Consider the following 60,948-nt stretch of genomic DNA (forward strand, 5'->3'; position numbering starts at 1 on the left):
CATTACTGTTACTTAACTATAATATGCAAAAGATTTAGTCTTGCTCAGGATCTCTAGGAACGTGCTGTGACCAGTTGTTAGCTTTCCAGTACACTTTCATTAATTATAATAAGTACCTGTTAATCCTGGTCAGAATTGTGGTGGGTCCAAAGCATTTTCTGAACCCACTCGACAAAAGGTAAACGATTACAGCTTGGACAAAGTGGAGTTTTCCCAGTCGACCCTTCTTGTGCTTCTTGGTCGAGAGTGGGATGAGTCATGGAGTCATTAGTTGTTAAGTGATCCTTATATGGTGACACATTTGTCCCAGCCTTTGCCTGGTCATCCTGTAAGTAATTTGCATTTATACAGTTAGGTTGGTTTTGATTTTCCAATGGTTTAATTGTGTTGTAACCCAAATTTAGGTCATACAGACTAGCAGTAGGTTTTAAAATCAGCAATATTATTTGAAGGTTGAATAACTGTGACATAACAATAAAATAACCTGCTACTCTAAAATACTACATTTATTTCCTTTGTTTTTTTTTGCTGAATCCTTCAAATGAGAGTTATGTATTCATATCTATAAAATATATAACTTCTGCCTAATTTCCAAAGTACAAGCATGGTCTGATGCATAGACCTATGAGTCCTAAAACAGTAAGTCTGGATGAAGGCTGCCAGGTAGCTGATTTGAGCAGGTGTGATCAGGTTACCTTTACCCCATTGGGAGGGTGCCTACTTTACCAGTCCAAAAAAACTAAGGTGCTCTGTAAACATACTTTAGACCTCACTACTGGCATGTGTACTCCTCTAATAGCCTACTCATCATTTCTTACTGATGTAAACAAGCGTTAAACATCATTATGAGAGAAATTGTAAAGTTCACTGTCTATACAGAATACTATATAATATACAACTGAAATCTTTCTCATCTATATTAAGAACAGAATAATGTATTTATATGCAGACTATATAATCAAGCAACAATAAAAGTTATATAGAGTATATAGGCAAGGACGGATTAAGGATAGTCTGGGCCCCTGGGCAAAGAGTCCCTGCTCTTCTCTAGGGCCCCCTGGTAGGGGCTCTCATAACCAGGGCCCTCTAAAAATATGCCCCCCTCTTTCCTAGGACCCCTAATAGCCAGAAGTCGAAGTCAGAGCAGTGCCACAACGCCTCATCCATTTTCATAAGGGGCCCAAAAGCATGGCTAGGGGCCCCAAGAGCATGGCTATCGGCCCCAAAAGCATGGCTAGGGCCCCCAAGAGGCCCTGGGGTCAAAGTCCCTAATAGAGGATCCTTAAAATGGAGGGCCCTCGGAAATAAAAATATATTGTATCATAAATGTTGATAGGCATCGCAAAATGTTTTGGGCCAGGGCCCCCCCCCCCGGGGCCCCCTGACCTCAAGGGCCCCTGGGCGCTGGCCCCACTGGCCCGGTCAGTAATCCAGCCATGTATATAGGTAAATAATGCCACAATTATTCTTACTTGACCCCCTTGATAATTCAAATTTAATAGCTCTTAAATAATACAGATGTGTGATTTTTAACCTAAATTGTAAAAATGAACCTCTTGATTGTTTATGAAGCCATGTTTATTATAAGAAATACTTAACACGGTCTGGATCTTAGTAAAAATTAAGGAAGTCTGTGCCTTTAAATAAAGGCCCCCATTTATATTTATATTCATATTCACGAATTCTGATATGTTGACATTTTGCAGTATAGTTTCAACTGCTTATTTCCATCTTACAACTTGAATCATGTTCTTAATTCCAATATGTTTAACCTAGTATCAGTATCAGAGAACCTACATATGTTCATTATATAACAGCTAAAATGACTAAGTGTTTTCTGTACATGTAATATTATAGTCTGTTATAAGCATATTAATGAACTCTAATCTCATGTGCAGCTGAAATACAATATTTAGCCTATTATATTGATTAAACATGAGCAAAACACACATTGATTAGTTAAAAGCTTGTCACAGATGGCTGCAAACAAAAGGACTCAGAGTTACACTAATCTTAACCTGGTCGTGGTTATTTATTTATAAGGCAAAAAGCAGCATCAAAGAGGCAATGTCATATGAACCAGTACAACATGCACTGTCTCTCTTGTGCTGTGTTTATTAGAGGATGTACTTACTGAGAAAAGAATATTGATATTGAGAGATAGTTGAATGTCATTATGGAGTCGTAAATTAGGCTGGACATTCTTGGTCAAATTTATGTTTTATTGTTGATGAATGCGTTACAGGGAACCAGCTTATGGGCATTATGATGCATAGTATTGAAGGGAGTGTGCAAAACATACAAAATATAATATTCTACATTTAATATTTATTTTTCCTATTAAGTTTTCATGAAATTCTTGAATGATTAGATTTGACAGGCTTGTCCAAGCATTTAAATATAAGTATATATTAATTTTTTACTGCGTCTTGAACAGTCAGTAATTGTGTCTGTGCTGTAAATAATTAAGAGGAAAAAATAATTACAGTAAGAAATTGTACTGATTGTTGGAGCTGAGCTGAGCAGAGAGGATGGTGAAAGAGGAGGAGAGAAGAGCTTAGCCCGGTTTAAGTTTCCTCTCCATCAATATTACATTAAGCTCAGGGTGCCCCCGCGTCACTTGGCACGCTTGTGTGCCTGTGTTTATTAGTGGCCCCTAGTCAAAATGACCCAACAGCAGTCAATAAGGACTAACTACTGCTATGAGGATTTAAATATGAGGATCTACCATTAATTAGGCTATTATTAATTCTTTAGGAACTACGTTATGATTAAATGAAGATACACTGAATGTAATAAATAACAAAGGTTAAGCATCATGATTAAATCTATTTGTTGCTATTAGTTTAATGTTAAATGAGTATTTAATGTACAGAACGCTTAATTCTGTAAGACTGTAACTCTTTATTAAGTCGAGGTTAAATACAGTAAATCTGGACTCCACTAATTCATTAATTATAAACTATGTTTGCTACTGCAATGCAACATGTAATCATCTGGCGTTTATTTGCATTTAATAATGTTCATATGTCAGTGACGTTTGTGATTTTTGCTACGTTTATTTCAGTAATTTTTAAATATGATTTTATGAATGCATTATGTTGATTACTCCTACCTTAATGTGAACACATCTGTTTGGTGCATCAAAATTATTTTACTGTATATTTATTTGTACATGCTTGGCTTTGATTTCGTTTGATAAATTTGCCTTAAAATGAAATGCATTTGCCATATACCTAGTGAACAGATTTTTGGTGTATTAACATAAAACTAAAGTTCAGGCATGTTTGCATTTTAAAGTTAGATATATTAGTGGGTTACAGTCCGAACATAAATGCAGCTAAATCAAACATGAGTCCTAAAAACCTGGGTTCAAGTTTGATCTCATATAGCCATTTTCTGTGCTGAATTGTGCATGTTACCCTGTGGATTTTCTCTAGGGCATTCCCACCTCCCCAAACCACGCAGAAGGTGAATTGGCTGCTCTAAATTGCTCTCAGATCTAAATTATAATATGTTGCAAACGAAGCATAAAGATCACTAAAAAAATTGAAATATGGATCTTTTGAAATGTTCTGGCACGAACAACCTTTATTTTGTTATACTTTTAAGGAAGAAATATGAGCATGGAATGTGGTTCAAAATAAGACTGGCCTATGTATATACTGTATATGACTGGGGGTTGGGAGACATCAGAATTAAAATGTAAACATTGAAAACTAAATGTTTTATTTGGAATGTCCAAGTCGGGGCTTATCACCACAGAATTAAAAAAAAGGATTTAGATAACATATTGTAAAATGACACTTATGTAGGCATATTATGGGCCATATGAGATTCTTTAAAACGTTTTAGTAGTAAAGCATAACTTTAAAGTATATTCAATCTAAGGTTGTAATAGTGGTAAATGTAATATTTAAATCCTTTATGTGTAAAGTTCTTTCATTGTAATTTTCTTTTCTATGTTATGGATGATTAAGGTATTTTGTGCAGCCTTTATGTCGTACTGCATTAAGTTTATTACTAGAACAGACAAGATTTTCACATTTAAACAGCAGATAAAAGATGATCATGACTCAGTAAGCTGTCTTAATGTCAGTTGTTAGTTGGGGTTAACTGAAGGGCATTGATCCATCTTTAAATAGTTAATGTGCTCATATAGGGTTCCAGTATTTCCCTCACCTGTCTATTGCTATATCAGTGTTTGTGTTCTCTCTCTCTCTCTCTCTTTGTGTGTGTGTGTGTGTGTGTGTGTGTGTGTGTGTGTGTGTGTGTGTGTGTGTGTGTGTGTGTGTGTGTGTGTGTGTGTGTGTGTGTGTGTGTGTGTGTGTGTGTGTGTGTGTGTGTGTGTGTGTGTGTTTGTGTGTTTGTGTGTGTGTGTGTGTGTGTGTTTACCTATAAACCTAATATACCACAAGGGCAGTTTAGGCTGCTATATGCTGCCTGGGCAAGCTTTTAATTCAAATGTATGTAGATTCGTTGTGCAGGCATATATGAGTATATATTAACATTAGATTCAACTAAATAAACCTCACTTTTATTTTAAAATTTAATATAGAATTTATTTTACATTTATATTTTTGCTTGCTTGTTAGGATTTAAGAGCATTAATAGTTACATATTAAATAACAATTTAATTGCGTAATATTTCAGAATTATATTTGTTAAAGAAATCTGTCTGTGTATTTATATTTATATGTTTTATATTTATATTTATGTATATTTATACGTGATGTCCACCTGTCTATCTATCTGGTGATCCACCAATGCGTATACATTACCAGCAGTGTGTGTGTGTGTGTGTGTGTGTGTGTGTGTATCCTGGCTGTTAAAGGGTTAACTCTACGCGTGTCTCAGTGGGTGTGTCCTGTTCTTATTTTGCTTGCTTGTTTCATTCAGCGTGACAAAAAGTGTCCCAGACTACTCTGTGGATAGCTGGATAGTGGTGTTTATCCTTCACTGAGAAAGAGAGAGAGAGAAAGAGAGAGGGTAGAAGAGGGAGAGAGTGTTGCGCTCGTGTCAGTGCGCTTTTTGGGCATCTGGAGGACGTTTATCCTTTATGTGGGATATCGTGGTGCTGTGCGTAATACATTGGCGCAGAGTTATTCTTTCGTTTTACAAAAGGTGGGTGTTTTTTATTTCTTATCTGATTTGCTTCTGCTTTGATAATTAGATTTTTACACTGTAGCTGTATTTCATGTTAATAGTCAGGATTTAAATGTACTAGTGGCTGTTTTAATACGCACATGTATGCGGTTTTTAAAACAGCTCATATAGCATTTTTATTGTTTATGTTTTATTTAGGCTGGATTATTTTATTGCTAAATAATGTATTTGCCTTCATGGCCATAAACAGAAATCTTTTCTTCTATGATCATTAGTGTTGTAAGCTATGTGTTATAGGCCTTTCAGTAAATGTACTTTCAGTACCTTTAAGGCCTTTGCGTAACTTTGGAGTTTCACACAGTCCACTATGCCTGGGCTACATTATGCCCTTATTTAACCCAGCAACCTGAAATCTAGAAATACAATTTAAAATGAGTCTATTATGTCTATTAAGAATTTACAGGTTTCATGTGTACAGGCCACATTTTTGCCTGGTTTTGCGCACTTTTGCTTTTAGGCTTCATAGACATGAAATAACCGTAATATCATTTATTATCAATTATTTGCTGTTCTCATTATTTTAGCAAAAAAAGCAGCATTTTAAAACTAAAATAAAAACATTTATTTATAATATATGCTGTTTCTAATACTTAGATTTCATATTTGAGTTTTAAAGGATTATTATGGTGTCAGTATTTGACTGAAAAACTGTATTAATTACACGAATGAATGTAATAATAATAATAATAATATTTATGATTGTTATTATACTTATATTGTTTCTTTGCTAATAATAATAATAATATAAATAACAACAATAATAATAATAACAGTTAATAATTAATTATTTTAATTTCCTTTTTTAATTATTTTAATTTCCTCTAATTTCCTTCGGGATCAATAAAGTATCTATCTATCTATCTAATATCTAATATTGTTTTTATTCTTACTGTTTCTTCTTTTGCTAATAATAATATAAATAATAATAATAATTATTATTATACTGTTTCTACTTTTGCTAATAATAATAACAATAATAATATAATAATAATTATTATTGTTGTTGTTATTGTTCTTATATTGTTTCTACTTTTGTTCTTATGTTGTTTCTACTTTTGATAATAATAATAATTTGCTAAACATTTGTCCAAAATGTAATTTTCCCTACAAAACTTTGTATAGCAGCCATACATACCAGGAAAGTTTACACCTAAGAATCATTGTGGTTTCTTATCATGTGATGTAAATATTCATGATAAAAAGCTATTGTTTATAAAATATAAATAATTTCTATCATATTATAATTAATGTGTATCTTTGCCTTTAATTAGTGTGTAGTGTATAAGTCTATATAGTGGAGTGTATATAGTGGTAAGGACTAATTAAAAGGAGAATTATCATTTCTATTTTTGTGTACATATTTTGTTGCTAACTTGTGCTTGTAATGTGTACAGATTTACAGCAGGAGATGGAGCCAATAGCTGCCTCGCTGCCCCCTGGTCCGGATTCCGGTTCCTCCCCTCATTCTAAACGGACCATGTCTCCATTCTCCAGCAGCAGTAGCAGCAGCAGCAGCTCCTCTATGAAACCCAACCAAGTGAGCGAGACCTCTCTGTACGGGGTGCCCATCGTGTCTTTGGTTATAGACGGTCAGGAGCGTCTGTGTCTGGCCCAGATCTCTAACACCCTCCTGAAGAGCTACAGCTATAATGAAATTCACAACCGGCGCGTGGCTCTGGGTATCACGTGCGTGCAGTGCACCCCGGTACAGCTGGAGATCCTGAGGCGCGCCGGTGCCATGCCCATCTCCTCCCGCCGCTGTGGCATGATCACCAAACGGGAGGCCGAGAGGCTCTGCAAGTCGTTCCTGGGTGCGCACAGCCCTCCTAAACTACCCGAGAACTTCGCCTTCGACGTGTCGCATGAGTGCGCCTGGGGCAGCAGGGGTAACTTCATCCCTGCCAGGTATAACAGCTCCCGTGCCAAATGCATCAAGTGCGTCTACTGTAGTATGTACTTCTCACCCAACAAGTTCATCTTCCATTCACACCGCACCCCAGAGTCCAAATACACCCAACCGGACGCGGCCAATTTCAACTCGTGGAGGCGCCATTTAAAACTCGCGGAGAAGCGCGAGTCTGATGACATAGCCCACGCGTGGGAAGATGTCAAAGCAATGTTTAATGGTGGCAGCAGAAAGAGGACCATGCCTGGAAGTGGGTGCGAGATACCATCCACAGTGAAAGCGCAAGTCCAGAGACCGGTGACGCACGAGATCCCGCACAAAAGCGCACGCTGCAATGAGGGCGCGCGCAATTACCCCGTTATCCCAGTCCCCAGCAAAGGGTTTAGCATGCTCCAAAAAATCCCTCCACCCCTCTTCCCGCACCCGTATGGCTTTCCTCCGTTTGGTTTGTGTCAAAAAAAGGATGACAACATTACTGAGCAAAATAAGATCCCTGGTGTGTTTTGGCCTGGCACGAAAGACAGCCTGTACCCATCTTTTCCTGTTTTCTGGCCCACCCTGCCACCCTACCATGCACCCCCAAAACCACACGAGCTCCCTGGGACACGCCAGACTGAGACAGATGTCACTGACCACGACCGTGCAGGCAGCAGCACTCCAAGAGACAGTCCACTGTCACTTGAGGACAAATCTGCGGATGAAATGAGGTCCAGTGAGGGACATTCAAGCCACGTATCGGCATTCAGACCCGTCATTAAGGACGCCGAAAGCATAGCAAAGCTGTACAACAACCGGGACACGTACCCACCCCCACGAGCTGGACACCTGTCCCCGGATTTAGCCAGTGATACCTCCAGTTACAGATCCGTCTCTCCAGGGGTGGACAGCGCAGCAGAGGTGGACGTGGAGTCCGGCAGAGATACACACGAAGACGATGATGACTCTGTCCAGCTGTCTGTAGAGGACAGACAAAGTCCAGTCAGACACATCCTGTCCCGAACTGGACATGAGGAACTGATGGAGAGCAGAGATGAGCAGGACAGAGTCTCAGAGACGGAACAAGAGAGGGTTAAAGAACGAGAGCCAAAATGTAACGACACACCGACTTATGATGTGAGTATAAAACAGGGGAGAAAATTTAATTTAGGGTTTTAGATTTCCTAAAAAACATTGACCTAATCCATATTTAAATATTATATATATATATATATTTTATAAAAAATAATATGTTAATATAAACACATGCATTTTCTCAGTCTACTATATTATATTATTTTATATTACATTACATTACATTACATTACATTACATTACATTACATTACATTACATAAAGTGTATTAAATGAAATAAACCAAACCAATAGTCTGGGACTTTATGTGGCCATTAAATACTGACATTATATTTGATAGTTTTGCTTAAAAAATAAATAAATATTGGTCAATCTGCTTTTTTTTTTAATCTTAATAAATACATCTTAATTTCTGTTTAGAGGCAGAATATTAAAAAAATACTGTGCCTCTAATTTGTGCCTCTAACGTGTCTCTAAAAGGAGATTTTAGTCTAATATTTATTAATATATTTTTATATAAATATAATACTGCTTAATAAACAACAATTTAGTCTGTTTCGTTTTCTGCATATTTGATTATCACGTATTTTTATGTTGGAAAAAAGAAAAAATAATTCTGCATTGTTTTATATCTGTAAAAAACAACAACTTAGTTTTATTTAAATATAGTTTAAATATATTATATATGGTAAATATATATATATATATATATATATATATATATATATATATATATATATATATATATATATATATATTAATATGTAAAAATGTATGTATATATTTAAAATGTAAAAATATATTTTATCTAAAAGTAATTATTTTATTTTAATAATTTTCTAATACATTATATATTATATAAATATATAAATTATTACGTTTTATTGTTTTTTGTTTTTTTGGTGCCTATTTTAAACATGTTAAATTAAATTGTGAGTTTATGACTGTTAATCTAATTTGGTAGAAAATGAAATTATATAGGCCTACTTAACATTTACATATTTTTTAAGTATAAACCTGATTAAAAAATGAATTCTTTTTATATTATTTCAATATGAAACCATTTTAAATGTGTCTGGTTAACACTGTTTATTCAGAACAGACTGAATAATCTTATTTAAGAATATTATAGGATAGGATCTGCTGTCTGTGTTGAACACGTGTTCAGAAATGAAAATAACAGGCGCAGTTGTAATTGCGCTAAATTGAAAGTTGAAAAGAAATGACCAGATGTAATTGATTTGGCCGGCGGGCAGGAACGTGTTTGTGGAAAGACTCCTCTGGGAGATGAGAGTAAATTACTCACCCTGTCATTTCCACTCTTCCACTTTAACTTTCAGTATGAGCAATTTGCTTTAATGCGAAGCCTGATATTACAGGATCGTTTGTGGATTTGCGCTTTAATGATAAGCTGCACCTCTGCTTTGAGAAAATGAGAAGATTGCGCACAATTTAGGAGGCTTTTGTTTGTGATTTTGGCAGGTGTGTGCGGCTGAAAAGGACGCCAGGGTCTCATTGAACTCACCACCGCTTTCAGTGCCCAAATATCCTCGACCCAGTGAAGCACATGGTAAATATTATCCAAATATTTCCTTTTTATTTTATTGTCCTGATTGTTGGTGGTTTCTGTTCTTTTATTCTACTTTATCATCAGGGAGTTTCATGTTCTAATAAATATGCTCCATATTTTGTGATCTTTATGTATCATATATTAATTTTCCCACTAGATTTAAATAAATCCAGTCATTCTTTGCTTGAGGAGGAATGGGAATCCCAAAAATCCCAGCTGGACAGATTAAGCGTTTGTAAAGAAGCTGAGAGTGAGTGGATCTACCTGCTTATTTTATTTCATCTGAATTTCACTTTAATGTATTTAAATTACAGTCTCTGATCCCTGAATTAATATCTCTGAATATTTTAAATCTAAATTATGCTATTCTCTCTCTCTTTCTTTTTTTTTTTTTTACCAGTTGAAGGGGCTCTGAGGACTAACAGTAGATTTCACCTGGTAGAAAAAGACATCGAGCACATGGCGAAAGGTAAAAATCTTCTATTTTAATGGAATATTGTTATTTTTATTTTTATTATAAGCTCACAACAAGATTTTACTGCGCTTTGAACGATTTATAGGTTTAAGGACAACTTATATTTAAAATAAAATTAGTAAAATTACATTTAAAAAAGAAAAGAAAATATTTTTAATTTTCTAAATTGTTTTAACAAATTAGTAATTGTATGTAATAAATTTATACAAAATATATTTTATATAAAAAATAAATATAAAACAATTAAGCAGCTGTTTTAAAACACAGGATGCAATATTAAGGGTCCTGTTTTTTTAACTAGCTAATAATTTATTCGCATAGCAGCAATAAAACGCCTTTTAATAAGTGTGTCTGTTTAGGGTCTTATTGTGACGTCAGCCAGGATGTTTAACAAAGTTATTATTATAATTATTATAATTATTATAATAATTATTATTATTATTGCTATTATTCAAATTATTAAAGGCATGTTTATTGGTGTGATATAAAATATTTTTTCAGACCTCACCTTACTGTAAATTGTAGTTACAACTGGAAGTTACTATATTAGGTGTTTGGCAATTTTTTAAATGTTGTTTTTACGTTGTAAATCCACGTTGATTAATAATAAATAACATTCGTTAGAAACAATGTTATGATGCAGAAATGAAATCTCAACGTTTATGAGATTTGAATGTGATTTAAAAGCACAGCAAATCACCATTAAAATGTAAAAATGTAACAACACCCAAGAAAACAAATATTAAGTATTAAACACATGTAATGCCAAAGCAGACTGATTTATTATTATTTATTTAATTATTGCTCATTTGTTTTATCAATTAAAAAGGTGTCATATTAATAATTTATCCAAATCAATGTGCATCAAAAAAAATGTTTACCTTGACGCATCATTTATTTAATTTGATAATATATAGTAAATTAAATGTTTTGCATAAATATATAATGTGTGTCATTGGGATCATGACGTGCTAAAAAGTACAATAAGAAATATGCAATCAGAAATAAACCACAATATTTACTCCTCACAAAAACCAACTCTGGATATGTCTAAAAGTAAACGTTTGGCTTCACATTGTTATTCAGTGCTCACATACGTCTGCTTCATGTCCCAGGGTGGATTTCTTTATAAAAAGACTATAAATTTCGCGTTATTTTTAAACAAAAGAGAGAAAATGAATGCAGTGTTCATTATCCCGAAACGCCCTTGAAGAGTTTGAGAGCAGCTGCATTAGCAGAGCCGCACACAGCCGGCGGCTACACCCGCTTATTCTGCATGTACTAACTGATCATTTCCTAATGCGCTAAATGCGCTAAAAAGCTTGCTTTTAATTATAACATCTAACCCTGGTTTGTTCTTTTTCCGTGGGTTATTGCTGTGGCACTCCTGCTGCTGCTTTATTAATGAATTAATGCTGGATTATTTCTGCTTTTCTGATAGAAGAGTTGCAAAAACAGCTGGTGGAGCAAATGGAGCTGAGGAAGAAAATGGAACGAGAGTTTCAGAATTTAAAAGGTACTTTAGATCTGCAGTATACTGTATATCTGAATAGTTCTGTATAGGGATGCAGATGTTTAGCTAATGGAGTGCTTAGTGCAGAATTTGCAGCAGTGACAGTGCATGTTCATCTTACCAGATAATTTCCAGGACCAGATGAAGAGGGAGCTGTCCTATCGAGAGGAGATGGTGCAGCAGCTGCAGATAGTCAGGGGTAAGCAGTGAAGTTAGAAGAAAAAGTTATGCTCGGGAAGTTACAAAAGTGACACTTGCATATTTTAATTACGTCCCGAATTTGTCTAATTTAGGGCAAATGATGAAGGCTGTAAAAGATTAAAAGCCAACCAGGACAATTCTGTTTGCAATTCTAGGATCTTAAATGAAATAACACATAATACATACAATAAAAAAATATATTTACTTACTAATATTAGTTTAAAAGCTTTCAATCTTTCCTCACAAGTACTTCTAATAGTTAATTCATGAATCAAATGTGTTGGGATTGGAACCACAATTAACCCATATCAACAACTTAAGCATTAAATAGCAGCATTTGTGTGTGTGTGTGTGTGTGTGTGTGCGTGCGCGTGTGTGCCCACATGCCAACGTCACTCACACCAAGCCTCAAATCCATGTTCTTTATTTTTATACCCAGGCAGCCTGATACTTCATTAGGTATACACACACTTATTTTTATTTTAAGTTAAAGTAGGTCGAGGGTGGCACGGTGGCTCGGTGGGTAGCACTGTTGCCTCACAGCAAGAAGGTCCTGGGTTCGATCACAAGGCAAGGCGGTCCGGGTCCTTTCTGTGTGGAGTTTGCATGTTCTCCCTGTGTCTCCCTGTGTGGTTTCCTCCCACAGTCCAAAAACATGCAATCTGGTTAATTGTAGACTGAATTGCCCTATAGGTGAATGGGTGTGTGTCGCGCCGTCCAGGGTGTTACTGTGTGCCTTGCACCCATTGAAAAGCTGGGATAGTAAGTCGAGAGGACAAACGTATTATTTATAATATATATAATATTATTTAGAGCTCCCAATAATGACCCTGTAAATAACACTCCTAACAATCTTTCGAACCATCAACCTCATTCCCCCCAAAATTCTGATCTGCATATTTTATACTTCTAAAATTTTTCTTTGCTCTTATTCATCTTTGCTTTGTTATTTTAGACACTTTGTGCAACGAGTTGGATCAAGAGAGAAAGGCTCGTTATGCAATTCAACAGAAGCTAAAAGGTAATTTCTATTATAACCCAATAGCAAACAGCTCAGTGGCCATAACTGGACACCCCAAACCAACCATCAAATGAAAATAATTGTTTAAAAAATGGAATAAATAAATATGCAAGTGCTACTTTTCAGTTACAGTTGCTGGTTATGCTTTACTAAAAAGATCATGGAACAACGTACAGGGTGTGTTTTACAGTATTTAGATATAGGCTAAATAGTGTCTATGTAGTGTATTAAAGTGTTGTAAAAATACTTGATATGCTGCGCTTTATTCTACAGTAGCACATTTTGCAAAGCCCATTTCAAAACACTAAATTTAGACAAGTTCAAGCATTATTTGCATCTCGAGTAATTTGGCAATCTGAAACCCATATCAGTTGGAATAATATAATAGTGCAGGCACTATGAACCCAAGATCTTTCATGTTTTGTCTGATCAACTTAATTTCATTTCTTAATATACATCCACTTCTGCATTTCAGGCCTGCAACACATTCCAAAAAAAGTTGGGACTTTAGGGCTAGTAATGAGGTGAAAAAACTAAAAAATGATGTGATTCCAAACAGGTGACGTCAACAGGTGATTGTAATCATGGTTTGTTACAAAAGCAGCATCTAGGAAAGTCTTTGATGAGCAAAGATGATCAGAGGATCTTCAGCTGTCAACAAATGCTTGAGAAAATAATTAAAACGTTTAAAAACAATCTTGCTTAAAGAAAGATTGGAAAGGATTAGCCTGTTCCTCCATCTACAGTGCATAATATCATTAAACGATTCAAGGAATCGGGAGGAATTTCAGTCTGTAAGCCTAAGCTGAACACTTAGACGGCACTGCATCAGGAACCGTCACTCAACAATAGTTGATATAACCACATGGGATTACTTTGGCAAACCTTTGTCAAGCACTACAATACAGAGTTACATACACAAATGCCACTTAAAACAAGCCTTATGTTAAACACAGAAGAATAGGTGTCAAGTTTTCTGGGCTCAGAGGCATCTAGGATGGACCATTACACAGTGGAAATGTGTACTGTGGTCAGGCATGCTTTACTGTCCCAACTTATTTGGAATGTGTTGCAGGAATGGATGTATGAACAAATGAAATGATGTTGACCTGACAAACCATGAAATATCTTGGGTTCATACCGTCCATACTGTCCATATTGTCCCAGCTTTTTTGGATGTGGGTTTTCTTTGCGTATAACATTTTAATGCCCCTAAAGAACAGGGACGGTCCTATTTCTTACTGACCCTCAGGCAGGAAGAAGTTCTAAAGTGCTCAAAATGCTCCCCTGATTATAAACAAACATATCCCATTGACCGGCTTTGCTTAATATTAGGATCCGTCAGTGTTCCCATCAGCAGTGAATGGCAGGAACCCCCCCCAGTAGACCCCCCTTCCTTTCCCCAGTGCTCAGTGTTCAATTCATGTCTCTGCCCTTGTATCTGATCCACTCTTCTTGTTCAGTACATAGCACTAAATGCTCTTTTTCCCCAGAAGCTCACGACGCTTTACACCATTTCTCCTGCAAGATGCTCACTCCACGCCACTGCACAGGAACATGCACTTTTAAACCACCTCTCCTGCCACCTTAATCCACAGCATCCTGGACTTTGCATACACCAAAACCAAAAGATCTACCCCAGGAATGCTTTCAGAGGAGAACTTGTGTTATGTGAGCGTTAAACTCTCCAAGGGCTGCGAACGTGCAAGCTTTCCAAATCGAGTTCTGCTGAAACGGACGCGTTAAAGGGGACTTTTCTTTTAACTGGACCTGGGATCTGGGATCTGGCAAGCTGGTAAAGCAGAAGAAATGAACTGTTCTTTATGTGTATAATAATAATATGATAATGATGATGTTTCTTAAAATGCGCCAAGTGGCGATGTGCAATGAATTGAGTTCCACGATTTTATGTTCTTAAATTCTATTTATTCCAGATCGATTCATTGATGTGCTCACCCAAATGAACTGTATGTCTAAGCACTTTAAACGGGAAATGATTAAGATTTACCTTTAATGAATTAAAGATGCTGAAACTCACTTGTTGCTGTGTACAGAAAAAGCACTTAGTCCACCTGACCCAGATACATTCAGACCTTATAAGCGGTTATAAATATAGATATATGTGATAACTTGACTGTGTACTATGACTTTTCGAGTGTATTTTCAGGAATAAAATGATCCTTCCTTCATTATTAATGAAATGTTTGATGAGGTATACCAGTATAGGTGGCAGACCAGTATACCAGAATACCAGTAGGTGGTTGTATGGATTTGTATTTCCCTTAAATGTTTGCTTCATGTTAAACACACCCCCTCTGACACGTGCAGTAGCTGACCACTTCTTCTCACCTGCATGTGGTAAGTAGCACACGGAGAGTCACGCACTGAACTCCATTATCCCCCGTCTCATTGTGCAAGTGCCATAGATCAGCCAGCAGAGGTCGCGATCGCTGCAGTTATAAGGAATCCCCTCCACCCTTGGACAAGCCGTCTTCACTTCTAGATCACTTTTTGACCAGCAGATTTCTTGATTAATCAGGCACATATTCTCAGACACCTTTTTTAAGCTACTACTTGACATTTTACTAGTGATTAAACAGGATTTCTACATTTAGGTCTTTTATTTTATAGCTCTTTAGCTAGTCTTAACCCAAGACCCTCAACTCATCAGGAGTGGCAGTGATGCCACCCAAATATGTCTGAGAATTCAAACAAATTATGCCCTCAATATTTGATATAAAAAACACCAGGTAGTACACCAGGTAGGTAAAATTAAAAAAAGTATTTGTATTAATATTTGTCCATTGACGAGGCATGAATTCTACAAACGTCTGCTATAAACAAGAATCAGAAAAGGCTGTGACAAATGTTCCTTTATTACAGCAGATGCCATCTTATCTATATTTATTCATTAAAATATTGTAATTTTCATCCAGGTCAAGGTCTTGAAAAACACTGGCTGCAAGGCAGGAATACCATGAACAGGGTGCCAATCCATTGCATAGCTTCAGCCACCACCAACACCACCACCACCCCCCAGACATAGCCAATCATGTGTGTATATGCTTGTCTGGGTGATAGCACTGCTGAGCCAAGCAGTGGTAAGTTGGCTTAATAGACCGCTGTGTCACCCGAGCGCCAGCTTGATGCTTTGCAAGTTGAATTTTTTTATTTATATTGTAACTATACTGTAAAATGCATCTATCCCTGTTTTAGGGTGACTAGGAGGCATGAGCACAGAGATTTTGGTATTTTACCACTATCCTTGGGTTCTTCAGCACAGTGCTCTTGTTATAATCTTTATAAGATGCCCAGTCTTTCTTAGAGGTAAAACATCTTCAAGGTCAAAGGCACACACAACATTTGTAGCACTTCATTATAAATAAATAAGGGCAGATTAAATTGGTTCTATTTGACAGCAGGTAGTGTCAAAATCATGTCAGTAAGTGAATTGGCTTCCCACAACGTGAATGTGATGAATAAATAACAAAAATGACAGTGACAGCTTTTCATTACTACATTTAGTTTGAAGTTTGATACAAAGCCAATGCTGCCATCTAGTGGATATTTAATAAATTGCAAACTCCAGGTTTTTTTTTTTAATCAGTTTTTCATCCTGGTCAGGGTCCAGTTTCCCGGGGACACTGGGCTCAGGACAGGGATGTTATCTGCCAAATAAATTCATACACATATTAGAGAGGAAAGGAATGATTAACTCGAGTGTACTAATTATTCTGGATTGTTATTAATGCTATGAAGAGTAATCCAGTGAAAGTGTAATGCTCGGTGGCTCGATGGGTAGCGCCGTCGCCTCCCAGCCTAAAGGCCAGGACCTGTTCGATTCACAGGTGGAGCTGTCTGGGTCCTTTCTGTGTGTGGCATGTTCTCCCTGTGTCTGGCATGTTCTCCCTGTGTCTGTGTCTGTGTGTTCTTCTCCGGATCCCACACTTCATAGACATTCAGGTTAATTCGAGCTACTAAAGGTATGAGTAAATGTGTGTTTGCAGCTGTCTGGGGTGTTTCCTGACTTTTGCCCATTAAATCAGACCCACCGCGACCCTGAACAGGATAACATGGCGGTAAAACAGACAATGAATGGGTGAGTATTGCTTTTTTGCTGTGTATTAATTGCACAAAACTAAACAAAGAACCCCACACTTTTATTTATGTATTTATCTAGCCTAATCTGTTCACCAAAGTTGCACTCTTCAGAGGGGCTAGGGTTTAATAAAGGTCACTTCATAACGGGTCGCAACCAAAACAAGCGTGTGAAATGTATTCAAAACTTGTGTGAGGGTGGCCTCTGGTGGACAGGTTGAGTTGTGGCAGGTTTGACGTAATTACCTCCTCTGTTGGTGGCTTATAAAGCCCAACCAGTCATTCTGTAGACTTTCTCTGGGCCTGGGTCTGGAAGCAGGCTGATCTAGATGTTATCTGTGGAGCTCCTTGATTGATGAAGGGTGTAATTCCTTCCCACTGCAATAAGCAGTACATGCACTGACCCAAACATAGTGGTGAATACCAGGTACACTGGGCTGGCTTCCACTCCTAGTCATGGTGGAGCTACAACTACAGGGCTGTGGCTTTTTATAAAAAATAATAATAACCATAATAATAATAACAACAACAATAATAACAACAATACTAATAATAATAACAATAAAAATAACAATATAATAATGATGATAATAATAAGAACAACAACAATAATAATAAACAATAATACAAATAATAACAACAATAATAACAATAATAACAAAATAATAACAAAAATAATAACAATAATAATTATTATTGCTGTTTTATTATTATTATTGTTATCATCATTATTATTATTATTATTGTCATTATTATCATCATCATCATTATTATTATTAATGTCATTATCATCATCATCATTATTATTATTATTATTGTCATTATTATCATCATCATTATTATTATTATTATTGTCATTATTATCATCATCATCATCATTATTATTATTATTATTGTCATTATTATCATCATCATCATTATTATTATTATTATTGTCATTATTATCATCATCATCATTATTATTATTATTACTATTATTGTCATTATTATCGTTATTATTATCATGATTATTATCATTATTATTATTATTATCATTATTATTATCATTATTATTATTATTAATTATTACTATTATTAGTATTATTATTATTATTATTATTATTGCTATTATTATTATTATTATTATTAATTTTTTTCTCCTCTTTCTTTTGCATGGATGCTCTATCCTCACCTGCTTAAAGAGAAACGTGTGTGTAGTTTCTTGATAAACTGTCTAAAATTGTTGTAAGAGAAGCTTCTGAAAGCTTCTGTTCCACCAGAGTAATGTGGAACTACATGTACGTTTACTGTGTTGTTTCGAAGTGTATTCTGCATAGACTCAGCTGTGCTATCGACCTGGCCTGGTGCTCAACAGGCACAACTGGCTATGTCTAAGGGAGGGTTGGTCATTTTTTCTCTTGTTGCAATTGCAACAGTGGACTTTGAATGATCATTTTAAATTGCAGTTTTTTTTCTTTAATTTAAGACAAAACATTAAATGACTGAAGAAAAAGCGTTTCTGTTTTTTATGGTTATTGAAATAACATTTATTATAATTACAGATAAACTGTCTTCACGGATAATTAAAATAACATTTGCAAAATAATAAATGAAGGAAAATGAGAAGCTAAACGACTCATTAAAACCAGCGGTTATTTAACACGATGAATTAATTAATTGCGGCTTAATTGATGTTTGCGTCAATTTGCAAACGTGATGACGCACCCTCCCCTCGCGCGGACCCACGTGACCCGGCTACGTCACGACCTGCGCTAGGGAACTACAAGATGGCGGAGGGTGCGGAACTAAAGGTAAAACGCTCTGCTCCATTTCCATTTAAATGGCCAGACGTTAAGCGTAATTGCGGCTCTGTGAGCTGAGCAGTTACTTATTTAGTGTTTTTAGATCCCGCTTCGAGCTGTGTGAGGTTTTTTCTGTGCTCCAAAAGTGAACGTTATTCGCTTTTCTGATCTTTAAAGCTACTCGGTTGAACGTTAGTGGCTGAAACACGAACGGTTCCGTGTTGTGAGCGGAGTGCACTACAGAGGACGCGTGTACTGATTAGTTTCACACTTAGTGTAGTGCGCTACTGTAGGGAGTGAAGGAACATTTGGGATTTAGCCAAGTGTTGATGATGAGCGCTGTCCACAGTCGGTGTAGCGGACAAGTAGTTTGAGTCTTTTACCGAAGTTTAGTCTCAGTAGCAGGTTGCTAAATGCTAAGTGTGGCAAAAACTGCTAATTAATTAAAATAATTAGTATTTAGTATTTTAATTCTGTGGCATTATTGACAGCAGCAGCTTGGCTGGTTTACTTCTGTTTGTTAGAGGCTGTATATTAGAAAGCATTGTGGTTTATTTGTGAGAAATACTCTTCATCTATTGTTTATGTTTGTTGTTTTGAGTGCAATGTTATGTTCTTGTTACAGTATTTAGTAAATATGTGTTTGTCCATGATGTAAACAAACATGTTGATTAGGGTTTTGTCTGGTTAAAGCTGGAAATTCAAACAGCCCAAACAGAAAAGCAGAAATTATTCCAATATTATAAATGTCTGATGATCTAAATATGGATTAATCAAGTTATCAGCTGTACATTTCTTATTTATGTGTGATGTGTTTACATTGCTTCTTCATGTAGCTGGTGAATACCTTCCAGATGTCAGTATTGAGCAGTGTTTTGGTTACATTGGTGTTTCTGAGCTCTAGGGTTCTTACTGTTTGATATTATTGTGGTCTGAAGATGTAATGATTACAGTGGTACCTTGAAACTCGACCTCAGTCGGTTCTGGGAGTGGCGTTGAGTTTAAAAGGCGCTGAGTTTTAAGGTGCTTTTTCCCATAAGGATGTATGAGAAACCTGTTTATGTGTTCCATGGTCCCGTGGAACGGCATATATTATATTTAGGCTGATGTAAAATAATAAGGTTGTTTTTGACTCGTATACACTGAAAATCACACAAATATAACATAAAAAAACGCTGAAATACAATTAAAAATCAATAAAAATACAATAAAAGCTGCACTTTAGTTTTACTTCTTTATTGTTTCCTGACGCTTCTTAATGGTGGAGATGCTTGATGTCGGAATACCGCATTCCCTTCAGCACCGGCGCATTCACATGAGAAGTGACAAAACCGCTTTTGTGCCAATGTGCCGTTATCTCCTATGAAGTGTGACGGCGGTGCACAAAACTTACCGTGACTTATTGTAGTAAAACAGCGAGTGAGGAATTTGATTAGTGAAGGAACTTATGAGCAGTAATACACAAATACATACAAATATAACATAAACACTGAAATACAAATAAAAAATAGTTTGGTAAAAAAAATACAATAAAACCTGCACTTTACCTTTATTTCTTTTTTGTCTTATGCTTCTTGATTTGTGAAGAAAACTTATGAGCAGTAATAATTAAGAGAGTTTTAGTGTTTCATTCTATTAATACATCGTCTTGTTAAGCTTTTTAGACTCTGGGAAAAGCTGATTCTCACAATTTCTCAGCACTCCGAGCTATAACACAAGTTTAAAAGTAAAACAGGAGGTATTCGCACTTTGATATCGTTTTGCTGCACCGCTCAAGCCGAGCGCTGAACAATGCAGCGGTCGCACACGTTGAGTTTAAAGGTACAAATTTTTTGATGAAGGGCGTTGAGTTTCAAAGATTTTAAGTTTAGGGGGACGTCGAGTTACAAGGTACCACTGTATTCGTTTTATTGTGTCATGCTCCAAAATATGGTTTAAAGGTAAAAGTAGTTTACAAGCTTTCAATGTTCTTTCCTATGGTTTTGTTTCCATCCCACTTTCATCTTCTCAGTACAGCGTACTGGTTTAACACTGCTCCCTCCTTTAATTCATCCCTGGAATTATATTTCAGGTCAATGTTTTTACTTATGTGTTTATTGTAAGTCTTTATTGTAAGATTTAATTTACTGCACTGTTTTTGCCTGTACTGTGTTGTTTGCACCATGGTCCAGGTTGTTTCGTTTCAGTATATACAGTATATATATATAAACACATCATTGCTATCATTTTCATTAAGGCACTAGTAAAGTGTTATCTTATCACAGAGCTGAACACTGATCGCTATTTAGTGGCCGTAGTTCTGGAAAACATTCTTACATAATGACGTTCAAGTGTCCACCAACCAACCAACCAACCAACTCAGTTCTTTCACATTCTGAAATATTACAAATTCATTGATTTAATGAGGCTGAAAAAGCACAAATGAGCCCTCAATACGCTGTTAATTACTTGGTAGTGTTTCTTGTCTTTGCATCATTTCCACATGTTGCCTTCTCTTACTGGTTGTCCAGATTGAACCCATTTAAACCATTTGTATGAAAGACCTGTTGCACAGGGCATAATGTACAATGTAGATGTGCTTCAAGTATGATTTTTTCTAGTCAGTTTGTAACATTAGAGCATGGCTAATTTTTATAAATAAACAAGATTTTATTAGTTTCTCTATGGACTAAATAAACACATTAAATACATCAGCACAGTCTCTATACTTAACACCACATTCTTCAGTTACATTACAGTTACAGCATTTGACAGACGCTTTCATTCAAAGCGACTTAAAGTTTAAGGGCCCAACAGTGGCAACCTGGCAGTGGCGTGCCTTAACTGGCGGTCTGGACCATAAACTTGATGGTTGCAAACTACCCATCTAGCTAATGCCATCACTACCCTTTAGAACCCACAATGATTAAGTATTTCAGAGCCAATCATTCAGATTCTCCAGCTGTGACTTTACAAATTGTGCTCAGGTGCATCATGTTTGCTTTAATCGTCCTTGATATGTGTCGAGTAATTGAATTGATTGTATGGATTAATTTGGAAAGGCACACATCGGTTTATAAGGAACGATTATTTACACTGCATTCTCAGGACAAACTCAAACCATGAAGCCTTGAACCATCACGACAAGGCATAGATCAGTGGTGATGATATAAAGCCATAAGGCTTTGAGTGCTCTCAGGTTGGACTGATAAAAATCTCTGCAGCACTCCATAAATCAGGCCTTTAGGGCAGATTGGCTGGATGGAAGTCATTGTTGAGGAAAAGGCCAGCTTGGAGTTTGCTGAATGGCCATGTAAAGAACTCTAGAGACTCTAGTCTTTGGGTAGAACCTCAAACAGCATGTCTGGCAGAAATCAGGCACCTTAAATGACCAGCCAGATACCATTCCCGCAGTGAAACGTGGTGGTAGCAGCATCACCTCACAGCAGGAACATGGAAGCTGGTATAAATTGATTGTAGGCGGTTATCATCGTCTGCATCTTGCCCTGTCCTGAACGTCCTCCTTTGTCACTCCAACCACATGCATGCCATTGTACAGTGCCTTTGGAGCAGACAGTTAAGGGTCTTGCTTAAGGGCCCAACAGAGCATTTATTTGAACCAACAATCTTCCGACTGATAGCCCAAAGCTCTACCCAAGGCTCTTTAAAACATCCTACCTGTGCTGTCCCTCTAATAAACTCGTTCCTAATCATGTCTATCCTCATCAGTCCATGATGTCCATTAAGAATCAAATCCACTACACTATTAAGTTTATTAAAAGTAAAGCATTTTTTAATAGTTTTGAAGTTCTAATGATATTTTGAGGTTTGAAGAATTTCCTTCATTGTATTTTAGCACAGTACAGGTGGTAAGGAAAGCCCGTGTTGGTTAGAAGTTGCAGTGTATCAGTACAGAAATGAGGAGGAAGCCTCCTACACTGTTCCAGATCCTCTCCGCTAACAGTTAGCGTGTGTGTTTCTCTTGCACGTGTGTGTAGGCAGTCTGATTTCTGTGTGGGTTGCATTGCATCGGTTGCATTTCTTATACAGTATTTGGTCAAATCGGCCCTGTGTCTGTTTTGTAACTGGATGTCCTTCACGATGACCTGGTAGTGTTTGTCCTTGATTCCTGTTCAGACTGGTGTGTACAACAAGTCAAGCCATATGGAGAGATAAGAGTGGACAAATGTTGTTGTTTGAAGTGTTATGCATGCATGGACATGATCATACAAACATGTGGACATTTGCTGGTTCAGCTCTGAGGGTAAAGATTGAACTCTAGACCAGTGGTTAAGGTACAGGACTAGTAATCAAAAGGTCGCTGGTTCAAGCCTCACTACTGCACGGTTGCCACTGTTGGACCCTCGAGCAAGGCCCTTCATTTAAACCTCAATTGCTTAGACAGTATACTTTCACAGGGTGGCACGGTGGCTCGGTGAGTAGCACTGTCACCTCACAGCAAGAAGGTCCTGGATTTCTGTGCGGAGTTTGCATGTTCTCCCCTTGTCTGCGTGGGTTTCCTCCGGGAGCTCCGGTTTCCTCCCTCAGTCCAAAAGCCTGCAGTCAAGTTCATTAGAGACACTGAATTGCCCTGTAGGTGAATGGGTGTATGTGTGTGTGTGTGTGTGTCTGCCCTGCGATTGACTGGCACCCCGTCCAGGGTGATACTGTGTGCCTTGCGCCCATTGAAACGCTGGGATAGGCTCCCCCCCCCCGCGGCCCTAATTGGATTAAGACAGTGAGTGAGTGAGTGAGTGAGTATACCGTCACAGCAAGATTATTATACTTCTTTAAATTAGACGTACCCACTTCCCTCTGTACTGTAAAATATACATTTTCCCAGCGTGTCTGAAATCTTCTGCGTTTGCTGTCTATGTTTTGTTTCTTTGGAGCCACCGTGTTTATCCACGAACTCGGGAACGTTAATGTAGGTGTAACGTCAATGTTTACAGTTGGGGGAAAGAAGATGGGGGCGTTTTAGATTTTAGACACCCAGAGATCAAACACTTTAACTTATTTCTTAAATGCCTTGTAAGCCGACTCCAGGATGGAAACGGGCCACAAATTACCCGGACACCCCTGTTCTAGACCAAATGTACCAGAAACAGTATGTGAATGCTTGAGATAAAGGAGTGACAGAGGTATTCAAAACAGAAACCGCTGCCACCATTCGCTACTCGCATGATTCTCTTCTGTTGATCAGTTTTGTTTTAGAAGCGGTTGATGTTGGTTTGCCCTCATTCTCAACTCAACCCCCCTTTTCTGAGGTGCAACAAACTCTCTCCCATGATTTTTTCATTATAGCTACGAGGACTTTGCAGAACTTCATGTAGGTCTTTTTTCCCCTTAAACAGTCTTTCTCGAATGCAGCAACTGAACAAACTGTTTTTTTATGATGTTAGATGCTAGATGTAACTGTTCCTTAATGAAATTTTTTTATTTTATTTTGCCTTTAGCCTTAAAGTCAGATTCTACACACAGATCAAATCAGACCAAAGCTATAATGTAGAACATTAAAATGAACTACTTAGCTTCATCCTGGACAGGGTTGCGATGGGTCCAGTTTTTCTAGACACGCGTCAGCCCATCTCAGAGCCTCAGCCATCCACCTCTCAGTCCTAGCCAACCATGTCTCTATGTAGACGCCCAACAGGCTGACAGCATCGCTAAGGATTTGCATCTTGGTTTTGCACAATTTGCTGTGGCTGCTCCACTCGCACCTGCTAACTAAAGATGCAAATCATAAATATTAAAGATTTCATGTAAAATATCCACGTCATTTTTGTAAAAAAAAAGAAAGGGTGGCGCGTTGGCTTGGAGGGTAGCACCGTCGCCTCGCAGCAAGAAGGTCCCAACTGTTCAGTTGTTGATGCTTGAGCTGTACAGTGTAAAAGTGTCGATTTGAGACTCACCCTCACCCACCCTCAGTGTGCATGCGCCAGCTCTGTGTACAGCCACATTACAGTAATGTACTACGCAACTTATAATTAGTTTTAAAAAATTGAAATACAAGAAGTGAAGCTGTTTTGTGTCAAACTGGAGTCTGTATGTGCAGAAATGATGTGAATATTTTGCATCATGTTCCAGTATGAAGGTAAAACTCATCTATAAGCTAATTATCTTATTATAAGCTTACTAATGTTATTAAAAATATATTTTGAGATTTAGGATAACGACTGCACCTCTATTCTTTGATTAGTGTGTTTAGTTAGTGCTTGTAATGGATTGTTTACTATAGTCTATATGTAAAAATCTACTGTACATTCGGACTATTGAACTGGTTCTGCTCATGGTGTTCTACATCAGGGGTTTTCAACCTTTTTAGGCATCCCCCCCCCCCCCCCCCCCCCTTCGTGTGCCACGACTTGCACCCCCCTCCCCACGCCCCCTCACCTTAGTGGAACAGCACTCGGTCGCATGTACCAAGCGCTGCTTCCGCCATGCCCCCCTCCCCTGGGTAAGGCTCAATCGCGGATGCCTGCCGCGTCCTCCGCCAGTCTCGTGTGCCACCAGTTCATAATAATAATAATCTCGTAGTGCCATGCCCCCCCCACCGGACAGCCGCTCGCACCCCCCTCGGGCAAGTACTCCTGGGGGGCGCCCCACAGGTTGAAGACCCCTGTTCTACATTACTACCATGTTCACTCTGTAAGCTATTTATAACCAGAACATCATGCATGACTTGTTGATATTGACATTTTCAGCATTTAGCAGACGCGTTTATCCAAAGCGACTTACAGTTGTGACAGTATACAGTCTAAGCAATTAAGGGTTAAGGGCCTTGCTTAAGGGCCCAACAGTTGCAACCTTGCGGAGGTGAGGCTTGAACCGGCAACCTTCTGATTACTAGTCCAGTACCTTAACCACTAGGCTACAGCTGCCCTATATGAATATACAGGTATATATTAATGGGATGCTAAATGCTCGTCGGTTATCAGACACCCAGTTAATAATTAACATCCTTATTTAGTACCGTACAAAGATCCATTTGTGGAAGGCAAAGTGTTCAGTTCTTCTCACCGGACTAACACTCTCAGGACTACATTAAGGATCGAGTTACAGCAACATAATGGTATAAGAACATCATTATGGGATATAATTGGACCCAGGGGATCACTAGTGCAGCTTTGGGAGTACATTTACATTGTTTATGGCTTGGTGAACAAAATGTACCTGTTCAGTACTTTTTTTTTTTTTTGCCATTGTGGGATTAAGTGTGCGCTGATGATAACTGGCTGTGAATCTATTTTTATCAGTAGGGACACTGGTTCGACCAGGGTGCCAGTTCCTTGGCCCTTCCATTCACATTGATGCATTGGCTGCTTTTGTTTGTTGAATGTTTCATTGTGAACTATAAAAAGAAAACAGCCAAACTAAATAAAATTCATCTGTCTTTTTAATCTATTTAGTGTCTCTCTCTCTGTCTTGACTCAGTGTTCAGCTTGTATCACTGTGCACAGTTGTGTGTGTGTGTGTGTGTGTGTGTGTATGTGTATGTATCTCCTCACCAGATGTCCTCCTACCTGGCAGCAGTTCCCGTATTAATTTACTGCGTTTAACCCACACTGATTTCCACAGTGGTTTATTGAAGGAGGTCTAAAATACAGCAGGACTGCTTTACTGCGAATACGTGATGTCTGACATGATTCACTGGGGCAGGGACCAGCACTAGTAAAGTAAACTGAGTCACTGATACTAAAACTGAGCATGGTTTGCTTTGGAGGATGTTCTGACCCTCGTTCTATGCTTTTATTGACAAACAGTGTCGACTTTGTTGCTGCGCCACCAACGCTGGGAGTCCGAATCTCAGCTCTGCTACCGGTCAGGTGGGCGCCACTAATCGGCACTTTTGGCCTACTGTAGACAAAATTGCCCACTAGTCTGCTGGGTGGGAAAGGACAAGACTTAAATACAAAGGGGTGTGGGGCCTTGGTTAGTAGCCCGAGGTTCCTGCACAGAAGTGGAGGAACATGGAGATTGGTCTGTGACTCTCCATGCACAAGGCTTGCCTCACACATTAATCCAATGAAGTCTGGGCGAATAAGAAGGGGGTAAGTGGTCTGGTGAGACAGATGTTGGACGTGATCAGGGTCCCCAGCAGAGGGAGACTAATTGGCTGTGCTAAATTGGGAGAAAATGTATGAATAAAACTGGTGGGATCTCTGAGCCACTAGGTTATATACTTGAAGCCTCTATTTATAGGACTCATTAAGTATGTATTAATCTGATACTGATTATTAATGGAGGTATCGAGTATTAAACAGTATTTAGATTTGTGATATTAGTGACACTGTCAGAGCTACAGTCGTCAAGCAGCACTGCCGGAAAGGGCTGATCCAAAAATCTTAAGAATTTGATGATGTAGTACACTCTTGGGACACTAATAAACCACTAGAACATGCAGGTTTTATAACACTCCATAATAATGACAATAGCAATTCCCAACAGTTGTAAACTACAGGAAGTTTTTGAGAATCCATCATCTGGTGAGACAGATGTTGGACAGCTGCTGCCAGAGTTACAGAGTATGTGATTTTAGTATCTTGACCATGGCCCCGGCCTTCTTATTCGCTTATTTAAAAGTCTCTGGGATAGTTACGCTTTAGCAGACTATAGTACTGGACAGTAAGCTTGTGGTTCCTATATCATACACGGGTCAAGCAGACCTACTCACAATAAATCATGGAATATACATATGTATATATGTAGTATTTACTAAGAATACATAGCTTGGTATATCATGATGTTTTTTGCTCGGTACTATTGCCTGCAATGTTTATTAACTAGCTTGTTATCATTCTGGTCTGCATACCTGATCTGGCACAGTCTAAATGCCAGGTTCCCTTCCTGATGCAACCCTTGAAACTGGCACTGAGAACCCACTAACAATTGTACATCCCAATGGCTAGGCTGTTCAGCAACCCCTGCACCGGACCTAGCCAATCACGTCTGTGTAGGCCCCTGACTGGCCACTAGCGGTAAGTCATGCCAGCCCACTGCCGCTTAGATCCGGGGTTCAAATCTCTGTGTCATGAGTGTGATTTACTCTGCCCAGCCCAACATAAAAACAATTCTGTAAGCCCTACTTAAATTAAAGGTAGTTTTGTATTGCTCAGCCCTGGTACATAATAGCCATGCGGTGGCTGGGTGGGTAGCACTGTCACCTCACAGCAAGAAGGTCCTGGGTTCAGTCCCCAGGTAAACTAGTACACCTTATGTAATAAAGGAAATGATGGGAGTACCAAGCCATACCCCGCCCTCTAAAAACATTGTCACCGTTATATGAACCAGAAACTTGACATGCCACGTATATAGCCGTAATCGAGCTGACGTGGCAATAAATCCCAACTATCATCATCATCATCAGTCTCCAGGTGAAGTGTTCCGGGTCCTTTTTGTGTGTAGTTTGCATGTTCTTCCCGTGTCTGTGGGGGAAATAAGTATTTGATCCCCTGCTGATTTTGTAAGTGTACCCCCTTACAAAGACTTGAACAGTCTATAATTTTTATGGAAGGTTTATTTTAACAGAGAGAGACAGAATATCAACAAAAAATCCAGAAAAAAAACATTAAATAAAAGTTATAAATTAATGTGTATTTAATTAAGGGAAATAAGTATTTGATCCCCTACCAACCAGCAAGAATTTTGACCCCCACAGACCGGTTATGTGCCCATGAGGCACACAAATTAGTCCTGTCCCTGTATAAAAGACTCCTGTCACAGAATCAGTTTCTTCCGTTCAAATCTCTCGACCACCATGGGCAAGACCAAAGAGCTATCAAAGGACGTCAGGGACAAGATTGTAGACCTGCACAAGGCTGGAATGGGCTACAAGACCATCAGCAAGAAGCTTGGTGAGAAAGAGACCACTGTTGGTGCGATCATTCGAAAATGGAAGAAATACAAGATCACAGTCAATCACCCTCACTCTGGAGCTCCATGCAAGATCTCACCTGGTGGGGTAAGAAGGATTCTGAGAAAGGTGAGGTCAGTCCAGAATTACACGGGAGGAGCTTGTCAATGATCTCAAGGGATTACAAAATCAGCAGGGGATCAAATACTTATTTCCCCCACTGTGTATATACTGTATATATATATATTATATCAGAGAGTCACTTTTGGAAATCTCTTGAAACTGCTCAGCTGTCGTTGTATTAGATGTCCACTTTTTAAATGGAAAAGTGATGCTACAATGTGTATGGTGAACTCTGTTTGTGCGCTTGATGATATCATGCACTATTCTGCTTTTACACTCTGCGCTGTGTGTGTGTGTGTGTGTGGAAAAGTACAATGCACCGTGGTATGTGAGTGCTGATCCACAGCCAGCAATCTTCAGGAAAGAGTGGGGGATGGGTTGTGTGTGAGAGAGTGAGCGAGAGAGAGAGAGAGAATGCACAAAATAGTTAGCGGGCAATGAAGAGAGTGTAGTGAGCGAGCGAGCAAGTGTACAGCAAACGTAAGTGTATGAGAGAGAGAGAGATGAGAAACAAAGGTTGGGGCAGTAAGGTAGAGAGAGGGACGGTGGTGTGGACGCAGGAGGAGGCGCTTACACCATAATTACAGTCTGGGCTTTGTGGCCACAGATAGATACAGATAAAGAGATAAAGATAAAAGAGAGAGGGAGACGTGTGAGGCCATAGGATTGGGTTAGTGGTGGAGTGAGTGCACGGCAGACGTGAGAGAGAGAGAGAGATTCTGGGATGATGAGAGAGGGAACATAGTGCAAGTGGTGAAGGCGGGGCTTGCACGATAATCACAGTCTGGGGTTGTGGGTAGAGGGTAGGTGAGACAGTGGGGGAGGGTGTGTGTGTGTGTTTGTGTGTGCACATGCACATGCTCCTTCCACACTAATAGCCTCATAAAAAAGCGAAACATAACAGCTATAAACCATTGTTTATGTTATCAGCTCCACTTACCATATAGAAGCACTTTGTAGTTCTACAATTACTGACTGTAGTCCATCTGTTTCTCTGCATGCTTTGTTAGCCCCTTTTCATGCTGTTCTTCAATGGTCAGGACCCCCACAGGACCACTACAGAGCAGGTATTATTTAGGTGGTGGATCATTCTCAGCACTGCAGTGACAATGGCATGGTGGTGGTGTGTTAGTGTGTGTTGTGCTGGGATGAGTGGACAAGACAAAGCAACACCTCAGTGTCACGGCTGGACTGAGAATAGTCCAACAACCAAAAATATATCCAGCCAACAGCACCCCGTGGGCAGCGTCCTGTGACCACTGATGAAGGTCTAGAAGATGACCGACTCATCCAGCAACAATAGATGAGCGATCGTCTCTGACTTTACATCTACAAGGTGGACCGACTAGGTAGGAGTGTATGATAGAGTGGACAGTGAACGGACACGATCTTTAAAAACTCCAGCAGCGCTGCTGTGTCTGATCCACTCATACCAGCACAACACGCAGTGCTGAGGATGATCCACCACCTATGCTCTGTAGTGGTCCTGTGGGGGTCCTGACCATTGAAGAACGGGGTGAAACAGGCTAAAAAAGTATGTAGAGAAACAGATGGACTACAGTCAGTAATTGTAGAACTACAAAGTGCTTCTATATGGTAAGTGGAGCTGATAAATGTTATGGCTGATTGGTGTATATAACAGTGGTAGCCTAGTGGGTAGGGCTTCAGGTATCAATTAAAAGACTGAGAGTTTGAATCCCAGCTCTGCCATGCATCCATTGTTGGGCCCTTAAACAAGGCCCTTAATCCTTTTGGCTCCAGGGGTGCCGTACAATGCCTGACCCCAGTTCTGACCCCAGCCTCTATATTGTGTGCATACATATGCTTATACAGTGTATCACGAAAGTGAGTACACCCCTCACATTTCTGCAAATATTTCATTATATCTTTTCATGGGACAACACTATAGACATGAAACTTGGATATAACTTAGAGTAGTCAGTGTACAGCTTGTATAGCAGTGTAGATTTACTGTCTTCTGAAAATAACTCAACACACAGCCATTAATGTCTAAATAGCTGGCAACATAAGTGAGTACACCCCACAGTGAACATGTCCAAATTGTGCCCAAATGTGTCGTTGTCCCTCCCTGGTGTCATGTGTCAAGGTCCCAGGTGTAAATGGGGAGCAGGGCTGTTAAATTTGGTGTTTTGGGTACAATTCTCTCATACTGGCCACTGGATATTCAACATGGCACCTCATGGCAAAGAACTCTCTGAGGATGTGAGAAATAGAATTGTTGCTCTCCACAAAGATGGCCTGGGCTATAAGAAGATTGCTAACACCCTGAAACTGAGCTACAGCATGGTGGCCAAGGTCATACAGCGGTTTTCCAGGACAGGTTCCACTCGGAACAGGCTTCGCCAGGGTCGACCAAAGAAGTTGAGTCCACGTGTTCGGCGTCATATCCAGAGGTTGGCTTTAAAAAATAGACACATGAGTGCTGCCAGCATTGCTGCAGAGGTTGAAGACGTGGGAGGTCAGCCTGTCAGTGCTCAGACCATACGCCGCACACTGCATCAACTCGGTCTGCATGGTCGTCATTTCAGAAGGAAGCTGACGCACAAGAAAGCCAGCAAACAGTTTGCTGAAGACAAGCAGTCCAAGAACATGGATTACTGGAATGCCCTGTGGTCTGACGAGACCAAGATAAACTTGTTTGGCTCAGATGGTGTCCAGCATGTGTGGCGGCGCCCTGGTGAGAAGTACCAAGACAACTGTATCTTGCCTACAGTCAAGCATGGTGGTGGTAGCATCATGGTCTTGGGCTGCATGAGTGTTGCTGGCACTGGGGAGCTGCGGTTCATTGAGGGAAACATGAATTCCAACATGTACTGTGACATTCTGAAACAGAGCATGATCCCCTCCCTTCGAAAACTGGGCCTCATGGCAGTTTTCCAACAGGATAACGACCCCAAACACAACCTCCAAGATGACAACTGCCTTGCTGAGGAAGCTGAAGGTAAAGGTGATGGACTAAACCCAATTGAGCACCTGTGGCGCATCCTCAAGTGGAAGGTGGAGGAGTTTAAGGTGTCTAACATCCACCAGCTCCGTGATGTCATCACGGAGGAGTGGAAGAGGATTCCAGTAGCAACCTGTGCAGCTCTGGTGAATTCCATGCCCAGGAGGGTTAAGGCAGTGATAATAATGGTGGTCACACAAAATATTGACACTTTAGGCACAATTTGGACATGTTCACTGTGGGGTGTACTCACTTATGTTGCCAGCTATTTAGACATTAATGGCTGTGTGTTGAGTTATTTTCAGAAGACAGTAAATCTACACTGCTATACAAGTTGTACACTGACTACTCTTAGTTATATCCAAGTTTCATGTCTATAGTGTTGTCCCATGAAAAGATATAATGAAATATTTGCAGAAATGTGAGGGGTGTACTCACTTTCGTGATACACTGTATATACAGTATATACAGTGTATCACAAAAGTGAGTACACCCCTCACATTTCTGCAGATATTTAAGTATATCTTTTCATGGGACAACACTGACAAAATGACACTTTGACACAATGAAAAGTAGTCTGTGTGCAGCTTATATAACAGTGTATATTTATTCTTCCCTCAAAATAACTCAATATACAGCCATTAATGTCTAAACCACCGGCAACAAAAGTGAGTACACCCCTTAGTGAAAGTTCCTGAAGTGTCAATATTTTGTGTGGCCACCATTATTTCCCAGAACTGCCTTAACTCTCCTGGGCATGGAGTTTACCAGAGCTTCACAGGTTGCCACTGGAATGCTTTTCCACTCCTCCATGACGACATCACGGAGCTGGCGGATATTCGAGACTTTGCGCTCCTCCACCTTCCGCTTGAGGATGCCCCAAAGATGTTCTATTGGGTTTAGGTCTGGAGACATGCTTGGCCAGTCCATCACCTTTACCCTCAGCCTCTTCAATAAAGCAGTGGTCGTCTTAGAGGTGTGTTTGGGGTCATTATCATGCTGGAACACTGCCCTGCGACCCAGTTTCCGGAGGGAGGGGATCATGCTCTGCTTCAGTATTTCACAGTACATATTGGAGTTCATGTGTCCCTCAATGAAATGTAACTCCCCAACACCTGCTGCACTCATGCAGCCCCAGACCATGGCATTCCCACCACCATGCTTGACTGTAGGCATGACACACTTATCTTTGTACTCCTCACCTGATTGCCGCCACACATGCTTGAGACCATCTGAACCAAACAAATTAATCTTGGTCTCATCAGACCATAGGACATGGTTCCAGTAATCCATGTCCTTTGTTGACATGTCTTCAGCAAACTGTTTGCGGGCTTTCTTGTGTAGAGACTTCAGAAGAGGCTTCCTTCTGGGGTGACAGCCATGCAGACCAATTTGATGTAGTGTGCGGCGTATGGTCTGAGCACTGACAGGCTGACCCCCCACCTTTTCAATCTCTGCAGCAATGCTGACAGCACTCCTGCGCCTATCTTTCAAAGACAGCAGTTGGATGTGACGCTGAGCACGTGCACTCAGCTTCTTTGGACGACCAACACGAGGTCTGTTCTGAGTGGACCCTGCTTTTTTAAAACGCTGGATGATCTTGGCCACTGTGCTGCAGCTCAGTTTCAGGGTGTTGGCAATCTTCTTGTAGCCTTGGCCATCTTCATGTAGCGCAACAATTCGTCTTTTAATATCCTCAGAGAGTTCTTTGCCATGAGGTGCCATGTTGGAACTTTCAGTGACCAGTATGAGAGAGTGTGAGAGCTGTACTACTAAATTGAACACACCTGCTCCCTATGCACACCTGAGACCTAGTAACACTAACAAATCACATGACATTTTGGAGGGAAAATGACAAGCAGTGCTCAATTTGGACATTTAGGGGTGTAGTCTCTTAGGGGTGTACTCACTTTTGTTGCCGGTGGTTTAGACATTAATGGCTGTATATTGAGTTATTTTGAGGGAAGAATAAATTTACACTGTTATATAAGCTGCACACAGACTACTTTTCATTGTGTCAAAGTGTCATTTTGTCAGTGTTGTCCCATGAAAAGATATACTTAAATATCTGCAGAAATGTGAGGGGTGTACTCACTTTTGTGATACACTGTATATATATGCATTCTGTAACAGTCTAAAGCCAAAGCACGAGCGATTTCTAGTCCAGTTGTTTACGACGTGCCTGCTGCTTTTTCTTCTCGCTTCTTGCAGCTTCATAAAAAATGTATTTACAGAAGTAATGAATAGTAAATTTAGCAGCTCCGTGTTTGTGCGGGCTTCACAGCTTCACCCAACCAGGCAAACACCCTCCCTCGGCTAAATGTATTTGCATTTTATAAGAGAATTTGCTGTTTGTCTTTGTGTACTTGGTTCATGACATCAGTGCATTGCTTCAAACTCATATTCTTAAACTCTTGTTTGTTGGACTTGGTGTCTTGTGAATAACGTTCACATTCAGTGTTTTATTAAGCTTTTGGCTAAAATACGTCAGTCATTAAGAATTAATTACTAACACGGAAATATTCAACGCCCCTCACTTACGTGATATGTATAGAATTTAAAAACGTCTTATTAAACATAAAAGCAATTTTGATAGCATAAGTCAACAGAATTGACCAAGCTTTGATTGACCAAAGTTCACTTATCACAGAAAGTGTAACATTCCTTCTCAAAATGTCTTGGTATTTCTTATGGTCAAGACCATCATCACTGACCCATCTCCATGCTTGACGGAAGGCTAGTATTCCTCTGGTCATAAGTTGCTTTTCTTGCACCAGACAAACTACCCATCCATATGATTGAAAGGTTCCAGAATTAATGCATCACCAATAGAACTGTATTCCAGAACTCTGCAGTAGGAAAGTTGACCCGTTCTGTGATTCTCGGTCAAGATTGGCATGCATTGTGACGTCCAGCCATGAAGTTCTTGGTTGTTTGGTGATCTTCTTGTCTGGTCATCCTGTAAGTCTTCCTCATTAACACTAAGTTTTTTCTTGAATGCCAAGGCCTGTGCTTAAAATTTTGGGCTTTTGGCGCCGCCAGGTCCAACTACAACTGTAATTATATCTGTGTTTTCACAGCTTGCTCAAAATAGTGAAATAAAAGTCTCACCAGCTTTGAACTTTCAGTTATACAGTAAGTAGACTGCACATTATTATTTGTGTTTTAGCACTTATTTATATTCAGAGTCTGCGCTTTCTCAGTGGGTGCTGTCACTAGTTCCAATAAATGTTAATTAAGCACAATGGCAGTGTAGCAGTGTAGGAATGATACTGTTTTGAATAAAATATAAAATATAAAGCTTTCAATGGACATGAAAGGAAAATGAAACATTTATGGTTTCTTTCTTTTATTTTACAGTGTAGTTGGTTGGGGTGGTAATGATTAACTGGTTAACTTTTGTTGATCTCAACTACGTAGGAGAATCTTCAGTGTTGGACGATGAGGTCACTGAGGACTTGATTACATGCCAACAAACCTGGAAAACCACGCAATGGAAGGCAGATGGGAAGAGTTCAGGCGAACTGGCGTACAGTCTTCATCAAATCACATGCCGGTAAAATTATGCTGAACATAGACCACTGAAGTCGTGCGTCATTCTGTAGTCCTCGTTATGCCCATATTTGGAGACCCGGGTCCAGACCCGATTTTCAATGGCAAAAATGAATGTTTTTTTTTTTTTTAATCGGCTCTAACGCATCCTGTGCTAAATAAACATGTTCAGAACCCTGTACGTTTTGTCCAACGTACATTTTTGTCCTGTACATCACTGGATCCTATAAATTATGAGGTTGTTAAAGGGTCGTAATACTAATAATGCTACACGAAAGTTAATGCTACTGCGCATTAATTAGACTTCACCAGTCGAACTACACCAATCGAATGGACGGCATGAGCAGCCCGCGTTTGGTGAGCGCAACCAAAGGCGTAACACCCGACCATCCTCGCTTTCTACTTTAATGTATTTAGCTACTAAAAATATGAAGTAAAACTTGTGAATATCACTGCACTGTTACACTACGCTGGTTCGTGCGGTTATTTAAGAGGCTTATAAAAGAAAGAAGTGTACAGTAGCATTGGCTTACATGTAGCAGTATTCATATTTTGACTCTTTAACGACTTCATAATTCAGAGGATCCAGTGATAATAGACAGAAGAATCTCCATTCAAAATTTCTCTTAGACCCGGGTTACCAAATATGGGCATAACAACATGGCGTAGACTACAAAATGACGACACGAGGTCTATTATTCAACGTGGAGTACAGCCTTACGTTGAATTTTATATATACAGTAGATCTAGTTTTTTTTATATGCGTTTATGCTATTCCTAAAGATTAAACCACATTACATCAAATACTCCAATGTGTCGCCAGGTAGCCAGACAGAAATCTGATTGCTGTAACTTCTTTACCATTCGGATCGGCTCAACACCGAACCTACAGCTTTCCGTATTGTCACTCCGTTAAGTTTAGTCTTTGCTGATGCTACGGCGTCAGTTTGATAGTCAAATAGGTCTTCCAGAGACAGATGCCTCTCGAACAACCTCCCTCTGCAGACACAACCCTGATACTCGAGACACATGAAAGGATTTGAGGTAAACGGGGTCTTTGGTTCATTTCTGAGCTGTTCGGTCCGGTCCTCACAGTGCAGCTTTGATCTTGCTTGCTTCATACACTCGGCGTGTTATTGATTCCTAAATCTTCCCAACCCTGCTCTGTTGGTTCTCGAGCATTGTTGTTTGATTTCGCATTGTTTCGATGGACGGGGGTATTTCGGGTGTGTGTTTACTTACCTGTGATGGATGGAGATGTGTGTACTACCTTATGATCATGCAATATGGTGCAATACTGCACTATACATACAGGTCATCCTCACTTGCACCTTTGTCTTCCCATTCATTTTCGACAGTGATGTTTGCTGCATTACTTCACCTGAGAGTGAGAGAGTGAGCGAGCAAGGGGTTGGTGGGGGGTCGGGTAATGTTATTCCTATGATGAAGACAAGTTTGATTGACAGGTTCAGGTTCTGTTCTCAAACACGCATTCAGAGACTCACGCCTGCTGTGTGTTTTCAATGAAGCTGCCTGTTGGTTTGACTGCCTCTGGCTGGGTGTGGGGTATAAGTGCCAGTGCGTGTGTCGGTCTGTCCGTCGTGTGCGTGTGTGTGTGTAGGTGTGTGTGTAGGTTCGCTGAAGCTGCCGACCTGTCTGTGTGCTGTCTGTGTGATGGTATAAGTGCATTTTAGCGTGTGTGTGTGTGTGTGTGTGTGTCTGGAGGCCATACAGGTCGTATTTGTATGTTTTTAGTTTGGCCATGTGGGTGTGTGTGTGTGTGTGGGTGTGGAGGTTCACAGAAGCTGCTGACCTGTGTGTGTGTGTGTGTGTGTGTGTGTGTGTGTGTGTGTGTGTGTGTGTGTGTGTGTGAGTGTGTGTGTGTGTGTGTGTGTGAGTGTGTGTGAGTCTGTCTTTCATTTTCATTTGTTTTGGAAGCTGAGCAGCTCATGTCTCAGCCCTTCCCCCATCACCCACCCATAATCTCTCTCTCTCTCCTCTCTCACTTCTCTCTCTTCTCTCTCTCTCACTCCCCCCCCTTCGTTTCGTTCTCTCTCACACTCACTCGTTCACTGATATGTCTCACTCTCCTCTCTCTCTTCTCTCTCTCTCACTCCCCCCCTTCGTTTCGTTCTCTCTCACACTCTCGTTCACTGATATCTGTCTCACTCTCCTCTCTCTCTTTCGCTCACCCGCTCACTTCTCTCACTTCTCTCACTCTCATGACCACCCTTCTCCCTCTTTCTCACAAGCTCTCTCTTGCTATCCTTTTCAATCACTTCAATCACATGATCTCTCTCTCTCTCTCACTCCCTCTCTGTTTGTTTTGCATGGCACTCTCTCATCTTGCTTTCATGTTCACCCTCACTGGCATTTTCGCACTCCTGCTCACGTTCCCTCACGTGGCTATATTTATCCCCGTAGCACGACGGTTTCTCACGCAGTGCCGCCTTAGGGCTCGAACTCATTAGTGGTTTCCGTCCTTTCAGATTCACTGAATCTTTTCACAATATTATGTAAGGTAGATGGTAAAAGGCTAAATGATTCGAGTTCTCTCATGAAGTTTGGAATCATTGCTCTTTTTATACCTGATCACCTGATTCTTTTTGTAATCATTGGTATCATAATTACTGATTACAGGGGAGCGCTCACTGCATGACCGATCACTGAGAATTTTAAACATGCTTGAAGATATTACAGCTACAGACACACTCATGAGGGGTACGTGCCCCATCTAATCACCGATCAAATAGAGGCCCAGGGACCTAACCAGTCCAAAAATTGTGTCGTCTACATGAGACGCAACTCAAACCAAAGGCTGTATGGATGTGTACCTGGAGGGCTCCACTGTCCCAAAATAGTGTTCCCTTTCTTTTTAATGAAGTGTGTTTAGTATGGGATGTTTGTTACGTCTTCAGTTTGGTTTTACTGTGTATTTTTGGAAAAAAGGCTCGGTTTGGTGTTTGTGTTCTGCAGTCTTCATCCATATTTGATAGTCTGGTTCACAGGCTGTAGAGACTGCTCCGAGTTGGAGGCGGTGTGTGTGTGTGTGTGTGTGTGTGGGAGAGAGAGCGAGAGAGAGAGCGCAATTTTATATATTTGGGGTTCTTTGATGTATACAGTTTGTGTCTGAATTCCTGTGTGTGTGTGTGTGTGTGTGATTTTATCTGGTTTTTGTAATACTGGGGTACTTTGATGTTTGTATATAGGGGTCTGTGTGTGTGTGCACTTAAGTCAGATTGTGTCTGAATTCCTGTGTGTGTGTGTGAGATTGTATATATTTTATGTAATACTGGGGTTCTTTGATGTTGAGTGCGTGTTTGTATATTGGGGTCTGTGCATGTACACTTAGGTCAGATTGTGTCTGCATTCCTGTGTGTGTGTGTGTATGAGAGATAGAGAGAGTCATTTTATATATTTGGGGTTGTTCTTTGATGTTGAGTGCATGTTTGTATACAGGGGTCTATGTGTGCACTTATTTCTGATTGTGTCTGCATTCCTGTGTGTGTGTGTGTGTGTGTGTGTGTGTGTAATTTTATCTGAAATTTGGGGTTGTTCTTTGATGTTGAGTCCATGTTTTTATATAGTCAGTATAATTTGTATATAAGTCAGATTGTGTCTGCATTCCTGTGTGTGTGTGTGTGTGTGTGTGTGTATGTGTGTGTGTGTTGGTTAGGATGAGGATATATAATCTGTGTTTGGTGGGTAAACAGTCTGGACTGTGCAAACTGAGTGAGTCATGCTACACAAGCCTGTATCTCAGTGTGGAACATTTTTATTTGTCTCCTAAATAAGAAATACACTGGTATACGTTACGCTGGTGTATGTTATGCCGATATACGTTACACTGAGATATGTTATGCTTATGTAAGGGTAATATCAGGGTAACAAATATCACCGCAGCATGTGTAAGTGTAATATATACGCTAGTCCACTGCTGGGTGTCCTGAACCTTTCGGGTTTGAATCTCATGCCGGATGCCCACCCAGGCCTGAGGGTGGGGGGGTTGTAAGGTGTGTCACAGTCACTGCCTCTGTGTAATTGCACCCTTTGCTGTTCGATCAAGGTACCTGCACTAGTCGTAGATGATTTGTGGGGTACCTAGTATCAAAAAAAACATTTTTTCTCTTTTATTTCCAGCAAATGGTAATGAGCCTGCGGGTGTCGGAGCTGCAGGTGCTGCTGGGCTACGCCGGACGCAACAAGCACGGCCGAAAGCACGAGCTGCTGACCAAAGCGCTGCACATGCTGAAGGCGGGCTGCAGTCCAGCCATACACATGAAGATCAAAGAGCTCTACAGACGCCGCTTCCCCGCCAAACTGCTATCACCCGCCGAGCTGGCGATGCAGGGCGTGCGCTCGCCCGTCGTCTCGCTGCCCTCCGGCCTCACCCAGCTGCAGTACGATGGGCACGCGTCACCCGCCTCTCCGTTACTGCCCATCTCGCTCCTGGGGCCCAAGCACGAGCTGACGCTGCCCCATCTGACCTCCACGCTACACCCCGTCCACCCAGACGTCAAGTTACAGAGGTTGCCCTTCTACGACGTCCTCGACGAGCTCATCAAGCCCACCAGCCTCGGTAAGTCAGTCACTCTTCTGAGTATGTCTGTGGGAATTTGTGCACATTCACTCAAAATTGTGTTTATATGGCTGGGCACTGGATTAACTGATGTTCCAGATCATTCCAAAGCTGTTTAGTGGGGCTGAGGTCAGGGATCTGTGCTGGCCACTTGAGTTTCTTTAAACCAATATACACTATATAGCCAAAAGTATGTGGACACCTGACTCTAAGCTTGTTGGACAGCCCATGTCAAAAACAAATGGTATTGAAATAGAGTGTTTGCTATGTGATCTTTCCGGCTAGAACAGCCCTTAATCTTCTGTGAAGGCTTCTCACAAGACCTTGTGAGTATGTCTGTGGGAATTTGTGCCCATTCACTCAAAATAGCATTTATATGGCTGGGCACTGTAGTCAAGAAAGCCTCAGTTGATGTTCCAGTTCATTCCGGAGCTGTTCAGTGGGGCTGAGCTCAAGGATCTGTGCTGGCCACTGGAGTTTCTTTATATAAACCATATGGCCAAAAGTGTTTGGACACCCGACCCTAAGCTAGGAATGACGGGGGGGGGGGGGATGTGGGAGGAAGAGGAGGTCTGGTGGGCAAAGATTAAGGAGGTGTGATTTGAAAAAACAAAGGATGGTGGTGGTTATAGAGGGGCAATCATTACCCAAAGGGGTGTGACATCCATGCCTGACCAGGAAAGGGCCTTCCCTAAACTGTTGCTGCAAAGTTGAAAGCATATAATTTCCTTTATATAAGTGAATGCTCCGAAGCCCATTACCGCTAGGTTCCAGGGATTGTATCCTTATCAGTGCTATCGCCCAGTGAGGCGTCACATACAGACATGATCGGCTGTGCCTGAGGAAGGGATGATAGCTGAGTCTCGGCCATGGATTGGCCTCCTGTCAGAGGTGTGTTACCGCCTTACACCCAGTCATTTAGATGTAAACGGACCCACCATGACCCTAACCTAGGATCATTCATTCATTTATCGTCTGTTTTACCACCGTCTAATCCTGGTCAGGGTCACGGTGGGACTGATTCTATTAAATAATGAGTATTTTTATATGAGTCCACTTCTAATCTCATAGAATCTAATCTCATAACTTCCTGGTGCCCAGCATTGTCTGGCATTGCATGATTATCAGAGGAAACAGGTCTCCGTTTCCTTCCACCCCTTGACATGGCTAGGTTTGGACTATTTACTGCTCGCCACCCTTCTAAAAATGGATCAAGTTTACTCCAGCACTGTATCACTTTAAATACTGTCTTTTTAATTTATTAATTTTAATGTATTTTTTTTACCCTTTCTTTAACCTGGTAAAATATAAATTGACCCATAATATAAAGACAAATAATTAAATGAGATTAAATTAAATTAAATTAAATTAAATTAAATTAAATTAAATTAATATTTATTCTGGCTCTGTGTTTCTCCTGTGGGTGCTTGGGTGGCACAGCAGTAAATGACACAAGCCTACTACCGCTGGAATCCTGGGTTTGTATTGTATTCCTAGCAGTGCTATCATCACAGACAGGATCAGCTGTGTCTGAGAAATGGGGGCTAGCCGAGTCCCGGCCATGGATTGGTGCCTGTCTGAGGTGTGTTACTTCCCTGCACCCAGTGATTCCAAGGAAAGTCGGAGCCACTGCTATTTTGTCCTAGTTAGTTATAGGTAGTCCCCGTATTCCAATAGCCTATTAATTATTTTTAATCTTCTCAGCTAAATGCATGGGGACCCCCCACAGGCTCACTGAGGCCCCCTGGTTGAGATGAAAAAAAACAACCCGGGTCTCAGTGTTGCTCGTCACTCTGAATTGCCAAAAAACTAAGTATCTAATTCAGTGTAACAATAAATATTCTTTAAATTCATACAACCGCAGGACCACCCATAATCTCCCTAATTCTGCTCCACCCTACACTAGAAACAGCAGGTCTGTTTAATACACAGACTCTCTGTCGCCTCGCATAATTTTCAGGTGACCGACACCTTATAATTAACCAGTTCAACACACACAATGCCAGATAAACCACCACCGCTCCACACACACACAGTCTCTGATCAACCAACCACATATCATTACTTCTTACAGCTAAACAGTGATTAAATCTTACATCTCAGACGGCAACTCACTGTCCCGTCCACACGGTGACGTCCAGAGCTTCAAACAAACAAGTATGAACACATACAAACAAGAGGAGCGACGTGATTGCATACTGACAAACCTGATACAGTGTTTATTTATATACACACATACATAAAAAAAGGCATGCAATTATAATTCTCTGGAAGTTTCTGGAAAAACCAATGGACAGATTTCATTTACTTTATATCTTTATCCACTTACAGTACTGTGACTTCAAGACCTTCTTGTTTCTACATTCACTGTCCATTTTATCAGCTCCACTCATCATATAGAAGCACTTTGTAGTTCTACAACTACTGACTGTAGTCCATCTGTTTCTCTGCATGCTTTGTTAGCCTCCTTTCACCCTGTTCTTCAATGGTCAGGACTCTCCCAGGACCACCACAGAGCAGGTATTATTTAGGTGGTGGATCATTCTCAGCACTGCAGTGACACTGACATGGTGGTGGTGTGTTAGTGTGTGTTGTGCTGGTATGAGTGGATCAGACACAGTAATGCTGATAGAGTTTTTAAACACCTCACTGTCACTGCTGGACTGAGAATAGTCCACCAACCGAAAACATCCAGCCAACAGCGCCCCGTGGGCAGCGTCCTGTGCCCACTGATGAAGGTCTAAAAGATGACCAACTCAAACAGCATCAATAGATGAGCGATCGTCTCTGACTTGACATCTACAAGGTGGACCAACCAGGTAGGAGTGTCTAATAGAGTGGACAGTGAGTGGACACGTTATTTAAAAACTCCAGCAGCGCTGCTGTGTCTGATCCACTCATACCAGCACAACACACACTAACACACCACCACCATGTCAGTGTCACTGCAGTGCTGAGAATGATCCACCACCTAAATAATACCTGCTCTGTGGTGGTCCTGTGGGGGTCCTGACCATTGAAGAACAGGGTAAAAGCCGGCTAAAAAGTATGTAGAGAAACAGATGGACTACAGTCAGTAATTGTAGAACTACAAAGTGCTCCTATATGATAAGTGGAGCTGATAAAATGGACAGTGTGTGTAGAAACAAGAAGGTGGTTTTAATGTTATGGCTGATCGGTGTACTTTGTCTCTAGTGCTGGACAGATCATAAGAACAGATTTAATAAAATGCCGTCTGATGTTTGTCTTCTTCTGAGATTACAAATGTTTAAGTACAGTGGTTGTAGTTGAAGGTTTGCACATTTTAATTTGTGTTTATTGATGGAATTAAACAACTGCCCCAGACTTTCATTATAATATAATTTTTATATAATTTATATTTGTCGAAATACAGGTTGGAAGATAAAGATGTAGCATCGTCCTCTTCAGACTAAAGCGAGAGCCCACAGGGACATGGGTTTCATGTCTCTGTCCAATTCTAATCACACATCAGATGGTTTAGCCTGTACGGTTATTTTTAGCACTGGCTCAAGCCGAGGGAAACAGTTTTTTTCTCTTTCGCTCTCACTGTCCGCTCGTCTGTCCATTAGTCCGTCTGTCCATCTATCATGCCCTCTCTCTCGGCCTGCATTCTGTTGATCTATTCTTTTCTCTTGTTTTGTTTCTCTCTTGTTTTCTCACTGTCTTTGCTCAGTTTCTGCCTGTGCTTGTTATATCGCTCATTCTCTTATTCGTTCCCTCTTTCTTCCTTTCCTCCTTCTATCCGTCCGTTCGTCCGTATGTCTGGCCATCCTTCACTTTAACAATTATGGCATCGAGCAGACGCTTTTATCCAAAGCAGCTTAGAATTGACTGAATACAATGCAAGTATTTAAGGATTAATGGCCTTGCTTAAGGGCCCAGGAGTGCCAACTTGCCAGTGAAGGGACTTGAACCAGCAACCTTCTGGTCACTAGTCCAGTGAGCTACCACTGCCCCTTTTTTCCTCCTTCCTTTCTTTCTTCCTTCCATCCTTCCTTTACATTTAGTAAGGCATTTAGCAAGGCATTTAGCAGACACTTTTATCCAAAGTGACTTACAGTTGACTGAATACAATGCAAGCAATTAAGAGTTAAGGGCCTTGCTCAAGGGCCCACCAGTGGCAACTGAGCAGTGGAGGGACCTGAACCAGCAACCTTGGCCAACCACTGAACTACCACTGCCTCTTCCTTCCTTCCTTCCTTCCTTCCCTTTATTTCTGTCTTTACTACAATCACTAAATGAAGTGTAAATCACTGACCTCAGTTACAACCTGTTACATAGCATTAGCAATCTGATAATAGGTTGATGAACGTTCCCTGAGGTTGGCCGTCATCTGATTCCTTTCGGTGTTGTCCCTATTTTTTTTCTTTCCTGTGTGTGTGTGTGTGTGTGTGTGTGTGTGTGTGTGTGTGTGTGTGTGTGTGTGTGTGTGTGTGTGTGTCTATGTGGGAAACTGCAGATGAGTGTAATTCATTAGTTGCCTCTTGACATGAGAGAAGAAAGAGCTTGCATTGGAGTGAACAAGATGGTGTGGTTGTGTGAACATTGTATATATATATATATATATATATATATATATATATATATACAGTGTATCACAAAAGTGAGTACACCCCTCACATTTCTGCAAATATTTCATTATATCTTTTCATGGGACAACACTATAGAAATAAAACTTGGATATAAGTTAGAGTAGTCAGTGTACAACTTGTATAGCAGTGTAGATTTACTGTCTTCTGAAAATAACTCAACACACAGCCATTAATGTCTAAATGGCTGGCAACATAAGTGAGTACACCCCACAGTGAACATGTCCAAATTGTGCCCAAAGTGTCAATATTTTGTGTGACCACCATTATCATCCAGCACTGTCTTAACCCTCCTGGGCATGGAATTCACCAGAGCTGCACTGGTTGCTACTGGAATTCTCTTCCACTCCTCCATGATGACATCATGGAGCTGGTGGATGTTAGACACCTTGAACTCCTCCACCTTCCACTTGAGGATGCGTCACAGGTGCTCAATTGGGTTTAGTCCATCACCTTTACCTTCAGCTTCCTCAGCAAGGCAGTTGTCATCTTGGAGGTTGTGTTTGGGGTCGTTATCCTGTTGGAAAACTGCCATGAGGCTCAGTTTTCGAAGGGAGGGGATCATGCTCTGTTTCAGAATGTCACAGTACATGTTGGAATTCATGTTTCCCTCAATGAACTGCAGCTCCCCAGTGCCAGCAACACTCATGCAGCCCAAGACCATGATGCTACCACCACCATGCTTGACTGTAGGCAAGATACAGTTGTCTTGGTACTTCTCACCAGGGCGCCGCCACACATGCTGGACACCATCTGAGCCAAACAAGTTTATCTTGGTCTCGTCAGACCACAGGGCATTCCAGTAATCCATGTTCTTGGACTGCTTGTCTTCAGCAAACTGTTTGCGGGCTTTCTTGTGCGTCAGCTTCATTCTGGGATGACGACCATGCAGACCGAGTTGATGCAGTGTGCGGCGTATGGTTTGAGCACTGACAGGCTGACCTCCCACGTCTTCAACCTCTGCAGCAATGCTGGCAGCACTCATGTGTCTATTTTTTAAAGCCAACCTCTGGATATGACGCCGAACACGTGGACTCAACTTCTTTGGTCGACCATGGCGAAGCCTGTTCCGAGTGGAACCTGTCCTGGAAAACCGCTGTATGACTTTGGCCACCATGCTGTAGCTCAGTTTCAGGGTGTTAGCAATCTTCTTATAGCCCAGGCCATCTTTGTGGAGAGCAACAATTCTATTTCTCACATCCTCAGAGAGTTCTTTGCCATGAGGTGCCATGTTGAATATCCAGTGGCCAGTATGAGAGAATTGTACCCAAAACACCAAATTTAACAGCCCTGCTCCCCATTTACACCTGGGACCTTGACACATGAGGGACAACGACACATTTGGGCACAATTTGGACATGTTCACTGTGGGGTGTACTCACTTATGTTGCCAGCCATTTAGACATTAATGGCTGTGTGTTGAGTTATTTTCAGAAGACAGTAAATCTACACTGCTATACAAGCTGTACACTGACTACTCTAAGTTATATCCAAGTTTCATGTCTATAGTGTTGTCCCATGAAAAGATATAATGAAATATTTGCAGAAATGTGAGGGGTGTACTCACTTTTGTGATACACTGTATATATATATATATATAAATATAGTCCCTGTTTTGTTCCTAATGTGTCTGTGAATGTGGTAATAGGCACTAATTACCTGGAAAACAGCCCCTGGGAGACCCCGAACCCAGAAGTGTCTATTTTTGTCTCACTCTCTCCATCAGCGATGCGCATAACTAGCTTTTCTTAAGCCTGACCGCAAGGACAGACCTCCTAATTGGCCATAAAGCGCACAAAACATGCTCAACTACATTTTATGCTCTATAAAATGAGCTCTAGTAGTAAACAGAAAGGTGTTTGGGATTTGCCTCAGATAATTGAAATATTTCTGGTATACCATTCAGCTGAAATGCAGTATAAACTCTGTTTGGATATGGTGATTGTATTGTGTAATGCTGTCTTGTTTTTAATTGATGCAAGAACATTGTGTTTATGGGTGTGGGTGTAATGATTGTCCAGAAAGGCCATTTCCGAGCGCGGTTATATTTCACTGACTTTTTGTTAAATGGCAATCAATTCCCCACTGAATGGCTAATGTCCTCACTGCTGCATAGTTACTAATGACTAATAACCAAATGACCCAGGCCTGGACATTGGGAATCTATTATTTAATTAAGTTTGTGTTGATATTTGTTTGTGCTGTAGTTTTACCACCACTGTATCTTATCATGGTCACGGTGGGTCCAGTTTTCTCTGAATCACTTTGTATTTATACAAAGTCAACAAATATTGGGCAAATTTGCATTCACACCAAGCATATAGAAGTAGAGAGAAGTTTGGCCTGCTCCTCATTCGGGCGTTTTAATCTGCCTGGCACTGTCAGTTTTCCAAACATCAGAACGAATCTACTGTACACAACACCGACCGATAGAGGTTGGCTTTGGCGTTTGCCTTGCATACCGTCTTTAGATCCTCTTTCAATGTTTTGAAAAGCATTTTCGCTCAGAATTCCAGGACCACAACCCAGATTATGACCTGATACCTCAGCGATTTGTGTTATTTGCTGTAATAAATGCTAAGCAACCTTGAGGATTGAAACGCTCTGTGTTTGTGTGAATCCGCAGCCTCGGACAGCAGCCAGCGCTTTCAGGAGACGTGTTTTGCTTTCGCATTAACACCACAGCAAGTCCAGCAGATCAGCAGCTCCATGTAAGTTACCTTATGACTCTTTTCTGAACTTAGATTGGTTGGGTCAGCACAGACACTATATGGACCAAAGTCCATTGTAATAATTGAACCGTACAAAGGAGAAGCTGAAATGCTTAATGTTTAAATAGGCTAGTAATATATTTACTAGTACGTAAGAAGTACGTCAAGTCCTCTAGATACAAACCAGTTCTGTTCCAAGAGTGGGTTTAAGCCTAAGCACCGACCCCCGCATTCCTCCACCTCCACTTCTCCCACCCAGCAGTCTAGTGGTTAATTTTGTCTGCTGCAGGCGCTGCCCATTGTACACACTAGTGGGCGCCCAGCCGACCGGTAGCAGAATCCCAGCGCTGGTGTGCTAGTGGAAAATCCTGCTGTGCCACCTTGGTGTCCCTAAAGAAAAAGAACAGCTTGCATACAGGAACTGACGATCTTATTATTCATATGATAGCGTCAAGTGTTATCGCTCGCCGCTCTTAGCATTGCAAGCGAGATCATGGCTTATTTTACACTAGATGCCAGATATCCTGGGGTTAAAATAGCCCAATATTAATACAAAAAGGGGGTACACGAATGGTAACACAACCACTTGTTGATAGAATCTGCACTTGACTGAGACCAAGCAGCAGAGATGCGAACTAGCCTATCGTTTTTACATCTATCGGCTCAGTCAGCTGTCATCAGTGCTCTGCACAGCCGCAATTTACTCAGATCAGTCCTAACTAAACACTGCAAGGGCTTGTGGGTAGAAGAATGTTGCTCGAGGATTAAACAGCTTTGCCGAAATCACAGGTGATGACAGTCTAGGATCACAAAACCACACTGTCTGTATTCCATATGAACTAAGCAAGCTTTGTCTTTTTTAAAGGGACATCTCGGGGACCAAATGTGACTTCACTGTACAAGTACAGTTACGGTAAGCAACCGTCAATCTGCATGCTCATGTTTTTGTATATATTTTTATATATTTTTTAACAGACTAAACATATGAATGTATTTTATTCGTAGGTTTTGCTTATCAGAAACGAGCTGTCCACAAGAAGACCACTTTCCTCCTAACCTCTGTGTAAAAGTCAACGGGAAGCCGTGTAATCTGCCGGTATGTGAAGGAAAAAAATCATTAATGAGGTATTTACATGTATATATACATGTCATGACCAGAAGTACGTAGACACCCCTTCTAATTATTAAGCTGAGGTGTTTTAACTACACCTGTTGCTAACAGGCATTTAAAATCAACTATACAATGATTGGCCACTCAGGTGGTGCAGCAGTCTGTTACACTAAGCCCATCACTACTAAGATCCAGGTTCGAATCTCAGCCATGCTATCATGACTGGCTAAATTCGACCCCAATAGACAAAGCTATGCAGTGGATTAACGTCTGTTTGGGGTTTTCCTGCATTATGGCCAGCGTTTCCCACTGGACCCCGACCAACCGTGCTAAAGATTAAATGGTTGATAAGGACTAGGACTAGACTTTTTGCTCTTTCAGCTTGACTACCCCTAAATATCTCCATCAGTCTGCTTAGAGCCCGGACTTCAACCTTACTGATGCATCAGAATAAAGAAATGTAGATAGAGCACCGGGTGGCTCGGTGGGTAGCTCTGTCACCTCACAGCAAGAAGGTCCTGGGTTCGATCCCCACTCGGGGCGGTACGGGTCCTTTCTGTTCAGAGTTTGCATGTTCTCCCAATGTCTGCCTGGGTTTCCTCCCACAGTCCAAAAACATGCAGTCAGGTTAATTGGGGACACTGAATTGCCCTATAGGTGAATGGGTGTGTGTCATGGACTGGCGCCCCCCGTCCAGGGTGTTACTGTGTGCCTTGCGCCCATTGAAAAGCTGGGATAGGCTCAACCACCCCCCGCGACCCTGATTGCATAAGCGGTTAAGAAAGTGAGCGAGTGAGATAGAGCACCAAGTGTCCTCATCCCATGTCACTGCGTGTCTAATGATCTTGATGCTTATTTAACGAATGTGCACAAATTCACACAGGCACAGTCCAAAATCTTGAGTCTTGAGCCATCCTGGACGATTGGAGGCTGTTAAAGCTGCTAGAGGTTGCCAGGTGTCGACGTATTTGCTATGTAGTGTGTAATGACTAGCGAAAGCTTAGCGGGTAGAACTCTGGGTTACCAACCGGAAGGTTGTGTGTTTGAATCCTGGCTCTGCCATGCACTGGGGCTGTACAATGGCCAAACAGCTGGAAAATGCATAAAAAGTATTTGTTTGTAATGTACACGTGTATATGTATGTGTATATATGACAGATAAAGACATTCCATCTGGCCTAGATTATTATTATTATTATTATTAAGGTCAAATCATCCCCAAAGTAACCATAAAGCAACACAATTAAACCATGTACCGGAGTAAAATGTGATACACTTCTTAAGTTTCTGTGGTTTGTATCCTCAGGGTTATCTTCCTCCTACCAAAAACGGAGTTGAACCAAAGCGGCCCAGCAGACCCATCAACATAACCTCACTGGTCAGACTGTCCACCACCGTCCCCAACACCGTTGTCGTGTCCTGGACGTCTGAGATCGGAAGGGTGAGTCCGATTTCGACCGTATCATGCATCGCCAGCACAACCAGTAAAACTATCAAACTAAAAACTTTGTCTGGCATGTGGTAGATGCAGCGCTTCACCGATATCCCCGTCGCTGTAGTCTCAGGCAGCCAGATGCAGCTCTGAACACACATCTGGCGAACATCAGTTTTACAAGTCAGTCGTGCGTTTCATTAAAAGCCGGCTCGAACACGCCCATGACCTCGCGAAACTTCCCCCTGTTGTCTGTTTACTTTACTCGTCAGCTAACCGAAGCAAGCGGCGGGCGATTAGAGCAGATGTTTAAGAGCTAAGCAAATCCAATTTGTACGCCGTCATTCTTTTATTCTCTGTTATGTCTGGATTTGTTTTCTTAGCTCCAGTTTAGTTAAGTTTAACCTTACAATACAGCTTACAGCTTATTTGGCAACAGGTTGTCTTATATCTAGGGCCTTACTAAATTTCACACCAGTCATTAATTAACACATATATTGAAGCTATGAATGGAATGAATGGAAGCTACATTACACAGCACGACCTATATTAATAGCTGAATGTTCGGTGACAGTGTGAGGCTCTTTTTGACACCCCCCTCCTCAGCGTCCACAGGATTGGTTGGGAGTTTTCCAGACATTGTTGTAATTTTAGCTGCTTTAGACTTCGACATCTTGGACATTTTGACTAAACGATTGCTAACTAAATTGCTGTAGGGCCCGCCTCATAGTGCAAATTAACTAGTGAACATGAGGCACTTGTACGCTACCCGAATAAAAAATGTCAAACACATCGCTAAAGCCTGAATCTGAGCTGCATCCCGTTTGCTGGTGTCATTACTGGTGTGCTACATTAACCTTAACATCTACTATGGGATTTATCTCCAGCATTATGGCCTGGCTTATATACACTGCATGACATGGCCACAAGTATTTGAACACCTGACCATTATCTTGTTGGACATCCTATTTAAAAAAGCAAATCGTAACAACTCCTGAGAAGGCTTCTTGCAAGACTGTCTGTATGTCTGTGGGAATTTGTGCCCATCCAGTCAAACGAGCATTTGTATAGCTTGGTCAACAAAGCTTCAATTGATGCGGAAGTTCATTCCAGAGGTTCATGTCTTTATAGAGCTTGCTTCTAGTCATCCTAGAACAGGAAAGGGCCTTCCCTAAACTGTTGCTGCAAAGCTAATTGGTGTGTGTGTGTGTTTTCAGTGTTACTCTATGGCAGTGTACCTGGTGAAGCAGCAGTCATCCACATCACTCTTACAGAGACTCCGGGCCAAAGGCATCAGAAACCCAGACCACTCCAGAGCACTCAGTAAGGAAACGTACTTGAACTCAACACCGCGCTACTTTTCTTAGTCTATACGTACTGGAGCAGTTGTGCTCTAGTTAAAGCCATTAAATAATGAACGTGTGCTTTATACATACAGTATTATTATAGGCTTTGTAAATGAAAGGAGAAATAAAACACTGAATCAACATTATAAAACTCCTAATGAACAGTTTCTCAAGTAGTGTTTCGTTCAGCTTTACAAAGTCTGAACTGCGTGATTGGCTGCATATTACGTGCAGCCGGGTATAAACCTTCAAAGAGTGCTAATGCTAAAAGAATGTTTGTGTAATTGCACTGTAGGTTGTAAATTCTAACCTAATAGCACCTGGGTGCTAGACCGTTCCTTTAGCCTGTTCTGCTAATTTATTACCGTGCTGCCTAGAGACTGTAATAAATAACGCTAGCATGATTCTGCTACCCTAAATAGAACCGAATCCATCCAATGTTTCCTGCTTTAGCTTGTTTCCGAGTCCTAATGATGAACATGGCGTTCGAGATCTGTTTTCCTCTCTGATAGCTGTTGAGGATTTATATTTTGCATTCTTATTTAAAGTTAAGTCTCTGATTTTTTCTGGATTTCTGGATTTTATAGTAAAAGAGAAGCTAACAGCAGATCCCGACAGTGAAATTGCCACTACGAGTCTGCGTGTGTCGTTACTATGTCCGGTAAGCTCACACACTCTTACATATTTTATTACACACCCTAAAAAGAAGTGCTTCTCAAGTTCAGACTTGCAGTTTTAGTCCTCCGAGCTTTAACATGCCTGGAACTTTCAAATTCGCACCAATGTTACTCTATTGGTTTATAATTGACAGTCATTTTTAATCAGTCCAGCAATATTGTTTGTTTTTTTGCTTGTATTAATGGTTTGTATTAATGTGGGTTTTTTCCTCATACCTTTCTATGTGTGTGTGTGTGTGTGTGTGCAGCTGGGAAAGATGCGACTAATGATTCCATGCCGAGCGTTGACGTGTTCCCACCTGCAGTGTTTCGATGCCACACTGTACCTTCAGATGAACGAGAAGAAGCCCACCTGGGTGTGTCCTGTCTGCGACAAAAAAGCACCCTACGAACACCTCATCATCGATGGGTACGTCTACTCACGACACACACGCGCTTATTATCAAAATGATATGACAGCACACCACATATTAAAATGCTATATGCCGGACAGGGTCCTGGAAACACTGGGCGTAGGGCAGGATTACCCTGGACAGTTTTCCACGACTGTGTAACCAGTAACTAACTACCTGTCCTGATTTTCCACAAACACTTGGCAACCCGGAAATTCTGTCACACATCTGCAGATTTGGTCTATGGTAGTCTATGGTCCCAAATAATCACCTTTTCATCCTCTTTGCGAGTCCTTGCTGCAGGAACATCACCAAAATAAAAGGCCGTTAAGAACATGGTCTTTTACACCCTTTTCCTACACAGTTGGACCTTTTTAAGTCGTATGACAACATCAAAAGCATCAAAGGAACTAAAAGCAGGTTTAGGACCGACATAAACCAATTTACTTTGGCTGTCCTTCTTTTTGCTTGCTGGCCAGCAATGGACATTAACAGTAGAAGAAAGCTGGTCCTTCGGACTGTATTTATTAGGGCTCTAACGTTATTGATTTTAGCCCTATAATTAATTATTATTAGCTGAATACATAAACACAAAAACAATCACTGAGTAAATAAAGCATTTCTCTTACTCACAAACCTGTACGAACCTGAATTATATACCAGTGCAAGAGTAACTACAATAAAAACAGTGGTGACATTAATAGCATTAAGTAATACTGAATGTAGGTTGTAATAAAATAAAATGTTGTCTGTCTCTCCCCCGTCTCCCTATTTCTCTCTTTTCCTCCTCCCTCCCTCTTCCTGCCTCCCTCTGTATACCCCCCTTCTCTTTCTCGGTGTACAGGTTGTTTATGGAGATTCTAAACAGCTGTGTGGACTGTGACGAGATTCAGTTTAAGGAAGATGGCAGTTGGGCCCCCATGAGGTCGAAAAAGGAGGTGCAGGAGGTTTCCGCTTCATGTAACGGCGTAGATGGTAAATCGTTTACATTTACATTTACATTTACATTTTCAGCCGCTTTTATCCAAAGCGACCTATGGTCACACAGGGTCTTGCTCAAGGGCCCAACAGTAGCAACCTGGCAGTGGTGGGGTTTGAACCAGAAACCTTTTGATTACTAGTCCAGCACTTTGACCGCTAAGTTACCACTGAGTTGTATCTAACTCAAAATTGTTCTAACCTCCTGCTGTGGAAATAAACAAGCTGCAAGCTGCAGGCACAATTGGTGTACGTGTACACCTGTTGAACGACTTAATCCAAGCTCCCCACAGACTCGAGAAAACGTCTAACATGCTGAATATTTAGAAGCATGATCTTCTGGTTGTGGACGGGAATGAAGATGTTTCACCCCTGTTTTTCTATGTGTCCTATCATCAGGTGGATGTCGGACGTCCGCACCCGAGCGGTCCAGCTCCCACTCGAATGGAAGCGGGAGTGAGAAAGTCGAGGTGATCGACCTGACTCTGGACAGCTCGTCTGAGGACGAGGAGGAGGATGAACCCCCTGCAAAAAGAAGCTGCCCGTCCCTCTCACCAACCTCGCCGCAAATGAACAAAGGGTCTGACAATACTGTTTCAATAAGTGCAATCACTCATAGTGATTTTATTTAATATAATTGTGATGACCGTATATTGTATTTATATTTCCTTCTATGTTTTCTGTGTGAATGTGTTCGTGGGTGCTTGGCCGTGTAGAGTGCTAAATCTGTGTACACAGGCGTCTCCGGCAAGTCGAACTCCCAGCATGCCTCAAGTCGAGACCAGTTACATCCCCCCTCTGCCTCCTCTCATACAGGACTACCGCCACTACTACCCTACACCCAGCGACCTGTCAGGTACACGCACGTACATGAGACGTCACTCCTGTAGCCACGGTGATAGAAATGGATGACGGAATGAATCAAATGAAATCTGAAGAGTCACATTTGGATCTTTTTCTTTAACAGATCTGAACTTCTTTTCCTTCTTACAAGGAGAGAATCATCAGGTAAGATTACGTTCTTTTAGTTTAGTACTAGTTCCTTAGTAATGGATCTTTATTGTAGTGTTCGTTTCTATTTTATGAATCATTTTAAGAATCAGTGATTCATTTGTTCACTCGACTCTTTATTTAACTGCTTAAAGTACAAAGAAAAGCTTAAAAATTTTTTTACTGTCTGACTTGTGTTTTGTAAATATAGTCTAATTTAGAATTTAATGCCTGAAACTTACTCAAAAAAAGTTGGGACAGGGGTGTGTTTACCACTGTACACACACACTCGCTGGACTCCTACAGCTCCAACAATACATACAACTACTTAGTGACTATATTATCACAGGGTGGTACAGTGCCTCGGTGGACAGCACTGTCACCTCACACAAGAAGGTCCTTGGTTCGATTCCCAGGTGGTGCGGATCAAGTCCTTTCTGTGTTGAGTTTGCATGTTCTCCCTCCGGGAGCTCCGGTTTCCACCCACAGTCATCCAATTCACTTGCACGGAGGAAGCAGGACCCGGACCGCTCCACCTGGGGATCGAACCCAGGACCTTCTCGCCGTGAGGCGACAGTGCTACCCACCGAGCCACTGTGCCGCACCATAATTCTTTAATATAAGCGCCGTGATACAAACCCTACAGTTACTTCTTTATTAAAAGCAGGTACCCACCATGTATCGGCCAACACAGCACTTGTCTTTTGGTCACATCCACTTTCTTTTATTAGATTAGAAAACGTCCCTGTATTTATTGTATGTCCTGTATGTATCTGCACTGTGTATATTGTATTGTGTTGCACCCTGGCTTTTTAGTTTCAGTACTTGTATAGAGCTAAAGTGACAGAAATACTAACTGTTGCAGTTTGCAAGTGGAATTTTTACTCATTCTTGCTTGGTAGAAGAATCCAGCTGCTTAACAATCTGTGTCTGATTCTCCTCAGCCAAAACCATGTTTATCCTATTGAAACCAGTGCTTTTTACCAGTTGGTGCACTAGTCTCAAATTCACACCTTCATCTACAAGCCCAGATAGTGGAAACAGCTCTAAAGAATTGAGTTAGAAAAGAATCCTGCTGTCATTTCACCCAATTGTTGCATGGTCACTAAGTTCCATCTGTCTTTTCGTCCGTCTCTGCATCCCAGCACTATAACATGGCTCTGGCAGCAGCGGCCTCGGCGTCGGAAGATCACGAGCTCCTGCTGAACCGCTTCCTCCCGTACGGCTCCTCGCAGCTCTTCTTGGACACCCCGGGCACACAGGTGAGCAGCAACAGCGCAGTTCACGCCACCCTCAACACCAACCGCAGCAACAGCAGCAGCTCCAGCAGCGGCAGCCTTCACACCATCCCTCGCTCCACCTCCGACATCTACGGCTCCATCCCCGATATCATCTCGCTAGACTGACCCATGATCTCACCCTGCGAACGGACTCGAGGGCGTGTTGGGAAAAACAAACACAGACAAAAGAAATGAGGAGATTATTGGGAGGTTTTCCTAACGATGAAGTGCTGTGTACAGAGAACAAATCTATTTTCAGTTTTACATTTTGTATATATATATAAATATATCGATATATACATAGAAATATAAACACAGACGTTTCAGAACTGTTTTCTTTTCTTCCATAGAAAATCATCACTGTGTGTAATTTTATCATCACGTCGGTTGTACATATTTTGTATCTTTTCGTTTCACTTTTTGCTACATCACGTTTAGTGTCATCTTCGATGGCGTCACCCTCCCACACAGGGACATCACGGCGCGTCCGCCCGTCCATCGTCCATGTGGACGATCCAGATGGACCCGGACGTGCTTCTGTAATACTGGCAGTGTTTTTTAACTCCTAGATGGTTTTATAATGGTTTTAAATTATATGAAGAACATGAACTGATTTCTGGATTTTCTTACCTTCAGGACTATGCTGTTTCCTGCCGATTCATGTTTTCTTGAATAGCTTATTTATAATGATTGTGCTTTTCTGCCTTCTTTAAACGTATTCTTTACATTTTCTGACCACTGTTCACTGCTTTCTTCTTTCTTTTATTTTTGGGACTGTAATTCTTATTTCTTTATGTCTGTGCATGTGTATCTGGAAAACAATAGCGGACATTTGAACCCGAGAGTTTTCTCATGGCTAGTAGAGTGTATATCTGACCAGTAACTGTATAGATGGTGGACAACATGTCGACGACGCCCAATCACAGTGTGGCATTATTTCAAATATGGGATAGACGGTGAACGTGTGTTTTCCTGATGCTCATCAATATTTGTTTTACATGGAAGCACTTTGTAAGAAGCAGCAACATGCAGCGGATCATCTTTTGAAATAGAGCAACACCAGTTATTTTTCTATCATTATGCATATACTGTATATACAGTGGGATCAAAAAGTATTTAGTCAGCCACTGATTGTGCAGGTTCTCCTACTTAGAAAGATGAAAGAGGTCTGTAATTTTCATCATAGGTACACTTCAACTATGAGAGACAAAATGAGAAAAAAAAATCCAGGAAATCACATTGTAGGATTTTTAAAGAATTTATCTGTAAATTATGGTGGAAAATAAGTATTTGGTCAATAACAAACAAGCAAGATTTCTGGCTCTCACAGACCTGTAACTTCTTCTTTAAGAAGCTCTTCTGTCCTCCACTCGTTACCTGTATTAATGGCACCTGTTTGACCTTGTTATCTGTATAAAAGACACCTGTCCACAGCCTCAAACAGTCAGACTCCAAACTCAACCATGGCCAAGACCAAAGAGCTGTCGAAGGACACCAGGAAGAAAATTGTAGACCTGCACCAGGCTGGGAAGAGTGAATCTACAATAGGCAAGCAGGTTGGTGTGAGTAAATCAACTGTGGGAACAATTGTAAGAAAATGGAAGATATACAAGACCATTGATAATCTCCCTTGGGGTCAAGATCTCATCCCGTGGGGTCAAAATGATCATGAGAACGGTGAGCAAAAATCCCAGAACTACACGGAGGGACCTGATGAATGACCTGCAGAGAGCTGGGACCAAAGTAACAAAGGCTACCATCAGTAACACTACGCCGAGAGGGACTCAAATCCTGCAGTGCCAGGCGTGTCCCCCTGCTTAAGCCAGTACATGTCCAGGCCCGTCTGAAGTTTGCCAGAGAGCATATGGATGATCCAGAAGAGGATTGGGAGAATATCATGTGGTCAGATGAAACCAAAATGGAACTTGTTGGTAAAAACTCAACTCGTCGTGTTTGGAGGAAGAAGAAGAACCCAAGAACATCATACCTACTGTGAAGCATGGGGGTGGAAACATCATGCTTTGGGGCTGTTTTTCTGCAAAGGGGACAGGACGACTGATCCGTGTTAAGGGAAGAATGAACGGGGCCATGTATCGTGAGATTTTAAGCCAAAACCTCCTTCCATCAGTGAGAGCATTGAAGATGGAACGTGGCTGGGTCTTCCAGCATGACAATGATCCCAAACACACCGCTCGGGCAACGAAGGAGTGGCTCCATAAAAAGCATTTCAAGGTCCTGGAGTGGCCTAGCCAGTCTCCAGACCTCGACCCCATAGAAAATTTGTGGAGTCCGTGTTGCCCAGCGACAGCCCCAAAACATCACTGCTCTAGAGGAGATCTGCATGGAGGAATGGGCCAAAATACCAGCTACAGTGTGTGCAAACCTGGTGAAGACTTACAGGAAACGTTTCACCTCTGTCATTGCCAACAAAGGTTATGTTACAAAGTATTGAGTTGAACTTTTGTTATTGACCAAATACTTATTTTCCACCATAATTTACAAATAAATTCTTGAAAAATCCTACAATGTGATTTCCTGGATTTTTTTTTTCTCATTTTGTCTCTCATAGTTGAAGTGTAGCTATGATGAAAATTACAGACCTCTCTCATCTTTCTAAGTAGGAGAACCTGCACAATCAGTGGCTGACTAAATACTTTTTGGCCCCACTGTATATATATATAGTTGTTTATGCATACAACTTTAAGCACGTCCAATTACCCGATTGCGTCATGCTTCCTCTCCACCAATGCCGAACCCACGCTCTGATTGAGGAGAACGAATCTAACCCACGCCCTCTCCGACACCTGGCCAGCAGCCGCATGCATTTTGTAACCTACACTCCGATGAGTGCGATGCAGATCAGCCCTGTGTACGGAGAGACACACCCTGATTAGCGCACTCTTTTCCCGTCTCTGTGCAGGCGCCTTCAATCAGCCAGCAGAGGTCGTAATCGCATTAGTTATGAGAGAGTCCCTATCCGGCTTTTAATATCCCACCCCTGGCTGAACAACAGGCCAATCGATACGATGTATTCGAGATCCCAGCTCTGGTGTTCAGTGTGTGTTTTATCGCTGCGCCACCTGAGTGGCAAAAGCCTGCACTTTGAAGTCCTTTTTTTTTTTACTAAGCTAACCTTTTCCACATAGAATAAACTAATAGAACTGATTTGCTGTTGTAAAAAGCCGACCTCTAACAGGAGGTCTGCTGTTGCATCAGGCTTGTTTAATTAAGGTCCAGATTCGGGTCTCATTAAAAGCAATGTTGAGTTTACTGGGAAGAATTCCAGACCCACATACCATGTAATATGTGGGTAACAAACCTTACCCAGTGTTCTTTCAAACAAATGGATTTTTTAAATGTTTAAAATGGGAACTTCTCCTGTCAATTGTGAGTTTAAACCAGCGTCTACAGGGTGCGCAGTACTGTACTCAGCCACTAGAGGTCACCAGAAGCATGTCGAATTCATTAACGTTGTCCTCCATTTATACAGTGCACGGTTTGATGTGATGCGGTGCTTTTACATCCTGATGCATTACTTCGTTCTAGGAGTGTGTGTGTGTGTGTGTGTGTGTGTGTGTGTGTGTGTGTGTGTGTGTGTGTGTGTGCGTGCGTGCGTGCGTGTGTGCGCGCGCGCGCGTGTCTGACTTTAGACCAGTTATGACTTAAACCACAATCCTCAGGATTTTACTGTTTACTGACATATGATACATACTTCTGGTACAAACACAAACCATATCTAGTGTCTTAAGGTGAATGTTTCCAAAAGAGCTCCGAAAGGGTGGAGTAGCAGTCAGTTACGCTCAGACTGGGGTCCAGGGTTCGAATCCCCAGCCTTGCTATCGGTCGGGCACCTACATACATACATGATTGGCTATGTCTGAGGTGGAGGTTGACCGAGATACAGGGTTCGAAACTCGGCGGCTCTATCAGCCGGTCGAGACATAATTATCCACACAGACATAATTGGCTATGTCTTGGGGCGGGGCGGGTGCACTCGCCAGTGCGCTCTCAGTGCCGGTCCTTAAATATACGGGTCATAAAGACTGTGTCCAGGGTTCGAATCCCCAGCATTGCTATATATATATATATATGATTGGCTATGTCTGAGGTGGAGGAGGATGACCATGATGGATTGGCATCCTGTCTGGGGGGGTGTTGCTGCATTGCGCCCAGTCTGGATTTCTATTTCTATAATAATACGTTCTCTTTCTGATACATGACAGATCTATTTATTTAATGGCTTATTTAAGTATCCACAAAGGCAAAAGTACCTCTTCTACTTGGGATGATTCGGGTTATTTGGTTATTTAAAGCCTCCTGTCTGCTTGTGTGTTTGTAGGTGTGTGTACAGGCGTCTGTTCTGTCTAATTTAAAGATTCTAGGCTCGGGCACCACTCGGGCTTGTCTGCATATTTAACCTTCATAGTTTGACTGATAAAATTCTCCTCATGATATCAATACCTACAGTATTTTGCTTGTGATGTCATATATTTGTGTTTAGCACATCTAGTATTGAAGCCAAAATCAAGTTTTTAAGCTAATCTTTATCGGTTGCACCTGTAGTGTGCGATTACCACAGACAACATTTAAGTCATGTCTCTGTATACTGAGGAAAATATTGAGGAGGACAGTCATTAAACAGTAAGTGAACTTTTTTCTAAATCAGCTTTTATCTGAACACAGAGAAATTAGTAAACATTAACCTGGTGTTATACCACAGAGCCTTTCGATTTGTTGTATCTGAGAAAGTAAGACATTTAATAGTCAGAACTGCACTGTATTGAATATAAAAACACCTTTCGACCAATCAGGATCAACAAATAAGACAACAGAGCTCGCTTTTAGACCTGTATCATTTATTACATGTGGGGCACTACATTTTTAAAATAGCATAAGCTCTTAATCGCTGAGATCCAGGGTTCGAAACGCCAACATCTGCTGTTGTGAGCTGTAAATACGGGAGCATCCAAACTAAATAACCATTTAAAGCATACGTGTAATCTTGTGTGGATAATAAATAGTTAACATATTTATTAATAGAATTGAAGCTTTTTATTTTAATTACGAACGACTTAGTGGTCTGTGGTTATCGCACATGCACTACAGATGCTGTGAATACAGATACATTTAATACCACATTATTCTCCTGCAGCTGGTTCTATCTTGACCTGATATCTCATCACTCAGTAGCTGAACCTAAACAAAGGGAGCGAACTTGTTTCCCCAATTGGCCGACCAACATTTTTCCTTTATAGTTCTAAACTCGGGGCGGCACGGTGGCTCGGTGGGTAGCACTGTCGCCTCACAGCAAGAAGGTCCTGGGTTCGATCCGGGTCCTTTCTGTGCGGAGTTTGCATGTTCTCACCGTGTCTGCGTGGGTTTCCTCCGGGAGCTCCGGTTTCCTCTTTCAGTCCAACTGTGAATGTACATGCAGTCAAGGACGGATTAAGGATAGTCTGGGCCCCTGGGCAAAGGGGTGATCAAGGGCCCTCTAATGGTATGCCCTGCTCTTCTCTAGGGCCCCCTGGTAGGGGCGCTCATAACCAGGGCCCTCTAAAAATATGCCCCC

The 60,948-nt window shown here is 41.0% G+C and overlaps 2 protein-coding genes across 3 annotated transcripts; both read left to right on the plus strand.

The window, feature by feature from the left end:
- The first annotated feature begins 5,040 nt into the window (after positions 1 to 5,040).
- skor1a (SKI family transcriptional corepressor 1a) lies at positions 5,041 to 15,112 on the plus strand. 2 transcript variants are annotated; one of them, XM_062989796.1, is made up of 9 exons: positions 5,041 to 5,124; positions 6,561 to 8,185; positions 9,626 to 9,713; positions 9,871 to 9,963; positions 10,114 to 10,182; positions 11,630 to 11,704; positions 11,826 to 11,900; positions 12,858 to 12,923; positions 14,420 to 15,112. In XM_062989796.1, exons 2-9 carry the CDS (start codon positions 6,575 to 6,577, stop codon positions 14,512 to 14,514), a joined length of 2,172 nt encoding a protein of 723 aa, XP_062845866.1. In that variant the 5' UTR covers positions 5,041 to 5,124; positions 6,561 to 6,574; the 3' UTR covers positions 14,515 to 15,112. The 2 variants fall into 2 exon arrangements, with proteins under 2 accessions (XP_062845866.1, XP_062845867.1); XM_062989797.1 differs by lacking the exon at positions 12,858 to 12,923 and having other exon boundaries at positions 14,417 to 15,112.
- A 19,707-nt stretch (positions 15,113 to 34,819) lies between these two features.
- Positions 34,820 to 56,078, plus strand: pias1a (protein inhibitor of activated STAT, 1a). Its single transcript, XM_062989435.1, has 15 exons — positions 34,820 to 34,857; positions 35,143 to 35,278; positions 39,415 to 39,853; positions 47,090 to 47,174; positions 48,040 to 48,087; positions 48,180 to 48,270; positions 49,591 to 49,725; positions 50,934 to 51,039; positions 51,650 to 51,723; positions 51,988 to 52,148; positions 52,976 to 53,106; positions 53,509 to 53,689; positions 53,826 to 53,965; positions 54,077 to 54,117; positions 55,245 to 56,078. Exons 2-15 carry the CDS (start codon positions 35,189 to 35,191, stop codon positions 55,503 to 55,505), a joined length of 1,983 nt encoding a protein of 660 aa, XP_062845505.1. The 5' UTR covers positions 34,820 to 34,857; positions 35,143 to 35,188; the 3' UTR covers positions 55,506 to 56,078.
- Positions 56,079 to 60,948: the final 4,870 nt, after the last annotated feature.

This window comes from Trichomycterus rosablanca, chromosome 27 (genome assembly GCF_030014385.1).
Source record: "Trichomycterus rosablanca isolate fTriRos1 chromosome 27, fTriRos1.hap1, whole genome shotgun sequence".
Classification (NCBI taxonomy): domain Eukaryota; kingdom Metazoa; phylum Chordata; class Actinopteri; order Siluriformes; family Trichomycteridae; genus Trichomycterus; species Trichomycterus rosablanca.

Bases quoted from the DNA above. Each gene is read 5' to 3' on its own strand.
- skor1a (XM_062989796.1), top strand. From the start codon at position 6,575: ATGGAGCCAATAGCTGCCTCGCTGCCCCCTGGTCCGGATTCCGGTTCC. The intron at 11,705-11,825 runs GTACTTTAGATC...TCATCTTACCAG, and splicing joins AGAGTTTCAGAATTTAAAAG to ATAATTTCCAGGACCAGATG. The intron at 12,924-14,419 runs GTAATTTCTATT...TTTCCCCAGAAG, and splicing joins AATTCAACAGAAGCTAAAAG to CTCACGACGCTTTACACCAT.
- pias1a (XM_062989435.1), top strand. From the start codon at position 35,189: ATGCCAACAAACCTGGAAAACCACGCAATGGAAGGCAGATGGGAAGAG. The intron at 48,088-48,179 runs GTAAGCAACCGT...TTTTATTCGTAG, and splicing joins ACTGTACAAGTACAGTTACG to GTTTTGCTTATCAGAAACGA. The intron at 53,690-53,825 runs GTCTGACAATAC...TTGGCCGTGTAG, and splicing joins TCGCCGCAAATGAACAAAGG to AGTGCTAAATCTGTGTACAC.